At 41.1% G+C, this 63,848-nt stretch overlaps 1 protein-coding gene across 1 annotated transcript; it reads left to right on the top strand.

The window, feature by feature from the left end:
* Positions 1–5,173: 5,173 nt before the first annotated feature.
* LOC139667494 (calcium-dependent secretion activator 1-like) lies at positions 5,174–50,978 on the top strand (the record flags this gene model as incomplete). Its single annotated transcript, XM_071546968.1, has 19 exons — positions 5,174–5,326; positions 7,337–7,524; positions 8,627–8,797; positions 16,435–16,536; positions 16,646–16,709; positions 17,297–17,420; positions 21,292–21,360; positions 22,273–22,305; positions 26,348–26,454; positions 31,324–31,480; positions 36,320–36,461; positions 38,210–38,359; positions 40,976–41,131; positions 42,179–42,326; positions 43,471–43,485; positions 46,487–46,561; positions 46,776–46,859; positions 48,991–49,023; positions 50,871–50,978. Coding segments are annotated over exons 1-19 (2,079 nt in total), but the record flags the coding sequence as incomplete, so codon positions are not given.
* Positions 50,979–63,848: the final 12,870 nt, after the last annotated feature.

Here is a 63,848-nt window from a genome sequence, read left to right as displayed (position 1 = left end):
GTTACCTATACTGAAGTGGGAGCATTTTACTTTTCTTGCGTCATTAAGTGAGAACAATCCTGCTCTTATTGCCTCCGTCTAAAAAGCTCCCCACTTACATTGTGAATGCATTACTCGCCTCTGCCTTAATCCACCAATGGTTCAGCTGCTGCAGTGGATCCATCTGGTACACATGTTATGCTACACTACAAACTGTAACTGTTATAACCTGCAGATGACATACTTGAGTGTGGGGTGGTCACTTCTAGATTTATCCTGCAGCTAAATTGTGTGTGTGTGTGTGTGTGTGTTAGGCATGGGACGACATATCGAAATTCAATATATCGCAATACAAAAATGTGACGATTCGTATCGTAGGGCAGAAAAATGAATCGCGATATTAGCTCCATTTTATTCTGCTGTAATAATCACAAATGAGACAGTTTGACCATCACAATTTCACAAACTCTCCATCCAAATTATATACGTATATATATATATGTATAATTTTTAAATTGTTGTTTACATTCTAGCAAGCCAATGCCATTAAAAAGATTTGTGGCTCAAAAGTAAACATAATTCTGCACAATCAGACTCATTGAAATTTTATTTATCACATCGTATTGTGGTTGTATTGAATCCTGAACCCCATATCACGTAGCGAATTGTATCGTGAGATAAGCATATCATCCCATCCCTAGTGTGTGTGTGTGTGTGTGTGTGTGTGTGTGCGTTTTGTAGCTCTATCCTGAAAGATGAGGAAAATCCTCCAAAGTGAGGACATTTTAGCTGGTCCTCACTTCACGTTAGTTTGGGATTTGGGTTTAGGATTGAACTGAAATTAGGATTAGGTTTAGGTTAAGGTAAAGGTTAGGCATGTAGTGGTGAGGGTTAAGTCAGGGTCAGGGGTTAGGAAAAGAATCTAGTCATTGGAGGTCCTCACAAGTATAATAATACAAACATGTATGTGGTGTGATGTTTGTGTGTTTGATGGTCAGTCCGTCCCCAAAAAAACAACAACAAAAAAACGGAGGGAAAAAAAAAAGCAAGCCACGTGCTAAATAGCCTCAAATGCTTTGTGACCACCATCACCACCAGCACCACCAGCACCGCCGCTGCCTCCCGGTTCCTCTCCTCTTCCCAGTCAGCGGCTCGGCTGGATCTATAAATGAGTAGCAGCCGTCAATCATTGTCAGGGCCGTCCTTCCCCAGCCCAGACGGACGGGGGTGACTAGTGTCACTGCATGTTACTGTCCAGCCCTCCCGCCTTCACTCCCACTCACTCACGTCAAACAGACCTGACAGGCCACCAGCTACAGACCAAAGGGGCACCGCAATGTCACCTTTTTAGATTTGGGGGGACTTGTTGGGGGGACACCATCGGCGTCCGGCATCCCGCTCTTTGTTCCTTTGTTGATTGACAGCTGGGATGCCTTCGTTCGGCGGCGAAGAGCAACGTTGGCTGACAAATCTCATGATCGCCGCGTAGCTCGGTGTAACCTTCATTCACATTTGTCGCAGGTTCGTTCTGTCGGACGGGACAGACAACCCGACAACCCACCACCCTCGCCCCAGATCAGATATCTTGGTCTCTATAGACATCTTTTAATCACTAAAATGATGTTTTAGACAAAGATACAGCCCATTTTTGTGGACTTTGGCAAGACACAGTCACTTCCATGATTTTGGACATTAGAGGCTTTGCAGTTACGTCACCAATCTCTTAGCAAAACTGATGGAGGTCCAGTAGAGAACTGGCTGTGGACAAATAATGGCTAAATATAAAAGACAGGGCTGTAGTACTCAAGTCCGGTCTCGAGACCGAAACCGATTTTTGACGGTCGTAGTTAATATGAATGAATATTGTGAATATGACTAACCCTAACCCCCCCCCTGGTCTTGGTCTTGCATCGGACTCGATTCACCAATGACTCAATCTGGACTTGGACTCGACCAAGGCGGTCTCGACTACAGCCCTGATAAAAGAACTGAGAGATAGGCCTAGTAGAAAATGATTGTTGCGGGGTGGGTAGGTCAGTTCATTAATGTTATAAATGCAAGTGAATAGTCTAGGAAGATTTACTGTGACACAGTAAACTGTCTTGTCTTTAGCTCTAGTCTCTAGGCTGCTCCAAAACCTAGTTGTAGCTTGAGAAGAGTCCGCTCACCTGAACAAACAGTTGATTTTTATTTTTGTTAGTTAGCTAACTAGCCAATGTTGATGTTAACATGTGTCTACTAGCCACTGCTAACGCTAGTTTCTACCAGATACATTAGCTAGTGTGCAAATCATGTGTTTACAACAAGACAGTAATAGTTAGCTGACCAGATACTATGGTTAGCTAGCTAATGGCTGATATTAAACACAAAATGAACCAGGTGTATCAGTGTTGAAATGATCAGTTCCCAGTCAAAAACAGTACAGAAGTTAACCATGTATTTTCAATTCTGAGACAGACAAGTTGTAAGTTAAACACAACCAGCTGTTCTGCCAATGAGCCTTACAGGGGAATGTCCATTAGGAGGGAAATTTGCAGGCAAAGTGATGCTACCCATTCATTTGAAGGAGAGACATTTTGGAGGATTGTGGGTAGGTGGCTCATGATGGAAGGTAACTCCAGTGATGTACTTGCTCTCACCCATACCCAGCTCTCTGACATCTAAGACAGATTTCTATATGGGCACTCACCCTAAATAAGGCATAGCTATATTAGATCTTGTGTATTGGTAAATGGACAATAAAGAATCACAATACACAATGACAATTTAGATCTATAATAGGGTTATAGGGTTTGACCAACGTGGGTTTTTCGATGTTGATTCTAATATTAATATGTTCTAATAGTAAATATACATTCAGTATTTAACCAAACAAACTGCATCACATCCACCATATCAGAGGTGGGTGATTTTTTTTATATGTTTTTTTATGTTATATAGGTCTAAGCTTAGGTGGTTATTAAGGAATTGACATGTAAATCCGTGGAAGTGCAGACAGAACAGAGCAGGTGTACCCCCTATGTACCCCAGCAGTGGCTGGTTGAGAGTAGCACCAGCCCCCCCCCCTCCCCCCCCTCCGCCCCCCCACAGTAAGAATGACGGTCTGGGGATTAGCAACAAGCCAACTTGCTCAGCCATTCCCTCCTAGCACCCTGATGTCAGGATTACTGCCTAAGCGTAGCCCACTAACTGGGAAAGCAAGTGAAAATTTGTTGTCAAATTTTATTCAAAGCCCCCTATTTTGGGGACAATGGAGATTAGCGGGGGGCTCCCATGGCAGGGCCACGGCCCAGGCTTGTTCTGAGATGTTCGGGGCAGCGATTAATTAGGGGCCACCCCGGGGGGTCGTGGCCACAGGCTCTATAGTGAAGTGCTGTGGGGTCGGGCAGGGGAGGGTAGGGTTATTGGGGGGTACCGGGGGATTGGGGGTGGTGCTGGGGGTAATGGAGTGTGGGCTCTTTGGTTACTCTTGAGTTGCAGGTTTGCCTTAAACTAGTAGGTGGCATGAGACAGTCCCACTGGCTATCATGGCGGTGTGAAATACAATTTTATAAGGCAGAATTGCTGGGCTCAATCAGCCATCAGTGTTTTCACATCAACTTCATGATGTTATATAAATTAAAGGCGCAGAATGTAAAATTTTTGCTTCCCAATAGCAGATTTCTGGCTTTCAAAACTCATTTTCTGGCCTGTATTTTGTTTTTGAACAAGCTTCCCCAACTAGTTTCAACACACTCCCAAAGTGTTGTTAATTACGGAGCCCCTCTGGAGTCACATGGTAGAAAAAAAAACTTGATGTGTAAATCTGTGTGAATGGATTTGTAAAAAAAAGCTGTGAAACTCCAAAAACACAAAGCTAAATCAATTTAACTAATTTCACTATCATTAAATCTGCCGTTAAATCTAGATAACATTGAATTTACTTGGTGGATGTGGTCACCGCAGTCCATGCAAGGCAGGTCCATTCGCTGATGAATAGAAGAGTGCATGTAACTGTGCGCACGGATTTGTAAACTGTGCGAACGGATTGTGAAACGGTTTACAAATCCGTTCACACAGTTTACAAATCCGTTCGCATGGATTGTTAATCCGAGGGCACGGTCTTGAAATCCGTGCGCACAGTTTACAAATCCATTTGCACAGTTTACAAATCTGTTCGCACAGATTTACACATCGAGTTTTTTTTCTACCATGTGACCCCAGAGGTGCTCCGTAGTTAATAAGTCTTGTTAATAAGTTGCCTTTTTAAGGAGGAGAAATAGATAGATTTGTGTATTATCCCTGAAGTCATGGTGGTAATGGTATGGTGTCAGCCCAGTGAATTTCCCTATAGGAAAGGCTCTGCATGAACATAATGTAGCACTAATTTTAATATAGCACTAACCTTTAACCTCTAGAGCAGTAGTCACCTCCTGAAAGCTGCCTGTCTAACTCACACTGCCCCATCCACCTTTGCTTTGACCCTGGCCAGAGGGATCCTATTCAGTCAAAACTGGAAACTTAAGTAAATTGTCTCTTTTTTGATACAAAAATCCATAGTGTAGTAAAGTGCTGGACACGTAATGTAATAACGTACTGGCAACGTAATAAGTAATTACGTGTAATGTTGGGTTATTACATTATGAAATGAGCTGCAATTTCTTGATAACATGTAATTGAACAAAATCATACTATCAGTGGGTACAATATTTGATGGAAATTTTTCCATCAGCTGTTCAGATGATAGAGTGATGTTTCATCAACACTGAAACCTATGAACAGTTGATCAAAGTTTTCCAAGACAGGTACAGCACCCATTAAAAATCATGATTCAGCGTGCAAACGTGCAGCTCTCCTCATAATGTAATAGCCAACATACCACACCTCATATCATATAACATAATTATATTATATGTCAAAAATGTCTGTAGCACTTTACTACATTATGTGCACTTTATTAAATCATTATTTTTTATATATTTCTTTAATTACCTTATGCACAGTTATTACATCGTGAATTGGTTTGGTCCCATTCAGTTCGCAAGACTGTTTAATACTAGTCATAAATGCTAAATTTATGCAGATGATAAGGAGTTTTGATTGAATAGTTATACCTGCCAGGGTGAGTAGTATTCTTTTTCCTCTGCCACCCCTGACTCTGTTTCTCTCTCTCTCTCTCTGTCTCTCTCTCTCTCTCTCTCTGTTGGACGGGTCTATGTCTCTCTATCCAGACGCTGACCGAGCCCAGAAGCATGGCATGGACGAGTTTATTTCAGCCAACCCCTGTAACTTTGACCACGCCTCGCTGTTTGAGCTGGTACAGCGCCTCACCTTGGACCACAGGCTCAATGACTCCTACTCCTGTCTGGTGAGGAAAGGCCTAAAGCAATAATGCCCAGATGACCCTGATGAAGGTCCCATGTATATGTATACCAACCATCTCCAAGGACCAGGTTTAAAAGCAATCTAGTGTTAGATCAAGCTTTAAGTCCTTTGATACAGTTCAATGGGAAGATATGTTATGTTGTAGTTATATCTGTCCTTGTATAAATCAACTGTAGATACACCTGTATGTTACACATATATATACACAGTATATATATGGACAGTTAATATTGGCTGCCCAGGATATCTGTAGTTGTCATTTCATTGTAATGTAATCATTTTCAAATCAACTCATTTGTGAGGTTCTACTGTATGCTGGATACAGTGTATTGAATGACCAAAAAGGAGAAAGAGAGAGAGAGAGAGAGAGAGGGAGAGAGAGAGAGAGAGAAACAAGGATATGAGTGGAACCAGAGGGATGGAAGCGAAATATATTGTATATTATAATATATATATAATATTGAAATATAGAGAAATATAGAGAGAATGTATGCACACACGCGTACACACATTAACACATACACACTCAAACGCACACACACACATATATGCATACATATACATACTATAATACATACTATAAGAATGACAAGCACAGTCAGGGGTGGCAGGGGAAAAAGAATATTACTCACCCTGGCAGGTATAACTATTCAATCAAAACTTCCTCTGCATCATCTGCATGAATTAATTTTGACTCCATATAAAAAACAGAAAACATGCAAAATACTATAATATATAAATATAAATTGTGCAAAACATTAGCAGGTCTACAGAAGGCCATACATACTATATATGTACAGAAAGTGTCTAAGTGTGCAGAGATGTAAAAGACACTATTCCCCTTATCAAATATGTTCAATTTACAGCTACAAATGACTTCTGTACAAAACATGCAGATTTGTATATGTGTATTAGCTGTTCACTCACAGAACTTGAATGGATAAAACGGCCCTTCCACTGTTTGCTATGGTAATTTGGCTGGTAAACCATAAAATGGTGACTATGACATTTTAAGGGTTAGTTGCTATGGTGACAAAGAAAGTCTGGGCATTCAGGCCATAAAGTGTCACACTTACATGGGAACTGTGCAGATGAGTCTGTTGCACAAGTGCTTAGCAAATTGTCAAAACTCAGCAGAAAGCTGACGTTAGCGACAAGGCTAACATAGCATTGTCAAAGATTGTGCTTCCCTCTCTTGCTCTCAAAATCAGTATATTAGCAAACCTAGCTGGTAAGCATCATCAACTTTAGCCCCTTAAATGATATAAACTAACATATCTTAGCCTACCTTTAGTGGAGAAGAAAAGTTGGCATTCGTTTACATCAAACAGCTAACGGACATCGGTTGAAACAGATTAACTCAACTATAACCACTTCTACTAACTGCCAAATCTTTTGTCCGACTTTTGTCTGAGAGCTCCACCTAGTGGAGGCATGTGTGACAACTCTATTCAGTTGCAAAGCCAGTTTTCCACTTTGCTTTGGTTCTTGCTGTAAAACCTCACGCCTCAGTGTTCACTCCATCAGAAGTTGTCACCGAGTACAATGGCAAGTTCTGAGCGGGTTACTTATAGAGTGGCTGGGAGGGAAATGCTATTTAATGAAGTATGGGGCCCATTCCTTGCCCAATTGTTGGATATAAAAGTTTGATGCTACCTACCGTAGCATATTTTGTATTTGGACCAGGTACGTGCTGTTTATGCTATGTAGATTTCCTAGGGTGTTTTGTTTTTGTTTTGTCTTCATTTTGATGTTCTGTGTTGGTTGTCTGGCTAGATTTGAATGTTATTGCTGGACTTCAGACTTTTTTCTTTTAGTTGTTAAAAAAAAAAGACTGGACAGACCTTGAAAGAAGACATATTATATGTCATTCATGTAATTGTAATAATGTAACTATTATCTCAATGTAAATGTCTGACCAAAAACATTAATTCAAAAAAAAAAAAAAAAGAAGTTGTCACCGAGCAGCAGGGTGTGTGTGTGTGTCCCACAGGGTTGGTTCAGTCCCGGTCAGGTGTTTGTCATGGACGAGTATTGCGCGCGCAACGGTGTTCGCGGCTGCCATCGCCATCTGTGCTACCTGAGCGATCTGCTGGAGAGGGCGGAGAACGGCGCCATGATCGACCCCACCCTGCTGCACTACAGCTTCGCCTTCTGTGCCTCCCACGTCCACGGAAACAGGTACGGTACGACACGGGGGGATCCAACCCTCGACTAGCCTCGGGTCCCTTCCCTCTCCCTCGCAGGTACAAATGTTTGACCGCTGCTAGCTTTGGTTCCCGTGTGGAGAACAAGTTTCACTACGGTAGAAAATGTCAGAAATTGTTTTTTTATAGAGTAACTAAACCCCAGACCCAAACCTGGTAAAGCCTGACATTTAATACTGAAGGTAGGGTACTGACCTGGCCATCTGCTATTGGCTAGTCATTGGTGCCAGGTGATGTCACCACCTGTTGTACTCTAGAGAAGGTGACATCACCTGGCACCAAAGACCAGCCAATAGCAGATGGCAATTTCAGTACCCTACTTTTCACCATTAGATGTCAGGCTTCACCACAGATTTGGGTTTGGGGTTTAGTTACTCTTTAATGTATCTAGAGTGACAATTGTCAATAAACAAAAAAACAAACCCAACCCACCAAACGTATTCTCCAACCTCCAGGAAAAGTGTCTTTTTTATGGCTTTCTATATTAGCATATACACGTTCATGTGAACATTCATACTTTTTCACACTTGAGCAAATACTACATACTGTACATATAGTAGACAAATAGGCTAATAATGGCACCATTGAAATCCACAGTTGTCTTCATTAAGAGGCCAGGCGGCCCGGGTAAAATGTCAAAAATTCTTTGACATCAATGAGACCATGAACCACTTTTCTCTAAAAGGGAATACTTAATAGAAAAAATTGTTTTTTGAAGGGCAATAGAAACTGCAACAGCACACATGTTGCATAGAAATCCCGGAATAATTTGTTCCATCCTCATTCCATCTGTGCTTATTCTGTCTTTCCTCCATTGATTTCAATTGCTTTTTCTGTTAGTCATCCACTGTAGTCTTGAACATTTGTTGTTTTTTGAAAATTTACTTTGTCATGTTTTCTTTCGGTGTACTTTTATTTTAATCTGTTGGTTTTCACGTTGCTTGTTGTTTGCATGCTCACTCTTCCTGTTTCTTTTGTGTGTTTTTTTCTCTTTTTACCTCTTCACCTTGTTTACTCTCACAAAATTTCCTTCCCCTGTTCCCCAAAACCATACACTTCCACGCGACTAAAACTAGCCAGCGTGTGTCCGAGTTGCTAAACTGGCCGGTATCTGAGGCCGAACTCGAAAGAGCTCTTTACCCCTGTGCCCCCGAACCTTCTACCCCCACTGCTAAGAAGGAACTCAAAATCATTGAGTTCATGAAGAAAAAGGACTTCTGGTCCCCAAATTCCTCTGGAGCTAGAAGGTAAGTCATCTCATAGTCTATGGCGGGGACGGGCAATCATGTGCAATGGAGAGCCAAGAGTATGCAGGGGTAGAGTCCAATTAGGGCCGGACTTGGAAAAACCTGATCAGTATGGGCTGACTTCGAACCAAAATGTTACCCTAAATTGTTCGTGCTTAGATCTGCTGAAGCTGATCAAAGAAATATATCCTCATCCCTTTTCCGCTTTGCCGTAAGCAACGCCATAAAAAAAGTTCTCTGATGACATCAGTGGCAATTATGAAGACCCTCATATAAAATGTACATATAAAGAAAAAACTCTATGATTAGTATTTTATTATTTTGCTCATACTTGCAGTTTATTAAAAATCTAATGTAGGTACGTACAACATTACAGATCACTCACCCCTTGTAGCCTACTTGAGACAAAAATGATATTTGCTTCACAGCTACAGATAACGATAGCAATAGAGGAAGGCCATCAAAATCTGTCTGAAATGCGTCATCATTTCAGGACATCCTCAGCCGCCTTTGTCATTTGTAGAATTAACTTTGTCAGGTTTAGCTGTCTTTTGTCAGACTTAAGGCTCATTTATGCTCCCTTTACGTACGGAAATAAATACGTCCGTTTCAAACAATGTAACCGTCGCTGCCCACATACTTCCATGCGTCCTTTACGTTGGCATGGATGTTAAGCAATACATCCACTAGAGGGCAGTAGAGAGTCAAAAGTTTCTGTCCACCGTTTCTGTCCACCATCGCCATGTTTGTTGTGAACAACAAACAACATGTCTTCGTCGTGTCTCGCTGGTCTCACTGGTCTCGCTTGAACTATTGGCTTCACTGCCCCCACGATTTCCGATGGCACTGCGGTGGTACTGCTCCGTTTCGTCCGTATCCGTAAGCTTTCAGAAAACGTGCACAAATACGGACGAAATGAACCTAGAGTATGGACAGAAGGCTCCGTCCGTATCCGTATACGTATTTAACATTGAGCATAATTGAGCCTTTAGATGGAGTTTGTCAAATTTAGATGAGTCAGGCTTAGCAGTCTTTTGACAGATATACAGTAGGTGGACTTGAGTCAGGTTTAGTTGTCTTTTGTCACACTTAGATGGAGTTGCATCAGGTTTAGCTTTGTCAGACTTCGATGGAGTTCATCAAATTTAGATGGACTTGCATCAGGTTTAGCCGTCTTTTGTCCGACTTTGAGTTGGAGTTGTATCAGGGTTAGTTTATGCAGGGTTATTTTGTCTCCATCTTTAGTGCTAAGCGCTCAACGCTGTGGTGTTTTTGAAAATTTGTCTTTATTGTGTCATTGCTGCGGTGTTTTTTTTCTTGCATCACGCATCACGTCCTGTGCGCCAAAGGATTTTTTTTCCTCGGGAAGGACCTACCAAGACACTGGACAGCAACTGTAAAAGCTTTCATGAACTGCATATAGGTTGGATCACGACTGTGACTCACTACGCAGACATTTACAGTATTTACATGAAAATGTCACAGACTACTACTTTAAATTTTGTTTCAGAAGAAGAGTTTTCATGTAGTTGGCAATCAAGTGATGTCATTTCCTGAAGTTTTTATGGGGGGGGGGGGTTGTTATGGTATGTGCACTGTTATCTAAGTTGCAGTATTTACCTCCTGTCTAATCTGTTATGATGTACACAGACATCAGATCTGTCAGCATCACAGTTGGCCGTCTCCGGATGAAGCATAACAAAGATAGACGAGGGCCACTCCAGTGCTGAGGGCAAAGGTCAGGGAGGGCTGTCTGTCAGTCTGCCCCCCCCTACCCGCCCCAACCCCCCACAACCCCCCCTACCCTCCCCATCCATCCATCCATCCACCCATCCTTCCCTCCGTCCTGCTGACAGACAGTGATGGGGCTGACTGAGGACTGAGGACTGTTCTGATCAGCCTGGACAGATGGACAGCACTAGCTCCAAGACAGAGAGAGAGAGAGAGAGAGAGAGAGGTAAAGAGAGAGAGAGAGAGAGAGAGAGGGAGGGATAGAGAGAAAGAGAGGGAGAAAGGTGGAGGCAGAGGGATGGAAGAGAAATAAGATGGGAAGAGGGTTTGATTGAAATCTAGAGAGAGAAATATAGAGAGGATGTACACACACACTCACACACACACACACACACACACACACATTAACACACACACACACACACATTAACACACACACACACCCACAGAGGAGCCCGGCTTTGCCAGTCCAGCCGTTTGCGCCTGGAGGTCAAGGCATGACAGGTTGACAGGTCGTCATGTGTGACGGGCGAGTGTCTCTGCTGCCAACGCCACTGTGCCCCCCCCCCACACACACACACACCCCTGCCCCCACATGCAAACACACACCGTCACACACTATCCCTCCTGTCCCACATCTCTCACCAGCCTGCCCTGCTGCCCTGTACATACCCCATCCACACACACACACACACACACACACATATACCGCCCACCCCCACCCCCCCGCCTCCTAATAGCCTGCTGGCCTGGAGGCGTTGATGCACTAAGTTAGAGTCGGTAGCCTGGTCGTCTGGTAAAGCGTCAGGACTTGACTTCTGTCCAGCTCGCCGTCGACTCGCTTCGGATTGAGTTTCAGACAAAAAAAAAAAAGAGAAAGCAGCTCATAACAGCCAGAAGTGTTTCGTTATGACATTTTTACAAAGGCATTGAGCTCACTCTTGATGCCGATAAAGATTTACAATTAAAAACCGACACATTTCTAAAATTTAATTACAGACAAAACATGTTGTTTTTTTTTGTTTCAATTTATTTATTTCTATTTGATTAGTTTTAATTTCAATGAGTAGCTAGGTTATTTGTTATCAGTTATCAGTCTGAGATTGAGCTTCAGTCATTTTTAACACTAAAGTGACCATTTTTGAAAACTTCTGCCAAAAGTACAACAGCCACACATAGTGAGCCATTCTTTTTCTGGCCAACATAATATGTCATGGCTTTTAAAATAATACTAATATCAAACTGCATATATGGCAATCAGGGCAAAATCAAGGCAAACAACCACCAAATATAAACACAAATCAAATGTATTTCCAGAAAATAATTAATTCCTTACAAGATCCTGTCTTTATTGAACTTACACCAGTATTATACTTTTTGCTATGATGTATGCAATGAATTTACCACATGACAAGATTCATGTCCGCTCAAAAGAGTTGGTAAAAATATCCTCCAAATAAAACAGAGTGATATTCAGTATGTTACAAGCATACAGACAGTGAATGGGTGCACTCTGTGCCTGTGTAATGAAATGTCAATATGATTTAAATTTTTAAAATGTTTTTAATTTATGGTTGGGAGTCTCAAGGTTGAATGTTTGAAGAGGGAGATCAACAGGCAAAAAGTCAGATCAACAGGCAACCAATGCTTTCTAATTTAACTGATTTAATTCTGGAATTGAATTTTTAGCTCAAATATTTTTGGGTTAAATATTCTTGAAATCAAAATGTATAAATACAGTATGTGTAATTAAAATAATAAATTGTGGCTGCACATGTGAAAGTTTGAATTCTGGAGAAAGCTGTGTTTTTGGCTGAATTTTCTGCACAGAATCAATATGTGGCAATATATATATATATATACATGAGATTTTATAAGTGAGTGACTTTTGAGCATACGCCACTGTAATGGAACTGATTTGAAAATTTCAACAAGTCATTCCATTACTTAGCAGGGTGTCAGTCAGAAACATGGAGCTGGACGGTCTCCCCGCTGTATGCTGTTGCGTCACGTATTTTATTTATTTATTTATTTTATTTCTCCTTTATTTAACCAGGTGAGTCCCATTGAGATGTTCATCTCTTTTGCAAGGGAGCCCTGGCCAAGAGAGCAGCAAACAGATGTCACAAAAATACAACACAAAACCACAATATAAAATTACAAGGAATACATACAAATATACAAATTACACAGTATACAATCTCAAGTAAAACAGCTGCAAACTTCAGTTTTTAAAGACTGCAACAGACTTTTAAAATCACCCAGAGGGATGAAGTGATCCAGGTTTGCATCTTTCTGGAGCTGATTCCAGGACCGTGGAGCATAATAACTAAAAGCCATCTTCCCAAAATTCTGTGGAAGGGCGAGGAACAGTGAAACGTATACGCTGATGACGCTGCGATATAAATGGACGCATGAACGCGTTGCGCGCTCGCTGTCACTGACGGCTCATTTGCTTGTTGTGGTCGGCGGCGGCGCTGAGAGGTCATCAGGTCAACCAAACACTAGGAAGCTGCCAAGGAACAGAGCAGGACTGGAAAAGAAGCCCTGCAGCCCTCAATTAGTGTGAAATTCCCCTCTTTTTTTTTTTTTTGTCAAATTGTCAAAATTCTGTAGACATTTTCACACATGCATTATCATCACACAATCCCCCTCTCCCATTTTCTGTCTCCCACACATACTGATAGTTATGTAACTCTATTCTGCTAATAACATGGTAAATGGTAAACAGATTTTAGGTGCATCTGTGTTTACTCTCCACTGCATATCCCTGCATACAACACTAGCAATTACAGATTTGCAAACAGGCACACACACACTCACATACATACGCACGCACTCTGGAAAAGGCAAGGGCATCATCAGTGAATCAAACAAATTTCTGTGAATGACAAGCGGGCCAAATTGCATAATGCAATAATACAGTAACATCAAGTGTTTCATTTCTAAACACTTTATATCCAATTTGGGAAAAAACAAAATTGCTACCTGAATTCCTTTTTGTTCAAATTTTTTCAAATCGTGTTTTGGAATGAAAGCCTTCATACTACTATACTTCATACTCCTATATTACAGCTATATGCTCAGTTGCGATTCACTTGTTAACACATGCAATTGAGACATTTCAACAAAATTAGAATTATATTATCAAGGCATTATTGTGCATGTATTTTGAAGCAGGTTTGAAAATGTAGACTTATGACATTTCTCCTATTTTGTGACTCACACACTTATTTCAATACATACATCACTAGCAATTACAGCTTTACAAACAGGCGTGTTTGTGTGTGTGTGTGTGTGTGTGTGTGTGTGTGTGTGTGTGCGAGGCCGATCTCCTTATCGTTTGTGACACGGTCGGGTCTGGGTGGAGTGTGAGCAGAGTGCATGTGACAGAGGAGGCGCTGGACTGGTGGCTGTGACAGGATGTTGAGAAACAAGAGACGTGACACACACACACACACACACACACACACACTCTCCCTCTCTCTCTCTCTCCCCCTCTTTCTCTCTCTCTCTCTCCCTCTCTCTCTAGCCCCCCCACTTGACATGTCATCTCAGCGAAGGACAGTGAGAAAGTGGGGGGAGTGGGGGGGTAAGCTTTTTTGCTCACACACACACACACACTCTCTACGCTGCTCCATAAGTGGTGTAGTCGTGTGTGTGTGTGTGTGTGTGTGTGTGTGTGTGTGTGTGCTGTTGGGGGTAGAAGGGTACCAATTTGCTCAGCATCACCAGTCATCTCATCCAGACTCCCCTCCGCTTTCATGGACATTTGAACAGACACTGTGTCAGTGTTGTCTCATAGCCACCTGTAAGCCTTTACTATTGGATATATTGGAACAGAAGGGCACACCAGAGGACGTGACTACAGGATCTGCCTTCACAACACCTATCAGAAGTGCTTGTGCTCGTAGATTGGTAGCTTTTACCTTGCCAGCAGTTTAACAGGCGATATTTATTCATCCCTGTGGGGAAATTGGATACAGCAAACAAAAACGGAATAAAACCACAGCAAATGGGTTGTAAACTGCACAAGGACAGACAACATACTGAGACAGAAAAAAAGAAAACCATATGAAAATGTAGCAAAAATGTGAAATATGCAGTATGAGTGAAGGGAAAGTGAAACTAAAAATATCAGGATATATATTTTGGCTTAGTAATATAGACCCGACGTGTATGTGAAAGGAAATGTTGAAATATGCCTCTAACACAAATTGCACTATGTATAAAACAGGTATTGGTATGTATCATATACTTCAGGTAAAAATAAAAGTATTTGAAAGTTCCTTTTTAGGTACTAATGATTGAAATGAGACGGAGAAGTGTGACAGCTTCTTTTATCTGAGCTGGCCCTGGATGTGAGGTAGAATGAATAAGAAGACTGGCATCCTTTCAATCCATTATGTAACTAAAGACCATCAAGGATCCTACTGTAGATCAGGACTCTTACTCTGAAAGAATACACCCAAGTCCTGGGACCAAGGCTAGCACTAACTGTGCTGTTGGGTGTCAAAAAATAGATTTACTGCATTAAATATATTTATTATATATTATAATATTTTAGTGTTGATGTGCTTGTGCTTTACTTGAGTACTTGATACTTACCTCAGTAGTTCATTTTTTTTTTTCAAAACTCTTTTTATTGGTGTTTGTCCACATTGTAAACAGTAGTTTCTCAAATTGTTTCAACATGTTTTTTAAACATACATACAAAAAAACAAACAAAAATAATGGCATATTATGTATATGGCAAAAACAGAGCAGTTCATTTTTAGTGATGTTTCTCCACCTCATTCCAAAGCACATATCCTAGTTTTTGTTCCTCAGCATTTACAAATATTTCTCAAAAATATATGATGATAAAATGATAAGAGTTTTCGATTCCAAAGTAGCCAACTTTCAGGAATAAAGGACTCAGAGAAAGCCTATCTAAACCGCTGATGCATTGATTTCTAGCACTCAAATAGACCATTAAGGTCTGAACAACATGTGGGGTTGATGTAGGCTTTTTATTAATGCCCTCCACCTCTGATATGATGGATATGATGCAGTTTGACTGATTACATATGTATTGTAGAATTGATCAACACTGCGCTATCAGATTCCACACAAGTATGCATGAATATGATTTGTTGTTAGTTTTATTCTTATGCTCAGATTCAAATTCTCCTTGGATTCTCTTTCGATTCTTTTCCACTCTGACGAGAACACAATTCTGGGGAAACACTGAATACTTGTAATATTTGGGGAATTTTTTGGCATAAAATGGTCAAATTTAAAGATAATCGGCAGCTTCAGTATATAAAAATAATTAAATTGGCATCAGTATCGGCCTTCATAAACCCACATTGGTCAAACCATGGTAGACATTGTTGTAAACAAGTAATTTCAACAACAAGTACTCCCATACTTCTATTTTTGTGGTATTTTTGAATGTAGGACACTAGGGCTGAACGATTTTGAAAAAATATCTAATTGCAATTATTTTGACTGATATTGCAATTGCGATATGATTTGCGATATTAGAGGGAATGATCATTTTTACATCATTATTCTCATTTTCACTGAAAAACGTATTAAAATGATTATGGTGTGATTTTTGCGGGGATCTGTACCAAACAAAGATGTTTTCTTAAGTCTGTAGAATATGATGTGTAGGCCAGGACATCTCTGCAGCACCACAATATTTCATTTAAAATGGTATTTTGACACATTTCGCCTTTAACAAATATTGCGCCTCCTGCGATTTGAAAATTGCAGTAGGCCATATTGCGATTTCGATAAAATTTCGATTAATTGTTCAGCCCTATAGGACACTGTTGCCAGAAATCTATCGGGGATTTTCCACTGTTACCTCAGCAAGGGTTTGTGTGTCTCTCCCACCGCTGCTGTTTGGCTTTCAGGCCCGACGGCATCGGCACAGTGACGGTGGAGGAGAAGGAGCGCTTCGAGGAGATCAAGGAGAGGCTCCGGGTGCTTCTGGAAAACCAGATCACACACTTCAGGTAAGTGCGGCGTACCACCGACCGCCAGGCCAACTGATCTGACCTGATCTGGTGCCAAACTGGCCTGCTGTGAGGGCTCATGGGAAAACCCACTCTGTCGCCTCCACAGGTACTGCTTCCCATTCGGACGCCCGGAAGGAGCGCTGAAGGCCACTCTGTCCCTGCTTGAAAGGGTAGGTGCATTTTTACTGCCAAACAAATGGATGCAAATTAAAGGAATAGTTCACCCAAAAATGAAAATTCTGTCATCATCTCCTCACCCTCATGCCAGTTGAAACACAGGTGAAGTTTGTCCATATAACACACAGGGAGGTTCCCAGCACAACTCCATAGCAGCCTTCTCCAAAACAACTGAAGTCAGTGGGGACCAGTTCTTCAGAGTTCCAAAAAGACCTACAGTATATTTACACCATCATTTAGTGCAAATCTTAACCACAGCTGATTGATTTGCAACAAATAATGGTGTATAGGTCTTTCTATTCACAGTGTGATTGTTTGGCTGTTTTTGTTTTGGAACTCTAAAGAACAGGTCCCCATTGACTTCAGTTGTTTTGGAGAAGGCTGCTACCGAGTTGTGCTGGCAACCTCCCTGTGTGTTACATGGACTAACAAATTTCACCTGTGTTTCATTTGGCATGAGGGGGAGTAGATGATGACAGAGTTTTCATTTTTGGGTGACCTATTCCTTTAACGTAAAATGTCACCGAGATGTCTTGCCGTGACGAGTTGAGTTCACACGGAAAAGTGTCTCTCCGTTAAGGTGCTGATGAAAGATATCGTCACCCCGGTTCCACAAGAGGAAGTCAAGACTGTGATCCGTAAATGTCTGGAGCAGGCGGCTCTAGTCAACTACCAACGCCTGTCAGAGTACGCCAAACTAGAAGGTGAGTTACTTCTACAAACACATGACCGACTGTTAATATGTCAGTGTTTTACCAGTCGAGGTGGGACTGCAGTTAACACCTGCCTATCACATGGATTGAAATGTAAAAGATTAGTCTGAATACATTTTATGCTGTGATCCCTAGGGGGGGGGGGGTGGGATGTGTGTGTGTGTGTGTCCTCGGGATAGAAGATTTTACTGTCTGCTGCCCCCCACAGGTGAATAGGTAGTATCAAATAGCTATTGGAAGAAGGTGGGGTGGTATGAAGGCAAAGGAAAGGACATCAGTGAATCAAGGTGCAACAGTAAAGATCAGGGATTCTCAACCTTTTTCATATCAAGGACCCCTAATTTAGTCCACCTTAGAGCCACAGACCCCCATTTGATGAGGTTTTGTCTCTCAGACCCAAATCTGAGAATATTTTTATTATTAGATATGATTTTTTCCAGAATTCCATGACTATCTGTGTTGTAGGTAGAGAGATAACAGTGAAACTATGATCAAAACAGTCATTCTTCTACATTCTCTAATTGTGTTAACTTCTTGTAAATTAAAAAATAATGAAGTGAGGTTTAACAATTCATCAATTTGCTGGGGACCCCCTCAAGGACCCCTGGTGGTCCCCTCACCCCACGTTGAGAACCACTGGTATAGATACTACTGGTTACTGGTTCATACCTGCACATACTCAACTTCAGGGTTTTCAAGCATCTATAGAAACTAATTTATGAGAATGAATGATCAGCTGCCAAATTGCATAATGTTAAATGTATTTCATTCCAGAACACTACACTATAAATAGTGTTGAGATAGAATCATTATACACTCTATTTCCACTTTGGAAAAAAATTGCCTCGCAAAATTCATCACTCACTGTTGTTGTTGATGAATGTATCATCACAAATAGAGCTGTTTTGTCGGCCAAGGTGTTAAAATGACACAGAACTCTACTAGTAACCCACAGTGTGCTTTACTTTCATGCCAGCAATCATTTTGTCAGAGTAGACATCGCTTTTATCAAATGGCAGATATCTCGTTTTTGGAATGAAAGCCTTTGTATATTACAATATCTATATTAACACACGCAATTTAAGCCATTTTGACTGCAAACGATAATATTCACAGCATTATTTTGCATGGGATTTTAAGCAAGATTAAACATTTCGTCTTTCATTTTTTTCTGTTTTTTTTTTTTATCTTGATGTTAGAACAATTAGAGCCTTTGTTCTCTGGTTTCTAACTTCTTTATGTTTACAAATATTGATTCAAGATATTACAGTATGTGAATTCATAAATTCAGTCCAAACCTCCTCCATTCCCACAATGTTTGATGCAGTTTTATTATAGTTCCAGTTTGATAACTGAGGTGTTTTGAAATAAAACAGTGGGTTTTTGATGGTTTGATAAATGACAAATGGGCATCCTGATCCAACTAAAAAGCCAAATATCACTTGTTCCAGCATACTGTAATGATACTTTAATTTCAAGACAGATTGAAGCAGATATGACTTGGCATGATAGAGCAGGTGCTGCTATTCCCGCTGTTTCTCTAACCTCCAGATTTTCTCCACAGCTGCAGGAAAAGCCTCTCGTCACGGATTGCTCATATGTACAAATGTACCCCGTGAAAAGATAGCTATTGTTTTAAGTGACAAATGCAGTGTTTGATGTACCTCACCTCCAGCCTGTTTCCTTAGTGTACAGTAAGTAAAAATGCATTCAATTCCCCACAACTCCTTACGCTGACCTCGTCCACCGTGCCTCAGCTTCCCTCTCTAGCCGAGTCCTGAACTTGCCTCTATCTCCCACCTTGGTCTGCCTGGTAGTTGGAGTGACGCTGTTTCCTCTCCTCCCTCCTCCTCCCTCCGTTTCCCTCGTTCTCCGATAATCTCCATTCTCCTCTCACTGCCTCTCCTCTCTTTTCCTTGCCTATTGGCTTCGCTGCTTCTCTTCAGCCGCTGTTTGGAAACAGGAAGGCCAATAAACAAGGCATGGTGGGATTGCCCCTTGTGGCAATTCTGTGTTTTTTTTTTTTTTTTCTGTTGCATGGTTCCAGGTTTTCTTTAGCAGGCATCACAGAATTCTGTAGACTCAAAGTTGAGCACAATGTAAATTTGGCCACTGACTTGAAGACAGAATCTTGTCCTTAAATGATTTTAGAATGATATACTTCGCATTTGAATGCATCCTTAAAAGCTTGTAACACCGATGTCTGTAAAGAAATACCATCACCACACTGAAGACACTAAGGAAAACAAACCTTAGTATCTCAGTTGGGGTTGTTAATTCTCCCCGAATCCCCTTTTTCCTCATATTGATTTGTTTCTTGACCGTGGGAAAAACTCAGATGTTTCAGATTTTACCACTGCTTGGCATAACGAATGGTTAATCCAAAGTAGACAACCCATCGAACCCTTACACCCCAGACACACATGCTTGGATACACCCTTTGCCCATCTCTCGCATTAATGGAGGGGATGCCTTTCTTTCCGCTCGCTCACTCTTTCCACTTCTGCGTATCTCAGCCAACAATCCCCAGCCAGCCTCACAGCCAGACACACGGCCTGGGAACTGTAAACTCTAGGGTTAGACCGATATATTGGTTTGCCGATATTGGTCTGTCAGTATCGTCCACCTCTGATATGATGGATACCACACAGTTTGATTAGATAGTTATTATATAAATGATCAAAACTACAGTCTATGGGAAGACTGTAAAGGTGCTATGTGTGGCTTTGTAACATCAATAAATCATTACCACATTAATTTTGATTCATTAGTATAATTACTCTAAACAAACGAGCCCATCACTTTTACATTGTGCGCCAATGGGTCGAATTTGGAGGGAAATCTGCTGGATTGCTTTACAGCACAAAGGGAAAACAACGGGCTTTATGGGAAATGTAGTCTTAATTTTGAGAAACAATAGCACTAACAATACCACTGCAGTGAGATAGAGGCTTCCAATCGTCTCCACCATGCTCTCATTGGTTTACAGTAATTACACCAATGTATCATTATTCATTTGCTAATGATATGCTGAGGTTTAAAAATGATTCATGTAGCACCTTTGATGCAACATTTTGATCAGATTTCACACAAATATGCAGAGATATGTTACTACTATTATTTTTGGTGGTTTAGTGTTCCATAGATAAGAATGGCATGACGTTTCAAATGGGCCACACCCACAAAATACAGCACAAGAGATATGCCCCGCTCAATTTCTATGGGCAAAACAAAAAAATCAACATTTTCCGTGGTTGGTTTTTTTGTGTTCTAATAATTTATGTGAAATGTATATGAGCAATGTTAATTGGCAATAACCTTTTCACGTCTGTCAAAGAACAGCATGATCATTATAATTTAACTATCTGGAATTCGCAAAATGCTAACAAGCTAGCAAACTCCCGTTCAAGAGAGGAGTCGTGTTCGCATTTTGAGACTTCAAGAAAAAAACAATTTAATGATCCTGCTGTTGTTCGAGAACCGTGAAAAAGTAACGGCAAATTATTTACACCATCAATTATTACAACTCAGAAAAAGCAACCACAGAAATTGGGATTGGGAAAACAGGATTTCACCCTTCACAGGCGTGGACGTTTTTTTTGCCGCGTCATCGCCATTCTAATCTTTGGTCTAAAAGCTGTCCATGGTGGATTTTTTTTTGTTTTGTGTTTTGGAATGAAAATGATCAAATTTTAAGATATTGAATATCAGCACAAAACATCATCTATCGACAGATTCGGGCGAAAAATAGCGGTATCGGCCTTGAAAAAACTCATATCGGTCAAACCCTAGGAAACTCTCTGCTCCTCCTCTCTGACCCTGGCCTTTTGCATGCCTCGGTATCCTCCCTCTCTCTCTGTAGGGAAAAAGAGAGAGATGTATGAGCATCCTGTCTTCTGCTTGGCGTCTCAAGTGATGGATTTAACCATTCGTGAGTACCTTCCTCATTCCCCACCCTCGCCCTCCACCTCTCCACCCTTTTTTTTAAAAATTTTTTTTCCTCTTATAACCCCTGTGCACGCCAACCACCACAAGCTACCTCATATTTCCCGGTTTCTTCATCCCTCAAGTGCTTTTGGTCTGTTTTTTTTAATCTGTTGTTTCTGTCCGTGAACGCCACCTGTTACAGTTTCTGGATAAGGTTTGGGTTCAGTTTAGGTCTTATCCACTGAAAACATCCATGTCTAATCTTTATGTCGGCTTTTTTTCTGTCCTGCCCAGACCCCCCTTCTCTGTTTGTCTGCGACTTGAATGCATTTTTACTTTGCTTCTGTGTAAATCCTCTTCAGTGTGTAAGATCATGGTACACGATTAAGAAGCACCATTCAAACAGGGCATCCGCATCCGACAGTAACTCCAAAGGGTATTTCATTGACTTTTAGATATTTCCAGTGACACATCTTTGGACCCGGTTGGTTTTGGCCAGCTGTAAAAGCAACGTTTGCGAGTCATTGTCCACATGTCTGTCTGCAAATGAAACCTTAAAAAGATGATCTGCTATTGACATATTTGTATATTATTTAACAGGTTTTTGCTGTGTTTTTCCAGATTTTATGTTGAAGTCAAGACGCCTTGTTTTTCATATTGTTCTGTTTTTTGCTCCCTATATCCAGTCTCCTATATCTCAAAATGTGCCACAACGGGAGCACTTTTGCTCAAGGGTTCCAGATGAAAGTTGAATGGGTTGGCTATCGAATGGCCTTTACTCCTATTACCGACTCCTTATCTCCTATGCTACCTGTATTGAATTTCCTCTCTCTTCTCTTTCACTTTCTCCCTGACACATTCCCCTGTCTCTCCTCCTCCCTCTCCATCCTTGCAACCGATTTTCTTACTCGCTTAGCGGAGAAAACTCAGAAAAAACTGAAGGATCCAGGTGACGTTGTACTGTATGTCTAACCTCTCCTATTAGCTCATTCCTGACTAGAACATCCCCAGCCAATACCTAAAACCATAGCACCATAACCTACAGTATCACAACCTCCCTGATACATTGCCGAGCAATGTCTAAGGAGCATCACCGGGAATGTTGCAGGAACGTTGTGACGGCATTATGCTTCCCACCCTGTAGTTTCTCCACTGCACTGAATTCTTGGGATGGAGATGCAGCCTTCCCTGATATTGGTGGACCCCAAGTAGTTCTCCCATCAGTTTGCCAATGGTCCTCTGCTTGAATTGTCTTAAATGCTGAAGCTATCAAAAAATATGTGTCTGCAAAGTTTGCTAAAGCGAGGGTGTCAGTCGATTAAACTAGTCCCTGAACCTAATATTGTTTGCAAACAAAACTTCCAAACCTGCTTATATAAATAGACTAAATTTCCGGGGACAAAGTGGAGCAATGACTGACGACTGACAAGATGTTATTTGGTCAATGTGATAAATTATTAGACGTAGATCACCAAACTATCAGCTTCGAGGGAACACTGGTCCTAAATGCTCCCTGATGTGATTTTTTTCTTAAATATGGCTTCCAAATAGAATTCTCTTCATCTTTGCTCTCCATTCTAGTGATATAATAACTAGTCGATTACATTTGGACTCGCTGAGAGTGCCACACCTTGTCCTACCCGCACTCTAAAGACAGAGAAATGGACGGCCAACTGACAAAACAAGAAAGGACAGAAGGAGCGAGCTGATGAGCAACAAAGATGGAGAAAGCAATTTTAAGATGATTCACACAATGCCATTGGAAATCACTAATAAGTAACCCATTACAGAGAGAGTGCTGCTTTGTTGCAAGCGTCACTACGGTGTAAGAGAAGCATGCAGCTGATATTTCAAATATTGCAATCAAGGCAATGACTTCCTCTGTAAGAAATGCATGAAAAACCTTCCATGTGTGTTTGAAAATTGTGCATTTCATCTCAAGGTGACTTGTTTCAGTACTAAGAAGAATCCCAAATGAATGTCTACCAATTCTGACATCACACTAGCTTGACACAGTGTAAGTTTTATGTAAAAATACACCCGCCTTGTCAGTCTAAATGACAAAGTGGGGCCGCAACAGAGAAGAGCGTCCAATCGCTACTAATGGAGACTCTGTAGATGTGCCCAAATTATTGGTAACACTTTACAATAAGGGTCACTAAGTTAAGGGTTAGTTAATGCTTAATAAGCATTAACTAACCCATAATTAACAGTTAACTAATTATCTGGTAATCATTTACTAATGGTGTTCATGTTAATTAAGGTATTAATTTATACATTATTTAATAGTCATCTTTATAAACTATTAAATAATGTATAAATTAATACCTGCCTAACCTAACCCTAACCCTAACCCTTAACATGAACACCATTAGTAAATTACACAATAGTTAACTGTTAATTAAGCATTAACTAACCCTTAACTTAGTGTACCCTTATTGTACAGTGTTACCAAATTATTTTCAGGTGTTAGGTGTGGTCACTGATGGGAAATCGCCTCGACAAAGAGAAAGTGACGAAAGAGTGAAATACAAAAGTGGCTCCTAAACAGCAGCGAAGGAACAGAAAAAGTTGGACTCACCAGTGATGGCTGAACCCGCTGCTGCTTAAAGATTTTTTCACCATCTCCTCCCCGCCGGCCACTAAGAAGAAATTTACATGATTTAATGTCGTCACGTTACATGATTTCTGGGGTAATAAAGTTCTTCAAACGTTCAAAAATGCAAACAAAGTGCCAAAGTGTGAAGTTGCCTTGTGCAGCTTAAAAGATAACAGCCATCACCATCAAACCTGACCTTTCATTACTGAGGTAAAACATGTATGAGGCTGTCAACTCACTTTCTTGATGAAGTCAGTTAAAACTTCACAAAGTAATTCATGCAAAACAGTCAAACATGTGTAGCTTGGAGAAAACGACTGTTCTTTGGCATCCCAAACTCTGACATAATACCCCTTCCTTGACAGGCATTACTAGATCCTAACAATCCCCCTTTGAACCAGCAAAGAAGTCCCATTCTTCAGAAGCTCCCAGCCATGTTAAAAGACTGGAGCATTGCTTAAGCTCCAGCAGTTAGCAGCAGCAGCGCTCACCCTTTGGCCCACTGTTCTGTCCACAACCACCACTGGGCCGCAAGTGCTCTGCCAGTAGGTGGACTTCACACAGTCCTGGCTCTGGACATGGTCAATTCAACTCCTACAAAGCACAACTGTGTGTGTGTGTGTGTGTGTGTGTGTGTGTGTGTGTGTACGTGTGCGTGTGCATTATGCTGTAAAGTGCGTACTATTAAAATGTGAATAACCAAGGCTGAGGAAAAATCACCAAAATTGCACCATTACTAGTGCTTATTTCTATATTTACACACACACGCACACACACACACACACACACACACACACACACCTGTTTGAACCATTTTTTGTTTAACCATATAGCATGTTGACCATTAATGGACAGTCATGCAGTGGTGGAAGAAGTATTCAGATCTTTGACTTAAGTAAAAGTAGCAATACCACAGTGTAAAAATACTTTGTTACAGGTAAAAGTCCTGCATTCAAATCTTACTTAAGTCAAAGTACAAAAGTATTAGCATCAAAATGTACTTAAAGTAGCAAAAGTAAAAGTAGTCATTATGCAGAATGGCCCATTTCAGAATCATATATATCATGTTACTGGACTATAATTATTGATGCATTAATGTGTTCATCACTTTAATGTTGCAGCTGGTAAAGGTGGAGATCATTTTAATTACTTTATATACTGCTGGGTAGCTTAACCTATAAAACTGTATCATAATTTATTAGTTGATTTATAATTTGTATTAATAATCTAAATCTGCAAAGTAACTAGTAACTAAAGCTGTAAAATGAATGTAGTGGAGTAAAAAGTACAATATTTCCCTCTGAAATGTAGTGGAGTAGAAGTACAAAGTAGCATGAAATGGAAATACTCAAGTAAAGTACAAGTACCTCTAAATTATACTTAAGTACAGTACTTGAGTAAATGTACTTACAGTAGTTACTTTCCACCACTGCAGTCATGCTATACTCAACATTATTTTAATAAGTCATGTTTTTTTTTACCTACTGTATGCCATTCGATGTGTAATAAAATAACAGGCCAAAGGACATAGTATGGAAGTTACATTTAAATTCATTGTGGTGCTTTTTTTTTTCCGTCTCAATACAAAGTGAGATGCAATTTCACCTCGGAAAATCGACCAACTTTAAAACTGATTGACCCCCATCTTGGTCACAGCAGTTCCACCAGAAAGACAAACATGGACAAACGTGTAACAGTCACATTTGCAGCAATCAGCCAAGGTGCGGATGTGGGACACCTGTAGGCAAATGCCATGGAGATCTGCACAACATAATCACCACATTACTGCATGATGAGTGTCCAGCGTACCTGTTGTTTACATCCCCTTTACTTTGACTCATTACGCCCATGTTTTCTCTGGATGGCGTCATTACTGTGCTGGGAAAGCAATGGCAGAGTGACAACGATGTGACTCATTCTCTACATGCCACAGGCCATCACTAGTTCCAGCTGTCCGTCAGTGCTTTCAACACTTTAACAGGGATAGTTTGCCTTAAAACTACTGATAGAAAAAAAAAATATATGTTTAACAATATGTTGTAAAACTGAAATTATAGCGAGTTTGTATTTCATGACTGTATTTTTAATGCATCTCTATGACATTTGAGATTGATCACAGTAATTGAGACTGACACTATAGACACGACCAGGGTAATTTTTTAAGCTCAAGTATTAGGGAACATGCATGTTTTATTATTTTTATACCACCTCAATATCAAAACGACACACAGTCCAGGAACACTCAAGGTGATGACATAATCATCTATTTAAATTGCATGCCTACAGTAGCCAATTATGTACTAGAGCCTTTGTTTGATGAAGAAGACGTACTGATCAGACACTGGTGTGATTTTAAGGCTGCCCACACTGACCTTTCACCTTTGTGCTCCAGAGAATGTAGGGCGGTTAGTCACCCCTGCCAAAAAACTGGAGGACACCATTCGCCTGGCTGAGCTGGTGATTGAGGTGCTTCAACAGAATGAGGAGCACCATGCTGAGGTCAGTGTGCCAGTATACACGTGTTCCCCTGTGCAAAACTGACTCACACACACCAGAAATTCTCTTCAAAATGCTTGGTCAAGGCAAAAAATGACAAACACCTCTGGAGAATCTACAGTATTTTTGGCTCTTATGTTAAACAGGCTTCAGGTTCAAGCAGTGGAAATCAGTCGGTACAGTATTGATCTCCTCTTCCATATCTCACCAGTGCATGTTGGCGTGTGGCTGTAGGCCTATAGGTGGCTTCCAGGTGACTAGGGCTGGGTTTAAAAAATCGATTTTCCGATTGAAATCGATCTTCATTTGAATGATCCGATATCGATTCATAAAATCCTGAGATCAATCTTTTAATATATGCCTTTTCCCATGGATGCTTGAAGCTTGAAGCTATACTGCACTAAAGAAAGCACTTATCTGGTCACCCTCACTGACTGTAGAGTCTGTAGAGTTGCACAACTTGCACTATATTGTGTTGACTGCTGTAGTGTGTTGGTCATTTTAAATAAAAAGTACATTCATGTAACTGCTTTGGGGTCAATTCTAAATGTAAACATTAATATTTTTAATAATGCACCAGATTAGAGGGTTCCTTGTACAATTTACAGCATTAGTTCTCTGAGAATCTTTCATATCCAAGCAAAATTGGTATTGTAACTGAAATATCCCTAACCGAATCGATATTGAATCGAATCGAATCAAATCAGAAATCAAATCGAATTGGGACCTTGTGAATCGGAATCGAATCGATTCGGGAAATCAGTGGCGATACCCAGCCCTACAGGTGACCATATTGGAGGTCCTCAGCTCTTGGCAATAGTGGGTGTAAACAAGACATGGTTCATTTTTGTACTGTTTTGACTGAGAACTGATAAATCACATCTCATCCATTTTGTGTGTAGATAATGTTAGCTTATTAGCTAGCTAACCATCTGGTCAGCTATCACGTCTATATGTCTAGTTGTAAACACATCTGATTTGCACAGTAGCTAACGTATCTAGTAGAAGCTAGTGTAAGCAGTATAGCGGCTAGTGTTTGCATGTTAACATTAACGTCATTTGCTTTGCTAAGCAACAGGGCAGTTTGGGATGTTTTGCAAACCATTCTCAGGGCGGATTTCTGTGGCTTTGTCCAAAGACGATTGCCGTTTGTCTCGTCGCAAATTGAAATCAGCACTAATTGTGTGGGAGTGTCTGCGCGATTACTTGATTTGCACAGTTTCTTTAGTGAATTGAACATTGAGATAGCGCAGATTGTGTTCGCAACTGCAAAAAAATGGTGCTGTCAGCAGTCATCCATTCTTTGTGAATTCATCCCTCTGAGTTGAAGCTTCAGAAAAGTCAGCTTTAAGGCTCATTTATGCTCCCTTTACGTACGAAAATAAATACGTCGGTTTCAAACGATGTAACCGTCGCTGCCCACATACTTCCATGCGTCCTTTACGTTGGCATAGATGTTAAGCAATACATCCACTAGAGGGCAGTAGAGAGTCAAAAGTTTCTGTCCACCGTTTCTGTCCACCGTCGCCATGTGAACAACAAACAACATGTCTTTGTCGTGTCTTGCTGGTCTCACTGGTCTCGCTTGAACTATTGGCTACACTGCCCCCATGATTTCCGGTGGTACTTCGGTGGTACTGCTCTGTTTCGTCCGTATCCGTAAGCTTTCAGAAAACGTGCACAAATACGGACAAAATGAACGTAGAGTATGGACAGAAGGCTCCGTCCCTATCCATATACATATTTAACATTGAGCATAATTGAGCCTTAACCTGAACGAACAGTTGGTTTTTGGCATTGTTAGCAAGGTAACTAGATAGCAAGCTTTTTTACTGTAACAAAGCAACCAATGTTGTTAATGATAACATTCAATTAGCTAACTACTAATGTTAGCTTCTACTAGATATGTTAGCTAGTGTCCAAATCAGTTAACAACAGTGATGGTTGGCTGACGAGATACTATAATTAGCTAGCTAACAAGCTGACATCTAAACACAAAACCAATCAGATGTATCAGTGGTGATACCAGTCAAAAACAACACATAAATTAACCATATCATCTATATACCATCTATTCCATATTATTGAGCTGGTCAAGATACAAGTTTAGAAATGCAATCAGCCATTCACAGCCATTGTTGCCAAGAGCTTAGGACCTACACTATGGCTGCCAGAGGGCGGATTACATCACCTGAAAAGCCGCCATAGGACATTGAATTAGGGAGTGACTGCAGGTGTCAAGAGGCCACATGGTCAAACCCTCTTGGACACAGTGAACTGTCACTCAACAGTTGTATCATTCCATACTGTTTTGCATGAACAAGGGTGATAATCAATAAATCAAATAAATCAATCAATCACTATGCATAGATTGAGTATGGTTTATTGACTGAAAAATAACTTTGGGAAGCCCCTGTGTAGATGCCCCATCAAATATGTTCCCCTGATTCTACAGTGATCCTTGAACCAGCTCCTCATTATCAGAATTGCAGTTGGTGGTTTTTCGCAAAAATTTTAAAATCATTTTTTTTTAAATGATCAGTGGGCTATCTGCAAGGGTTCTCCCAAATAGTGTTAAGTCTAAGCAGATAAACTGAACAAAGTTATTTTTTGCCTCCTCCTTACTGGGAGTCGTAAGGTTTCATGTACACTCAGCTCCCAAGTGGAAGGAAAGTCCCTCACCAGTGACCACCCACTGCTTTGAATCAATCCTGTTGCATAAAGGGCTTCCCTTATCCGTCATATCATCGCAGTTGGTCCTTCCTGTAGAGTGGGCTGTCCCTGCCAGGAAGTACAAGGTGTAAAGAGTAGTGTGGAGGTGCCATTCTGATTCACAGCTCCATCCTCATATCACGTCCTCCTTGCAATGCCAATGCAGCTTTTCAGTCTATCTGGCAAACTGTTGGAAATGAATGTCGAGCTAAACGCATCATGAAGGCACAGTCAGAAGTGGTGACATGATGAAGAAAATTGAACGCTGAGATTTTAGAATTTTCTTTCAATTTAAGGTTTTCTCCATGGATTGTATCTTTTTTTTCCCCCCCTTACTTTAAATGTTATGTTTTTCAGCCCTTGTCAGATTATTTTTCTGTCAGTAAGTAATGAGGTTTAATATTTGACCAAAGTAAAATTGACTTACTCCCTCTCTGCTTTTTATTTCAATTGTTTATTTGGTTTGCGGGGAAATATTTGAACAGGGAAAAGAGGTATGTGGTTATTCAACTGATTTTTAGCGGCATATGCCCTGTCTTCCTCCCCTTTAAGTCCTGTGCATGTACCTGATGATATGCCTATTGTTGTAGAGGGTCATTAATCTTTCCCTCCTCAACAATGCCCCAGCACCCCTTTCAACTTATGGTCATACTGATAATCAAGTGCTTGTGGCAATGTTTGTTAGCTTCTGAGCTAGCAACAGTGTCGCCTTTGGTGATGAGGCACTCCTTGACAAGCACTTAGGCAGTGTCTCTTTGTGTTGAACTCATTAACCTACCCAACACCCTGCTGTACACCTGCAGCATCATCCCTGTATACCCTGATCTGTGCACCTGTGTTGAACCGTCTGAACTGGCCCTGGTCCCATGTATGAACTAGTCTACCAAGTCTAGTAGGCTTGGGGAAGGTGTTGTGAAGGGGAAGGAGAAATGTCTGTCACCTCCCCAAACTCACCCAAGACACACAATGGAGAAAATGCTGAGCATGCTTTTTGTGATCAGGGATAAAGCGATCACTGTCGTTGCATTTCGATAAAATGCATTCCGGTGCTCCCAAATGATGAGCACAAACAGTAGACCAGCCTAACCAGCACTAGACCCCAACCATGACAGTATGAAAGAACTGGCCTTAGTTCCATTTTTGTTTCAATCAATTCACAACATGCAGTAAACAGAATCAGACCTCAAATATGGCAGCAATAACTACAGACCACGGCCGGTGCAGTCTCTGAATTGATTGAAGTGCAAAAACTGGGACTTGATAGGAATTATAGTAGCAACAGCCTTCAGCTAAATCAGAATTACTATTCAAGGTCACAAGCTTTTTTTTTTTTTGAAGTTTTCACTTATGTGGTTCTGATGCTGGTTATTGCTCATGCTACTCGCCAACTATCCCATATCCCAACTAACTGATGCCAAGAGCTCCCATGGCACACGAACGAAGTGCATGAACCCCACCCCCCCACACCCCCCCAACCCCTCGCCACCCAAGCCCATGGGTACATTCACATTGCGGCGTTGACGGCTCGATGTGAATGAGCAAACACCATGGGTCCCCAGGGGTCCCCCCTCGAGAGGCCATGGAAAGAGTGGAGTATGCATGGGGGGGGAAAAAGCGAATGTTTTTGATGTGCATGAGAGCAGCCTGGTCCCTGACAGTCACTCCACTGCATCTATTTGATGGGGAGATATCAGCTCGCGCCTTTTTTTATATGATTGACTCGGTGAAGGAGCTGCGGGTGAGTGTTTAAGTAGCTCCCCGCCATGCTCGTCAAGGAGCTGCTGCTGTTCCCTCTGTGGGCCAACAGAAAAGCGTGTGATTCTCCGTGCTCGAGCGCTGTGTTTTTCCGCTTCAAGTCGTGAAGAGTCCCCTCCGGAGATCACCCAGTGAAGTTGTTGAAGCGACAACTTGATTTCATATTGTGAAAAGCGCGAGAGCGCGAGAGCCAAGAGCCTCGCTCTAGATCAGTGGAGTTACGTTCTTCCCTTTTCCCAACCTTTTTACTGAATGAGAATCAAACTGTTAAGAGTAAATGCGTAAAGAGGTGCTTGTTGGGGGGGGGGGGGGGGGGGGATTCAAACGTACCCTCTCTTTGTCTAATTCGTCCCCGCTTTCTTTCACTCTCTCCCTCTCCCTCTGTCCTCCTCTCTACGTCCAAAGGCCTTCGCATGGTGGTCGGACCTTATGGTGGAGCATGCCGAGACCTTCTTGTCGCTCTACTCTGTGGACATGGATGCCGCTCTAGAGGTCCAGCCCCCCGACAGCTGGGACAGCTTCCCCCTCTTCCAGCTGCTCAATGACTTCCTGAGGATCGACTGTGAGTGGGGAGCTATTATAAGGAAACATGTTCAGCACTCAGCATGAGGCCTTAAGCAGTTGTACATGCCTGGCATTGGTCTAGCAGGACCTGTAGAGGCACATGGTCTTGGACTAGATCTCTCGCACTATAGCTGGCAAAGAGAAGAAATAGGGATGTAGTGGAGAGTGAAACCCACAACTCAGTTTACCCACCTTTTTGAGTTGACATGAACCTTCATGACATAATTTCATAATACACATCATAAAGAAAAAAATAGGCATAAATTAAAGGTGCAAAGCACTAACAATGCCAGTAGAGATAGAGGCTACCAATCATCTCCACCATGGGTGCAATTGTTTATGGTAATTATACCAAAACACAATTAATTTTACAATGATATATTGATATTTCAAAATGCTATACATAGCACTGCCAATTCCTTTCTGAAAATATAACTATTAAATATAATAATTATACACTTTTTTTTTACCCACTACATCACTGAGAGTAACAGTTCAGCTCCAAATCTAAAAGACTAAAATGCAACGTTGGCAAAGGTTAGTATGTTTTTTGCTGAGTGTAGACATTTAGCTTATTGCAGAAAACAAGAGGTTGATGTGATACAAATGCAACTGAAACGGACTCAAAAACCATCATAGTGTTGAAAATCAGCATTTTAATAGGAAAGCCTATTCTTAAGCAGGATCACACATCAGTCCTTGGCTCTCTGAGCAAGAGAGCCAAGATATATGGTTAAAAAACTGCTCCACTGACCGTGAATAGGAAACCAACCTCATGCACATTGTGACAGTCACAGTATCATTTACTTCCAAGCAACATAGGTACATTTCCTGACTCACAGCTGTTAGCACTGTTGTGAAACGGAGCTCATTTTGGCGTAAGAGCTCACAGTAAAAATAGTATGTGCTCACCATCAGTGGAAGAGCTGAATTCTGATAAAGGATTTTGTGCTTAAAACACCAAGTCATCAAAGAACATGCTATAGAAAGAAAGAAAATTGAAGTCCAAGGACTACTTGACAAACATGTATTGACATGAATAGGGAAATATGCTTGCTCCCCAAAGCTGTTGCACACTGGGATGTGTCTGTGTGAAAAGGGCCAGGAGCATATTATCAAAGACCTTGGCGAGCCCCGAACAGGTTTCACTGTGGTTGCTGCAGGCCAGCCATCTCTCTAATGAACTGCATGCAGTTGCCTAAGGAGTGCTGGGGAGCTGTCCGCGGTCCTGTAAAGGATACACTCCGCCATCCACAATGTAGAATCTGCAGGGCGCTAATTGTCCCTGGGGAATGCTTCCCTTTTGAGCTTGTCAGTCGGGAGTCAAGGAGAAGACAGACTGCGGTCCACTCATTCACCAGCTGAACAGAGACGAATAGCTTGTTATGCTCACTTGTTAGTGGTGTCAAATTGGCCACCTTTTCATTTTCTGCAACTGTCAACTGTGTGAAAGTGGCAAATTAGGTGCATAGCAATGGACATAGCTACACCAGCCACCAGTTAACAGAAGAAAGGTATTGTTTCTGGCGGACGAACTGAGCAAATCGTACAGTAACTATAAAAATCTCCCCCTTTGACTTTTTACACATTTTCTTGCGCTACGAAATTCATTCTAAATACATTATTTTTTTGTGTTTTTTAGTGCAGAATCTGAGCAAAGTGCTCTTTTCTATCAAAACGGATTACATCCATTGAAAATGATGAAATCCCAAAAGCATAGAATTCTATTTTGCAGAAGCATTTGCCTTGAAAAAAGAAGATCCCGCACACTGCTCTTGCTCAGCGTCACAGTTTATTAGTCACTAACGTTTCGGTCCCTCTGGACCTTCGTCAAGAGTATTTTAAACAATTCTTACAACAATGATCTTAAATAGATAATGCTCCGCCCATTCTGTGTGCACAGGTGTGGGACAGTTATTCTCCAGTGGGAGTGTCTCTCAGTAATTGACAGTGACATGTGTACAATCTGTCGCATTATAGTCCACACATAAGAAAAAGAAAATAAAAACAGAAACAAGTGAGACACCACATCACATACTTATATCTATTTACAAAAATATTTACAGAAATTGCATATTTAATGAATGAAAACATCGGCCTTGCAGCTTTCATAAGTCATTCAAAATTGTGCAATCATATGAAATACTTGTATCTTGTATAAATAGGTCTATTTGATCCCAAAGCTCCTTAGAGCATGACATGCCATGGAATCTCATCATTCAGTCCTTTGGGGGATAAAGTTTGCAAATTAAATATCCAGTATACTTCTCTTCTATTAAGGATTTCAGAAGCATTTGCCACCTTTACTCGCTTGGGCTAAATTGTCTCACTGGAAAAACAATTTGCTCAACATTTCAGCACCTATATTATTCATATTTCATCTTTAGGTTATACTGAGACATTTTGAATTCATTTTCTTTTCAAAATTGATTGCTGTAATTTTACATTTCTTGCTAGCATGTATCATCCCAAGTCCCTTCAATCCATCTTAATATGGTTTTAGGGTGTTGGATGTCTTCTGCTTCATGATACTTGAGCACAGTGTGGAATAGCTGTGTCAATAATAGATGTCAGAAATAAACTATCATCCCTCCATCACTAAACATACAGTACTGTGCAAAAGTCTTAGGCACCCTAGACTTTTTATATAGATTTTGTCTTCTGCATTAGTGTAGTCAGTAGACTGCTCTTTATAGTCATTTTTTTTAAGATTTAGAAACTTTTTTTTTTTTGTGATCAAATTTTTATTTTGTTTCTTTACAGTGTAACGATAATAAATCAAATACATATACCCGCATGCATCACATCCATATGTGTCTATACATCTCCTTAACACAATGTTGCGGACAGTGTAATTCAAGAGAAAGAGAAAAAAAACAAAAGAAAGAAACCTAACATTTTATCCCACCCTCCCCTCCCTTCCTCTCCCCTCCCCTCCCCTCCCCTGGCTGGCTTCAGACAACTCCCTATGCATGCTTACGTAATACCAAGGCATATAGTATAGGCGAAAATAATAATGACTATAAAAAAAAATAAAAAAAAATAAAATAAAAAATAAATAAATAAAAAATAAAAATAAAAATAAAAAAAGGAAAAAAATACATAAATAAATACATAAATAATAATAATCTAATCGAATATTAATAATAATAAGATTTAGAAACTTTTGATTTCATTATTTTTGAAAGCCTCTTCGCTTTACAGATTTTTTTTTTTTTACATGTGCCTAAGAGTTTTGCACAGTACTGTAAAAGCAGAAACTTTGCACTCTTCAGAAGTATTTTTCCTGTCCAATTTCTTCATTGACCTCCACAGTAAAATCAGATAAGAGAAAGTGCGTCGATAGTTCTCTGATCTACATACTGTATATGCAACAAGAAGTGTAGTCACACACAATGTTAATACAAAGGCTGGACACGCTCAACATGCCAGTGTGTATTCCACTGCACGCATAAAACACAACAAACATCATCTCCCCCCCCCACCCCCGCCCCGCCCCGCCCCCCCCATTTTTGCCGCTCGCGAAGCATGACAAGCGCACACTTTAATAAACCCATATCGACGGGGCATCTTTTTCCACAGAAGGTCATCTGCTCTGTTGCCCCACAGCGGTGCACTTATGTAGCAGTAAATAGCCTTAGCACCAGACAGGCGCCAAAGTCGGACGCCATTCGAGGAGTTAATGAGGTCCAGAGCAGTGGTGGCGGGGACGCGGCGAGCCCCGCGAACACACTCCTGGACACACACATCCAAGTGGACAGCAGCCGCTCAAGTGGCTAATTGGGAGAGTGGCAATCAGGGAACACAACAAACATCGCACCTACTGTGTATCATCGACCTTGACTCCCATGCCAACACGCTCACACACACACACACACACACACACGCGCGCGCACACAAACACACACATGCTCAGAGGGGGAGAGAAAAACAAAGAGAGAGAGGGAGAGGAAAGGCAGACACACTGCGTGGAGCCGTGAGGCATCACATTAGCACACACTGGCCTCCATTTTATCTCCTGTGGTCTTTGTCAGTGTTGCCTTTTTACCAGTTGGGAGCCGGCGGAGAGCGGAGGAAATGTGTGTGACGGCTCGTATTTAGAAACACCCCGAGACACCGACCTTTTGTCAGAAAGCTGCAAAAATGGATGTGCTGTGCATCGTACCTGCTAACGAAGAGCCAGTGTCTCCCTTTAGGACGAGCTGCTGCACCTACCAGATTTGTCATTTATTAGCTTCCATTAAGTTTCGGCCACTGCAAACAAAATCTCATAACAGTGGATGTAGACCAATTGACAGAATTGTCAACTTGTTACACTCCATTTCCATCTTCAGTCTGACATTGCCTCCACTCTAACCGATTTCCGTGGGGGAGGGGGATTCGATTTTTCCCTAACCGATCACTAGAGACCGACGTATCCGCCTGAATCTAACGTCATTTTAAGTCGACACTGATGCGTAGCCATGACAACACCAGAGACGGTTCAGAAAGTATAGAGCATCTTTGACGACACAGAGCGAAGTAAAAATAAAGTACAACGACTTTTAATGGATTCAGAACAGCCTGGATAGCAGCGTCTATCTTGTCTATAGCAGTCGCCATTGTTGTTATTACTCCTCCTTGGTTCCGGCGCACAGCTTGACAACGCTTGACGCTGATTGGCTAATCGTTAGTCCCCCCCCGGCGCTCATTGGACCAGTCGATTTTTCAACCGAGAGAAACCGCTGTTTCATGTCACGATGCCAGACCAGAAGCAGTCAACTCGGTGGAGTGGGCGGAGTCAAAGGTCTGGACCCAGGCAACCAATTGGTCATAATTCTTGCATTTCCTCTTCCAGATAACTTGTGCAATGGGAAGTTCCACAAGCATCTGCAGGACCTCTACGCCCCCCTGGTGGTGCGGTACGTGGATCTGATGGAGTCCTCCATCGCGCAGTCTATCCACAGGGGCTTTGAAAGGGAATCCTGGGAGCCTGTCAAGTAAGGACGCATGACCTACAGTATCTCCCACCTGTCTCCATAGAGTTGTGTTTCGAGGATTATGCCATATTTCACTAGACCCTGCATCCTTCCTCCAAGCCATACTAGCAACACAAATCAGAGTAAGATGAGATTTACATGTCTAGATCACTGATTCTCAACCTTTTTCATATCATGGACCTCTAATTCAAGCAACGGACCCCCAGTTCTGTCTCTCGGATGCAAATCTGAGAATATTTTTATTGTTAGATATGATTATGTCCAGAATTCCGTGACTATCTGTATTGTAGGTAGAGAGATAACAGAGAAACTATGATCAAAACAGTCATTCTTCTACATTCTCTAATTGTGTTAACTTCTTGTCAGTGAAATAATGTTGAAGTTTAACAATTCATCAGTTTGCTGGGGACCCCCTGGAACCCCCTCAAGGACCCCTGGTGGTCCCCGGACCCCAGGTTGGGAACCACTGGTCTAGATGATGCCACATGATGCACATTTTTCTGTAGCAGTTGCCAAGACGAAAATACTGGATCTTTCTGCAATAGCTGTGAAATAAAAGCACTAGGCCCTACAGAGTTGGACTGCAAAATCTGTTTAAACATGCAGTTTGTAAACTTGTAAACATTGAAATTCCTCCCTAATATATCATGAATGGTGAAGAGTCAATAGTTGAAGCTCAGATGTGTTCAGTATTCATCAGAGAAGAACATTTTTCTCTGCTACAGCATTTTGAAAGTTGATACCAAAGTGAATATTAAAAAAAAATGACATTAAGCTTGTTTCTCTCTCAGCTGTAATGTTGTTTATCCAGAAGATAAATCAGTTATTAGCTAGCAACAATGCTGAAGACAACCAAAAAGGTACCAGAAAAACAGTACAAATGGATTTGGATTTTCTTAATTGTTGACGAAAAAAAAAAAAAAAAATGACATATTTCCCGGCAGAAGAAATAACCAAGGGAAGGAAAGATGGTTTCAATAAATTTCAATATCACATAATCAGAAATATTAGGGAAAATCGAAACATGCATTGTAACTGTTGTCCTGCCACCTCTTATTCAAGTACAAAAATGCAAACTTCTTACACAAACACATATGAGAATTACACATAGGCTCTCCCTTCTACGTTTGTTTTAGCATGTGACAAACCATCAGAGGGGTTTTGGAGAAAATATAAGGTTTGAAATGTTGACCCCTGTGTAACACGTCTGGGTGCATGTGGAAATAGCAATGAACCAATTAGCCTCTGCTTGTCCAATAATTACCCATTTTGCCACTGGCTTGATGTAAGAACACAATTTTCTTCTAAGCAGGACTGAAACAATAAGTCAGTAATCTTCTCTTTCTGTCTGTTTGACACTGCATTGTGTTTAGTCTTTCTATACATCTGGTACTGCTGAAAAGACTGACTGTGGCAGGGATGTAATTTGCCATATGTTCACCCCGGCCCCCAGAGTCCATATGCTCACTTCTCCAGTACTTCTCCAATTACTGTGCTGTAATTCCCCTCTAGTAAAAACATCACCAGAACAATGTCAATTTAAACTTTTGTGCCATTGCTAAAATCTACTACATTTATTTATGTTTTTACTATTTTTCTTTAACTGATTTTATATCACCATTGTTAATACTTCCTCCTTTCTCCTGTTCATGCATTCAACTTGATTTTCTCTGGAGGCCACAGGTTATTGCTTTAACACGTTTGACACAGAATCTCTTTCTTCTGCTTTCTGTGTTTCTTCTCCACAGGAGTATAACAAGTACTCTGCCCAATGTCAACCTACCAAATGTCAACCTCCAAATGCCCAAAGTACCAAATCTCACAGTGCCAAGTGTTAACCTCCCACAAATGCCCAGCTTTTCTACACCCAACTGGATGGCAGCTATTTATGAGTCAGAGTGTGTATTTGTATCGTAGAGCCTGAGACATGCACACATGTCCTTGGCATGAACGTGGCATCGAATTCATATTACCCCAAAGAATGAAAATTTGAATTTATGAAGGACGCTATACATTATGCCTTTTGGCAGCTCTGGTAATACTTTCTATGATTAGGCCTACCACATCAATAGTGCATTAAAGGCTCCCATAAGGAATTAAAATTCACTTAATTCACTTTTGACCATGCTTATTAGAACGTATTATGCTTAAAATGTTATCTCTCAGATTTTGTCCCACTGAGATTAAAATGTTGCCTGGACAACCTCTGATGGATAACTAGTTATAACCATTGATAGGCTTGTACTTATAATTCATTATAAATTATGTCATTATCTATAATGAACATTAAGTGTTCTTATAAGCAAGGTCATGAGGAATTATGAGTGCATGATAATTCCTTATGATTGCCCTTAGACATGGTAGTCATAGAAAGTGTCAGCAAAGTTATTTTTTACATAGAAATGCAGTTATTGAGGATACAATTTCACATTTCAGCTAACGTCAATGTTGATTAAAAGTAATGGCAGGTATTCAAGTCAAGTCAAGTTTATTTATATAGCACATTTCATACGACAGGTGTAGACTCAATGTGCTTCAAAATAAAAAGCAGAAAATAGGGAAAGATCATACATGACAAAAAGATAGGGACATATAACATAAGAAGGTATTACATAAATAAAAACATATAAAAAAGGATACAAATATATAAGGTATTACAATAAAAAGGAATAAGATAAGAAGGTATTATTATTATTATTAAAAAGGGAATAATACTGAGATAATACAGCAATAATACTGATTCTAAAATAAAATAAAATAAAAGTTTTCCCGTTAACCACACACTTTAAACCTAACTAAAAGCTTGCGAAAAGAGATTCAGCGCTTGCTGCAGTATATAGAACTTTAATTATATATGCCTTATTACTTGGTATGTCTCATTTGAGTGAGTGTTTTTATATTAATATGTATAGCACATGTGTTGTGAGATTGCCCCAAGGTAATGGCCACGCTATGTTTAGGAGCGGTAATTGAACGCACTCTCTGCACAGCTCAAGATACACTCCACACATTATCCACGCCACTATCAAAACCTAAGTGAAACTTCGTCTGCACCGACAACAGGGTTAAAAGGTGTAAAAACCCCTTCCTACCCAGCATGCATGCTGCATCCTGCAGAGTGTGACCCTGGTGCGACAATTCATGCGTTCCTATTCCCTCGCCTGGGATCTTGAGGATGTGCAGCCGATGATACCGACTCTCAAGTGTTTCATAGTAAAAACATGATGAGAGCTGCACCTCCACTGTCGCGTTCTACTTCGTAATTAATTCACTTCCCTCCCAAGGAAAGATGCCAGCAGAAACGGTAGACTTGTTTCATTTGCGACGCGGCCCAAGATCAGGTGGCGGCGCTCAAGGCTCAACATCTAAAATGAATACTGGAGAACTTACGTAGAGCCGGCAGTCTGTTGCCAGGCCTTTGCACCAGTTGAAAGCCATGTTCATGTCAACGTTGCAGCATGGGGCAAGTCGATAGAGTAGGCAGTGTTTTAAAAAAAAAATGGAGGCCCGGCAATGGCGCTCCATTTTCACTCCCACCGCATGTGTTTGTACTACAGAGCGGAAAGATGCAAAAACATGACTTGGAAATGCAAAGCAGACCAAACAGCAACCCCCAAAAAAAATCAAATCCGCATTCAAAATCTTTTACAGATTATACTGATTTGCCACAAATCAAGTTTATATGGTTTGTTATGAGCTTGTATCTTTCCATATCTACCTTTCCCATTGCCCTCCCTCTAGTCACCCCCTGTGGAGGGGCAGACTGGCCTGGGTCTCTCTCTCCTTGGGGGTCCAGATGGGTGAGGAGGGTCCCTCGTGTCTGGATGTTCCTTGGACTATGGTTGTGTCTGCAGGAATTGGGATTACAGTACAAGCAATCCCAGTCCCAGCAGCCCTCCACTTTACCCCAACTTCTAACCTCTTTTTCCTCTTCACACCAATAATCCACTAATAATTTAAGACTAACAGTCTGTCAGTCTTTTTCTTGTACCTGTCAGTTTTTATGCAAAGATATTATCTTTATTTTTTCTGACCCAATGCATTGTCCTGTGCCAGTCATTACTCAACATAGTGTATGCATAGTGTATGCTAAGGAGCCTACCATAACTCAACGTAGTGTATGCTAAAGTGTTAGCATACAGCTCCAGAGCCGCCATTTTGGTGATTATGTTCTCATCAACAGGACAATCTCTGAAAAAGTGCATTCCTTTAACAATCAACCTGGAATGTGCATGAACTCTCACTCTCCCAAAATTACCATCGAAGTCTACAATGAAATTCCAAAATGGATGAAATTTCAAATTTAGTGAAGCGCACCTCAGTTAGAAACTACGTGGTCATTCATGAAAATGGTACGAAAGATAATGACAGTAAACCCCATAACATTCAATCCTGAGACCTCGACTTTCCTCTTAGCCTGTTTTCCTTGGTATGCCTTTCTAACCCCAGTGTCTTCCTATCGAGCTCTTGTCTTTGAATGCTGAACTCTGACCTATAACCTTTGGCCCCTCCAGTAATGGCTCAGGGACGTCAGAAGATCTCTTCTGGAAGTTGGACGCTCTGCAGACCTTCATCAGAGATCTCCACTGGCCAGAGGAGGAGTTTGGCAAACACCTGGAGAGCCGACTCAAGCTGATGTCCAGTGACATGATTGAATCCTGTGTAAAACGGTAAGATACTATAGATAATATATAATATAGAGGTTTTGGATTGCTAGCCAATGGTATTACTTTTCTCAGTGATAAGTAGTGTAACAAATGACTACAACTTACTATATCAGTTACCCATCAAAAAGTTGCTACTACTTGTCACCCTTTCTAAATATCTGATTGAAGTTGAATTATCCAAAAACTATACCCAACCACCATCCCCTGATTCATTTTCTTCATAATTACGCATCGTCCTCTCACACGGAGCTGCTTAGATGAGGACATATAAGAGAAGTTGACTCTCTCTGGGTGGAGGGTATTCCCACGACTCTGACTTTATTCAGTAAAAGGACGATGAGACCATTGAACGTCAACACTGTTTGGTTTCACACATTCACAAGAGAGGAAACTGACTCATCCTGATATTTAGAAAGGAAGGGAAGACAGGATGCAGTCACCAATTTTGGTGGTGTCACGGAAATGTAATGCAACAAGTGGTGTAATGAATTACTGTTCCAAGGAAGTAACAAGTATAAATACCCAACACTATTGGTATACTTACATGCGCATTCATCAGAAACCAACAGCATGGCAAACAGAACACAGTAGATAAAACGGTCATTCCCATTCAAGAACAAAGGAGCTTCTCCATCTCCTTGCTGAATGAATAAAGAACAAGTCCCCATTGACTTCAGTTGTTTTGGAGAAGGCTGCTACCAAGTTGTGCTGGCAACCTCCCTGTGTGTTATATGGACTAACTAACTAATTTCACCCGTGTTTCATTTGGCATGAGGGTGAGTAGATGACGACAGAATTTTCATTTTTGGATGAACTATTCCTTTAATGCCCAGACATGCATTGTCGCGATACCAACTAACCCGTAAAATCTCATAATCGCCATTTTACGCTGTACTAGCCAAATGACCAAGGCAAACAGAGGAATACATTTTCTATCCATTCGAGTTCTGTGGTATGGACATATCCAGCAACTGACCCAACAGAAACACTTTACTTTAGACTTTACCAGACCTATGTTCCTCTCCTGTCTTGTCATGTCCTTCTCTAAAGGACGCGGGCAGCTTTCGAGGCCAAGCTTCAGAAGAGCAGCCGGGCCACCGACTTCCGCGTGCCGCAGTCTATCTGCACCATGTTCAATGTAATGGTGGACGCCAAGGCCCAGTCAGCCAAGCTGTGTGCCATGGAGCTGGGTCAGGAGGTAGGACATGTCTTTCCCTTAACATTACAATAAAAGTGCTCAGTTGACTGCAACAGTAAGTGCAACCAGGGTCCGAAGTTAACACCCGCCAAGTACCAAATGCCGGTAGAATTTTTGTTGTCTTTTGACGTTGGCCGGGAACTTTTTGAGACAATAAATTTTGAACACAGTTTTTGATGTTTGCCTGTTCTCAAACTTTGTCCCTGCTGGCCACCGTACACTCTCTCTAACTGTGAGCCAATCAAATCAAAGCAAAGCAATGGGTCTGTATTAAACAGGCTCCTGATTGGCTGCCTGTTACACTGCTCTAGATAAACCTCTTATCCCTTTATTGAATTTGCAGGAAGGAGGTTTCACACAGTACCTAATTCTACACATGAAATAGCATTGAAAATCGATAGGGTGACATATTCCTATGAAAAATGTATATGTATTATTTTGATCACTATATATTATTCTTGGCAGGTAATTTTTTTAGTGAACCAAAAACTTAATTTCAGACACTGAGTGCAATGGTCGAAAATGTTAAAGATGCACTGCAATGAAAAATTAGCCTTTTTTTTTTGCTCATTCAAACTACATACCATACTCCTATTTGATAATTTATGCCAAAAAATGACAATACAATTATGTTCTTGTATTTTTATATTAAAATCTTATTCCTTTTACTTTCTAGAAAGCAGAAAATCTGAAGTGTTGACCGTGAGGTGTACATAAAAATTGCTCAATGCAAAAAACTACAAAGAAGTGGGCTTGAAGTATCATGACATATCAGAATATTTTAATATTTGGTCAATGTGATAAATGAATAGACATAGGGACTGCCAAGATATTATTATATGGTCAATGTGATAAATTATTAGATCACCAAGGTCATTGGTGCTAACTGTTTTCTGTTTTTATATTTTATAAGTTATTATACTGTATTTTGATGATTCATTTTGTGAACATCAACACAGATGATGGTGCCAGTCTCACATTTTGATTATTTGCTTCTACTTGAATATAGCTTTCCTTCTTTCTTTCTTTCTTTCTTTCTCTCACTTGTGTAGCATTCACATCATTTTATCATTACCGTGTCTCCTCTATCTTTCCCTTTTTTCCTTTGCTTTCTCTCTCTCTCTCTCTCTCTCTCTCGTGAAAGTTTGTTAGAGACTGGGTAAGTGTGGCTAAAAATTCAATTGAAATCTCACCCCCGGCTCCCAAATGTATAATTAGTTGTCAGTTTTCCCTCTCTGTCTCCCTGCACTTGAATTGTTTGGATTTCATTAGCATATGTGTAGATAGTATTGAATATACATGGGGCAGAAGTGAGAGATCTCATATTCGCGGAATCCCGAGACTGATACCAATTACTGAAGTTGAATTAATTACCGCCAGATCCTTCACTGTTCTGTTGGCGCTGCAAGCCTGAACAAAAGGATTCAATGCAGTAATACTGACTCAGATGCCCCAGACAGAATGAATCACGCAAGGCCTTTACTGTTCTCTACTTTACCCATTAGATAATAACAACATGTATTTAGAGAAGAGCAAGTGAGAGATGTCTGCGCTGTAAGGACGACTCCTAGAATTTGACTCAGGCGTGTGGGTTCAAAAATAATATGAAAAACAGAAAGCAGCAAGAACTCACACTGATTAAAAAACAACGAAATCCAAAAGAGGCAAGAGTCCCAAGAGTCTCTCTCTCTCTCTCTCGCTGAGCTAAAGTCAAAGTGATGCAGCAGTCCGGTTCATAGTGTCTTTATAGCTGTGTGGCATATTCACAGTAAAGGTTTTAAAGATGTAATGAGAATAAAAGAGATGAAAGCCGCACACTCTTGCTCCAATGCATCATCTTTCATTATCAAGCTCAGTAAATATCTGCGCGTGAAGTTATTCTTTCAAACACACTTGGTAGTAATTAACGCTTCCCTGTTTGCGCAAATTATAGAACACATTTCAAAAGACACAGGTAATAATTAGCATGAAGACAACACTATACAAGGAGCAAACAATATAGTGGCAAATACAAGTACAAAGGATAATTAACAGTGGAACAATACAGACATAATTGAAATAACAGACAGATTATCGTGAAGATATTGGAATTATTCTTTTGCATGGAAATAAATGCAAAAATACATGTAACATACGTATACATTATTATTTCAGATGGGAAAGACTATAAAGACGATGCATTGAAGCAAGAGTGTGTGGCTCTCAGTGTGCAAAAACAAAAAAAAAAGCACAAACAGAATGTTTTGGCAATATTGACACGCAATATCTGGGACATCTATCCATAGATCTTACTACGCTTGTACCATTTTTTTGTGGTAGATTGTATTAGAGCTGCAACGATTAATCGATTAATCGATTAGTTGTCGCCAACTATTTTGATAATTGATTAATCGGTTTGAGTAATTTTTTAACAGTTTTTTAAGTCAAAATTTTCTGATTCCAGCTCCTTAAATGTGAATATTTTCTGGTTTCTTTCCTCCTCTATGACAGTAAACTGAATATCTTTGGGTTGTGGACAAAACAAGACATTTGAGGACGTCATCTTGGGCTTTGGGAAACACTGATCCACATTTTCACCATTTTCTGACATTTTATAGACCAAACAACTAATCGATTAATCGAGAAAATAATCGACAGATTAATCGACAATGAAAATAATCGTTAGTTGCAGCCCTAGATTGTATGGAAGCATCCAGTCATGTGAGGGAAAGTGAACTAATGCGTTATAATAATAATAATAACAACAACAACAATAATAATAATAATAATGATGATGAGTAATGTGTTGTTCTAACATCCATGTGTTTGCCTGTTTACACCCTAACCTCTTTTTTCCTAACTCTCAAATCCTTAGATACTTATATTACTGAAATCCTTACATATTTAGTACTAGGGTTAGACCGATATATGGGGCCAATAATGGCCTTTTCTTAAAAAGTGGGATATGGTCCAGTCAGTGTTGATGCACTGGTTGTCTATGGAAAGCCCTTAACCTCAACTGATTCTAATGTGACATTTTCCACTCAGATTCCACACAAGTATGCATGAATATTTCAATCTAAAAGTTCAGTATTTCAGAGTTCAGTATTTCAGTATTGGCAACCCATATCGGTCAAACCCTACTTAAAGGTACTATGTGTAGAGTTTTTAATCATCAGCATGTCATTGTCAAATGAATTGCAGTACCTTGGTATAATGACTGTGAGGCCATGGTAGTGACAATTGTTAATCTTTATCTCATGTCAGTGGTTTTGTTAGTGCTTGTATATCTCAAAATTAAGACCACATTTCCCATAAACCCTGTTGTTTCCCCTTGCAAAACAGAATGTTGCTACTTGTGGCTCTGGGTGCGTTTGTTTTCCCTGTGCTTGACTGAAGAGGATAAACACGTTGGAAGGGATTTCACCTGTTTTGTGCTGTAAAGCAATCCAGCAGATTTCCCTCCAAATCCGACCCGGTGGCACACAATGTAAAAAACAGTGTAGAGGCTGCCAGTCTTCTCAGCAGTGGCCTTGTCTGTTTACTGTAATTATACAAATGTCTGAAAATGAAGGTGGTCATGATTTATTGATGTTAACATTCTACATGTAGCACCTTTAACCTTTAACCCTTTTACCAGACTGATGCTATGATAGCCACTGGTGCAAATACCAAGCAATCTTGGGAATTTCAAATAAATTAACCCTTCTAACTTCAAAACCCTTAACCCCCTAACACCTTAAGGGGAACATAGGGCATTTTCAACTCTTCTCATGTTATTTGAACGCCTGTAGTTCAGTGCAGCCATACAGTACGTGTGCATATTCAACACGTAAGCAACTCACTTCCATAGTGAGAACCTTAACAGCTTCCTTGAACATATTATTAAGGGAATATTCATATTATTACAATCAGGGAACTGAGCGGCTGTAGTGCCAAGAAATGAGAGAAGCCACTATGTAGGTTTTCCAGGTAATTTTCTGCGGAAATGGTTCAGATCAGCTTAATTGTGCAAATTACAGCTCAAATTACTCACTTATTTTGACACAGTTCTATGGCAAAATAATAATGTATTGAAAAATGAAATAAGTAAAAAAAAATGCCCAATGTTCCCCTTTAATGTGGAGTTGCTAGGTGTGAAATGAGTGTAACAAATGTTTTTTTTTAAATTTTCTTTCCAGAGACAATACCACTCCCAAATTGACAATCTCATCGAGGAGACAGTGAAGGAGATGATCACCCTGCTGGTAGCAAAGGTAGAAAATTACACAGCATACATACAGTATATTTAAATTGATTAGAAGTGACATTTAGTGATTGACTTCAAGCACTGTGCTATCTTTAGTAAGTTCAATTTGGTAGCAAAACTGAACCTGGTGATCAACAGATGCACTCTTACATTGGATGGAAGTGACTGATCTTGCTGATTGTACACTTTTACTTTCTCTCTTCCTTCCCATCTCTCCTCAGTTTGTGGTCATTCTAGAGAGCGTCCTAGCCAAGCTCTCCAGATACGACGAGGGCACGCTCTTCTCATCCTTCCTATCTTTCACAGTAAGTAACGCACCAACACATACATCAGCCAACTTCCAACAAATAATCTTCCAGCTGCTCTATCTACATATGAATGTTGGATTTCCTCATAGTTAAAGGAAAAATCCACCCTGAAACACTTTAACTAATTGTTAAAAAAAACGGGTATTGGCAATGTTCCTTGCATTCTGTTGTTTGGTGGTTTATTTTCCTTATTCCAGTGGATAACTGGCCAAACGTAGACAATGTGACGTCGCATAGAGATATTTCCAGCAGCTACAATGGAGTTTGCTAGCAGAAAATGTTTCTTCTGAGGGACTATGACGCTAAAAGAGCAAGAGCTTCTCTCTAGAGCCGCCATTTTGCACAGCCAATAGCCCAATAGCCTTGGCCACTAATCACTAACTGCAGCAGAAGTAGATGAGGCAGGTTGAAGGAAAGTGGGTGCACCAAAAAAGTTAATTACAACACTAGCTAGCTAGCAGTGTTGTAGCCATAGACATACGTAGATGTTGCCGCCATATTGGACCGGGCAAGACTGGCCTGTAAACAAATACAAGTAAACGGGGGAGCTGCGTTTTTTCTGGATAAAAAGCACTATAACGTGTACATTTCTCAACCGATTTCAATGAGTCGTTTTTATATTCAAGGGTTTATGATCATATATGCTCATTCACTTTGAAATACTGGAAAAAAAAATCTAAATAGTCCATTTTTAAGTACTAATAATTGGCCATCATTGAGAAAAATGGAACAAAATCGGCAAATACAAATCAAATAGTGAGAACAGTAATAGTAATAGTAACAGTAATAGTGGGGGCGTTTGAGTTAATGTTAATTTCCTGCACAGCGTAACCACCGTGAGTGCTACCAGCTTGCTACAAATTAGCTCCCTGACAGCCGGTGAGTTGTAAAGCTAATTTGGATATTATAGGCTACAAATATCAAAGCAAGACAAACATTTTTTTTTTTTTCAAAATATTTTTATTGAAAACAGTATTAAACGACATAACAATGAGCATATGGGTGTACATTTTTGAATTTTTTACTATATAAAAGAAAAATGACAGTAAGGAACACACACATTACGCACACAGACAAAACTATTTATAATATCTTATAGGAATATTAGAGTGGTCCCATATGAAATGAAAAAGTATGATATGGTCACTATAAGGTTATTGAATAACATAGACACACGATAAGTTCATATAGGAATATTGTGTGATAGGCTACCATAGGAGATTAAAAAATACCATAAAGTACGAGGAATAGCCTAGCTCGGACACAGTTAAATCGCTGTATGAATATTAGTGATATTTCATTAGAGTGATTTGCAAACTATTACAAATCTTAAATATGCAAAGATATATATGTATATTAGCTTCCAACTTTAAACAAATTTTATATGCCTATATCTCAAAGACTGCTAGGCCTATGTGCTAACAAATGCAGACACCCATGCTACATGCTACGTAGCCTTGTTTTTTATTTGTTTTGGTAGGAAACCATGCTAACTCCTAAACTATATGTTCTAACTATTATAACTATTACTCGGCTGTAATTACGCTCTCCATAATTACGCTCTCTTTATACATCCATGAGTCTTCTGAGAGTATATATGTCTATGGTTGTAGCAGCATTGTTTACATTAGCTAGAGATGCTAGCCATGTTCTTGCTAGATGTTTCTCAGCAACTGCACTGCAGAAATAAAGATACTGCTATTCGACAAGTTATAATCCTCATTGTAACATCAAGATTTCACGGTTTTATTTTAATGACGGCTCAGCCACGCCGTATTGCAAATTCATATCCATTCTCCCTTTTAATTTAAATTAATTTCAGACCGTTTTTTCACGTTAGTTTTCAGATGATTTGACCTTCTTTTTTTGAAGTCTTCCTCAGCACCAAATAGCTTAACACCTCACTCGGTTTCCGCTGCGTAACAAAAGAGAGCTTATTGAATTTGTGAGTGCACTTTTACAGTTTTAGAGCGCCGCATGAGTCACTGTTGCCAGGTCAGCAGGCGATAAACTTCCGGCTACACTACAGTCTCTCTATACAGCTTTTGTTCCGGAAAGCGGAGCCGCAGCTGGAGCCCTAAGTCTTACTTTTTTTTGTTTTTTCACCCAATCTCTCCTTTATCTCAAGGTGAAAGCTGCCTCAAAGTACGTGGACGTACCTGTAAGTGAGAGTTACTTATTACGCTGTGGCCCTATGTGTGTGTGGTGTGTGTGTGTGTGTGTTTTGTGAGCGCACAAATATTTGACCACGCTTTCGTCAGTTGAATCATTATCCAGATGGTATTCATTTTCATTTTCTACCCCAAATGTCCATTCATATGCATGTGGCCAGATACTGCCAGCCAGCCATGCCATGCCTAGCTCTCCACACAGTATACATTGTGAGTCCGTGTTGTACGACACAAGCCCACTCTGCCGTCGGGGTGGGTGGGGGTGGGTGGGGGTGGGGGGGTTAAACATTGCCTCAAACAGCACCTCGGATCTGCATTAGACTACTTCGCTGCCAACACTTCGGCCCTACCAACATGCCACTTTTCAAATTAATGCCTTGTCAGTGAATCTGACAAGGCACTGCGTATGTTGGCAGGGGGTCACAGTCTCTAGCCCAGGACGTTAATTGTGTCCTTAATGTACAAAAATTGGAGTTTCATTGGGAAAAAAAACACTCATTTGCACATTGGGAGCGTCACAGCAGATGTGTTAACTAAGTTCGGTTAGTAGCGACGAGGGCTTTGTCTGACCCTGTCTCCAGGCTACTGTAGGGAAACCAGAAATGAAAAATACAAGTCAGGAGACAGGCAGAGATGGAGAGTCAAGAGTGGACCAAAAGGTTCAAAGAGCGAGGTAGTTTATCATGAAGATGGCATGTGATGTAAGGAGGGCAAGAGAGAGAAATAAGGTGTTATTTGCAAATGTATTGTCCTCAATGAATATTTTACATGTCAAAATGGCAGGCCTCCTAACAATCTGCTCTCCCCCCCCAAAACCGAGCGCGTGGCTCCAACACCCCTGTTCACTTTGCACATGCCCAGACTGTGAGGCTTGGTTCCCGGCCAAGCGTAAATCTCTCCCGACAGAAAGACGACTGAAAACGATTGCCCCATAGCCTCGAGTCTGCATACCCTCGCAAATGAAACACCTCTTGGGAGACGGGGGACCGCAAACGTCTCTTTTCTGCAAATGATATAACTGACAATTTGGAAACGCATCTTGTTTTTGAATGTTCATGTAACTGACTTGCACGGAAGTGTAAAATACCTTTGTTATGAAGGACGGCTTGTGTTGCAAAGCCTTGTAGATGAGTACACTGAATTAAATTCCTGTCAGTGGCTACAGTCTCTTACTGACCTAATGTATCTCTAACCACAGGTGAAAATGGTGATTTTGGCTGGATTGGTCAATTTTTTTAACTACTGTAGTTACAAATCAGTCATCAAAAACAGCTATAAATAAATAGTTTACATGTTTTATACCAAGTACACCAAGCATAAAATTTGCTAAAAATACGTTAAAATGCGTCAAAATTTGACATACTGCTTCTTAACAAAAATGGCTGGTAATTTACAGAGGCTATTTTAATGTCTGGTATGGGGTAAAAAAATGGCAAAAAATCAGACATGCTTCCCATATACGCACTGTAGTATTTTTTTTAAATAATTAAGCAAAAAAACATTATTTTACAAATCCCTTTTTTACAAATTCCCAGCAATTTAGTTATTAATCAGAATAAAATGCAAAAATAGCCTCATCCACTATGAAAAAAGTGTTATAAATGATATGTAAATGTGCACTTAAAAAAAAAAAAAAAAAAAAGAGCTTTAGTGCATATGTTAATGGAAAATAATAAAAGTCATAGTACAAAGAGTGTTAAGTGTTTGTATTTATGTCCATATTCAACATGTAAAGCTTCATTCTGATAGGATGAAAGGGAAATAGTTTTCCTGTTCCTTGAACTAACTCTTCTCTCTCTCTTTTGTTCCTCACTTCTCTCTCTCCTGTGTCTTGCAGAAGCCTGGGATGGACGTGGCTGACGGTTACGTGACGTTTGTTCGCCACTCCCAGGACATGCTGAGGGAGAAGGTCAATGAGGAGGTGTACATAGAGAGATTATTTGATGTAAGTAAGCCATGGCGCCTCCTCCTCCATGAAAGGGAGGCTCAGCGATGAGGAAAAAATTATAGTCCAAGTTAAAGCAATATTCCACTTAGTTTTACCATGGGGGTTATTTGATACTTAACCACCATGAAAACCAGAATATAAACTACTCACCAAGATCAGATGCAGCTGGATGAGTTTGTAGCGTTCAGATTTTAACTTCCCATTCATTTGAATGAGGCCTGAAAATAGTCTGAAAACTGACATTTAACACGTTGGTGAACAGATTCAGCAACAGATCCTGCTTTTAAGACAACCTGTAGACAACCTAATGTAGAAGAATGATTATTTTGGTCATAGTTTCACTGTTATCTCTCTACCTACAATACAGATAGTCATGGAATTCTGGACAAAATCATATCTAATGATAAAAATATTCTCAGATTTGGGTTGAAGAGACAAAATCTCATCAAATGTTGGACCCACAGTCAAGTGAAAATCACAGCAGCGGGATTTGTTATTGAATCTGTTCACCAATGTGTTAAATTTAAGTTTTCAGGCTATTTTCAGGCCTCATTCAAATGAATGGGAAGTAAAAATCTGAACGCTACAAACTGGTCCAGATGCATCTGATCTTGGTGAGTAGTTTATATTCTGGTTTTCATGGTGCTCAAGTGCCAAATAACCCCCATGTTAAAACTAAGCGGAATATTGCTTTAAGCTTATCAATATGGTGTACAGTGAGCCAAAGTCAAACGACTACATTCATATCATTTTCTTAGCTGTTTCTGGCCAAAACTGCCGTATGTGGACCAGATTTCAGAACTGACTGAAATTCCTTCAATTGATCTGTTTGCTTTAATCTGAATGAAGTGCAAGATAGTCTACGATTTTACTTTTCAGACAACCAATTGCTTTCAAGGCTTGTGAGCCAGATGATCTTGCGAGTTGGTCACAGTGTGATACGTGGCTTTGCTTTCCCCCCCGACCATTTCAATTGGCGGTGTTGCCTTTTTGATACAACCACTCGTCAAGCCAGTCACTGTACTTCGTGTATGAAAGTTACAAACACCACATTAAAGGAATAGTTCACCCAAAAATGAAAATGCTGCCATCATCTACTCACCCTCATGCCAAATGAAACACAGGTGAAATGTGTTAGTCCATATAACACACAGGGAGGTTGCCAGCACAACTTGGTAGCAGCCTTCTCCAAAACAACTGAAGTCAATGGGGACCTGTTCTTTAGAGTTCCAAAACAAAAACAGCCAAACAATCACACTGTGAATAGAAAGACCTATACACCATTATTTGTTGCAGATCAATCAGCTGTAGTTAAGATTTGCACTAAATGATGGTGTAAATATACTGTAGGTCTTTTTGGAACTCTGAAGAACTGGTCCCCACTGACTTCAGTTGTTTTGGAGAAGGCTGCTATGGAGTTGTGCTGGCAGCCTCCCTGTGTGTTATATGGACAAACTTCACCTGTGTTTCAACTGGCATGAGGGGGAGTAGATGATGACACAATTTTCATTTTTGGGCGAACTATTCCTTTAAGAATGCCTTGAACAAAACATTCTTTAAAGGTGCAATAAATACGATTTTACCGCCTCATAACACAAAATGACCATAATATATCTGCAAGGGGCTCAGGTTCAAGTTTATGTAAAGTACAATGTCACAGAGTTGTCTCAGTAGACTATATAAAATGAGAACATATCAAGAATAAAACGTGAGTAAAACATAGTAACGGAATATACATAGAATAAATAAAAAAAACCAGTAGGGTAAACAATCACACACATAATAAAACCAAGGAAATCAAAATCAAATCATCTGGAATGAACTCACATGGCCAGTGTAGGGCTGCTGATTGATTGCCATTACTTGGTCAGGTGCTGAGATTTCTCACTTTCATAACTCACTTCCTGTTTTGGAGCGGCATCACACGGCGTTTCATTCTCAAGCCAAAAAAAGCAAATGACACAGCAGTATTATCATTCCAGTACTGACAGGTAGCATTGTGATATATTACCTCCTCACTGTTGGATTTCTGCTCTAATTAGCTATACTCCTCTCTACTGTGACAATGTGACTGTAAGTTGTGAGGTCGAAAAGAGACAGATTACGTAATGCACCTTGCAACTTCCTTTCATTTCGTTTGGAAAAATATACAAATGCAAAGCACCAATGTTTAGTGCATCTAAAGGATTGTCAAGGATGGCACATTAAAGTCACAGACTATTGTAAATAAAATTTAGTGGCAAGTAGGAGACAGCAAGTTATCAGTTATTCCAGGTCTGGAAAGTCTGGAAAAGTATTAAAAATGAATTTGACCATTTCCAGGTCTTGAATAGTTTGGGAATTTGAAAAAAATGTCTGGAAAAGTATGGAAAATGTTGCGGTTCAGGTCCGATACACACATAATTCTAGCTTTTATGTTGCTGTAGAGCCACTTTGAGTCCACAGGTTTTGTTGATGTGAAGAATAATGTTCAGATAGAGGGACGCTCTTATTACCCAGCCGCTGTCAGCATGCATTATATCAAATACCCACCAAAATCAAATCCGGTCAAGAACATAGGCTCTGGGAAAAATATGGAATTTTAAAATGGAAACCGTGTAGGAACCCTGCCAATCATCTCACATATTCTGATATTTGTCGCTGTGAAGAACAGTCTTCATCTATACAGTGATATGACCTAGTTAGCAGGGGCAAGATGTCTGTCTGTTTAAATCATATTGAACACCAGACAAAATCTTCAAAACAAATCAAGGTCTGGAAAAAGCATGGGATTTTTTAATCGAAAATGGTGTAGGAACCCTGTTTTAAATTTTTTTTGAATACATTACCAAAACAAGCATAGCATTTTACGAAGCTATGACTGCATCCACACGCCTAACACTCTTCTCCTCCACCGCTGACAAACTGTGATCAACTCACAAGACCGCCTCGTCAGAGTAGCGGCTTCCACGATTAAAAAGGGAAACGACCGCTCGAATCACGAAGCCCCCGCTGCTGAGCCTCCTGTTGAGTCAAAAACCTTGGGAGGGGTCACTCCCCCCCCAAAAAAAAAAAATGTGATAAAACAATCGCCGCAGTGGGATAAGTCGCATCTTTCTCAGCTTCTCTCTGGAGCTTCTCCTCTCCTTGCCTTGGCTGTCTTCGGCGGGTCCGTCCCTTCACGCCGGGTATATTCTGCTTCTTCTCTGCCGGGAAAAAAGCCGGACTCTCGTTGTTTCCTGCGGTGTCTTACGGTCTTTTTTTTGTCTCGTCATGTTTGCTCGGAAATGCGTGCCGATCGCGAAGAGGGATTATCGCGAGCGGCGTTCTCTCTTTCGGAGTCGGCAAAACGAGAGTTAAATCAGTTGAAAAAGGGGGCACAAAAGATCTCTTTGTGAAGATGGCTTAGCACCACGTTTACAACCCCCCGACCCCCAACCCCCGACTCCCCCACCCTGTAGCCTGTACAGATTTTCGTTTTCAGGACGCACGAGTGTCGCATGAACTGACTTTAAAAGGGGTATTAAAACTCCCGAGGCCAAAGGTTAGAGAGTTGCGGGTTACCCAGAGGTCAGTGAAATGGCAAGATCAGCGTATTATAAAGATCGCTGAGGCCAATTTGACGACAATGTGATTTCCTTCTGGGGTGGAATATCGTCTAATCATTCGGCTCTCATCATTTATGCATTTTGTGTCCGAGTCGTTCCGGTTGTTATGTTGGGTTTGTGAGGGGAGTGTTATGAACTTGGAGAAAAGATGATTGTCGTTTCTTTTCCCCGTTCCCCCGTCCTTTGAGCTTAAAAAGAGGCAGGCTCTGAAAACGACTAACCACTTCACATTGAAGTGGTTAGTTAAGCTACTAATTAAGCTACTAAGTTAAGTTAAACCTCTAAAAATATGACTTTGTCAAAATGAAATTTGAAACATCCAAATCATACACATGTAAGAACATGTTGAAAGCCAGACACCAATGTAGCTAACATTGCGATTCATTTTTCTGCCCCACGATACGTATTGTCACATATTTGTGTCGCGATATATTGAATTTTGATATATCGTCCCATCCCTAGCCGATACCCATAGTTTTTTGGTTGAAGCTGCTGATAGCTGATACGCAAATTTCAGTATCTTTCAATCTGACCATCTTGGCTCTTGTAAATCTTTCTTTAAGGAGATACCGATCCACACCAGGAGGGCCTTTTACCGGACGATCATAGTAATGAAGGCTTAATTAAAAAGGAACAGTTCACCCAAAAATGAAAATTCTGTCATCATCTTCTCACCCTCATGCCAAATGAAACACAGGTGAAATTTGTTAGTCCATATAACACACAGGGAGGTTGCCAGCACAACTTGGTAGCAGCCTTCTCCAAAACAACTGAAGTCAATGGGGACCTGTTCTTTAGAGTTCCAAAACAAAAACAGCCAAACAATCACACTGTGAATAGAAAGACCTATACACAATTATTTGTTGCAAATCAATCAGCTGTAGTTAAGATTTGCACTAAATTATAGTGTAAATATACTGTAGGTCTTTTTGGAACTCTGAAGAACTGGTCCCCACTGACTTCAGTTGTTTTGGAGAAGGCTGCTATGGAGTTGTGCTGCAGCCTCCCTGTGTGTTATATGGACAAACTTCACCTGTGTTTCAACTGGCATGAGGGGGAGGAGATGATGACAGAATTTTCAGTTTTGGGTGAACTATTCCTTTAAGGCGATACCGATCCACACCAGGAGTGGCCTTTCACCTGACCATCACTGTAATGAAGGCTTAATGAAGGGATAGAGAGGCTTGGAGAGAGGCAGAGAGCAGAGAACACTTGACTTACAAGCCTAGCCAGGGACCCGACTGTCACCTCTTCTCCTCCGTCTTCTTTTCTGATCATGCGTGCGTGTTTCTTTTTTGCGACCGAGCCCCTCTGTCCGGAGCCCGGAGGTGCGACCCCGTCTCCTGTCCCGACAGAGGAGTGCCCACCGCTGGATCGGTTCGGTGTTTTCTCGCTGCTTCTTTGACCCGCTTTGCCGCTTTGCCATGTATCCTCTCCTGCCCATCCAGAAGAGCATGTCTCTCTCTCTCTCTCTCTCTCTCTCTCTCTCTCTCTCCTCGTTGTCATTCCCTATCTGTTCTCCCCGCGGCGTCACCGAGGCCCCGACGAAGGTGTCTGCTCTCTGCAACTCTGCTCTGTTGTGCTTTTCTTGTCACTCTCTCCCCCCCCCCCCCACCACCACCCTCTCTTTTTTCTCTCTTTCTTTCTCTCTCTCTTGTTGTCTCTTTATCCGGCTAAGGCTCCGAGATGGAAGATTAGTAGTTGACTCTAAGCGCAAAGCACAGTAGGGCTGCAACTAACGATTATTTTCATTGTCGATTAATCGGTCGATTATTTTCCCGATTAATGGATTAGTTGTTTGGTCTATAAAATGTCAGAAAATGGTGAAAAACGTGGATCAGTGTTTCCCAAAGCCCAAGATGACGTCCTCAAATGTCTTGTTTTGTCCACAACCCAAAGATATTCAGTTTACTGTCATAGAGGAGTAAAGAAACCAGAAAATATTCACATTTAAGAAGCTGGAATCAGAGAATTGTGACTTATTTTTCTTAAAAAATTACTCAAACCGGTAATCGATTATCAAAATAGTTGGCGATTAATTTAATAGTTGACAACTAATCGATTAATCGATTAATCGTTGCAGCTCTAAAGCAACTGTCCGGTGAATTTTACAGAAAACTTTTGAAATGGCAGCCAAAAATAAAATGAATAAAATGTGAATTAGATGCAGTAAGAGTTTATTAGCATGGTTGTTATTGTTCTTTAGTGTCAGCTAATGTGTCACGCTTTCTGAAGACCAAAACAAAGAAGTGCACTTGATGATATTCTAATGTCCCAACTAACGGTCATACAACCACAATGGAGTCTTATACATGTTAGAAACAACACGTATGATATTCTAATGTACTAACTAACTGTAATATTCTAATGGTTGTACAGCCATGATGGAGTCGTATACATGTTAGAAACAACACGTATGATATTCTAATGTACTAATTAACTAATATTCTAAAGGTTGTACAGCCATGATGGAGTCTTATACATGTTAGGAACAACATGTATGATATTCTAATCTACTAACTAATGGTTGTACAGCCATGATGGAGACTTATACATGTTAGAAACAACAGGTATGACATTTTAATGTACCAACTAATGGTCATACAACCACAGTGGTGAAATTTTATCGAATTTTGCTATTCATCTTTTCTAATTGGATACATCATAATTCACAAAAAATACTTGGATTGATCCCAGCACGTGGCACCTGGTTGGGGACCAGTGATTTAGTAAGCATTTTTCAACTATTTTACACTTGAGTGTTTGCCATTGCTTGCTTTCCTGGTTTCTTTCCTCATCTTTTCTGCACAGCCATTCTGTCAGTTTCCAAAGTGAACTTATCTCACATGTGGAGTTTGTTTTAGCACGTTCGCTGGCTTTGTATCAAATAATCTTGCTGTGTGCATCTCCTATCAGGGCCGTTCTCCTGGGAAGACACACTCTCCACTCCCCTCTGCCACCCCACCCCCCTTCACCCAACAGCACACGTTCACACCACGCATGTGTGGAGCAGTATGTTTGAATTCCGGAGCGTTTCCTCCTTTAGTTTGGTTCGTCTGGTCAGGTGAGAGCGATGCCATTTGAACTCAGGTGGCCCCAAATACACCGAGACCCCTGAAAATGTGAGTCTCTCTTCTCTAACACAGGGATTCTCAACCTTTTTCATATCAAGGACCCCTAATTTAGTCCACATTAGAGCCGCATGTGATGAGATTTTGTCTCTTGGACCCAAATCTGAGAAGATTTTTTATTGTTAGAGATGATTTTGTCCAGAATTCCATGACTATCTGTAGAGAGATAACAGTGAAGCTATGATCAAAACAGTCATTCTTCTACATTCTCTAATTGTGTTCACTTCTTGTAAATGAAATAATGGTGAAGTTTAACACTTCATCAATTTGTTGGGGACCCCCTGGAGCCCCCTCGAGGACCCCTGGTGGTCCCCGGACCCCACGTTGAGAACCACTGCTCTAACAAGAGAACTGCAGTGCGGTTCGTTAATCCAACCAGCTAAAGGAAAACAGCCCCAAAATGCAAGGGGTTATGGGTATATAAGGAGACGGATGTCCACATCTGATAATCATGTGACTTTTGTTTACAAGTCATGGTTCCTCTGTAATTGGACAGTGTGAACCTAAACAAACCAAAGTCAAATTATTAATTAAATATGGGCTGATAAATGTTTATGAATGCTAGAAGTATCTCTTGTCGTCTTCTCATCTATAGCTTTTGTGAATATGTCTGAGTCAGACCAGAACTGCTACTTTGCTGCAGTTTTACATTGGTTGCCAACTGACAAATGAACCACAGATCAGGGGTTCCCAAAGGTTTTTCCTATCAAGGACCCTCAATTTGATATGATTTTGATATGAAGTCCCCATTTTCATTGTTTAGATATGACTCGGCATAGAGTTATCCAGCCCAACTGATTCGTATAGTGTAATCTCTAATAACTAGTGAGAGGAGTAAAAGTGAAATTAAAGTATGCCTTATTTTGCCGGGACCCCTGGAGGTCCCCGGACCCCCAGTTTGGGAAACAAAAGTCTTATACATGAAGTCGTGCAGATCAGCATTCTAACAAGCACATGTGCAAACAAACTTCTCAACTGGTAGAAACACCAGAGAAGGGGAATTACAGCAAATGTTGTTTTCAGGATCCCCCACATTTAGAAGTGTTACAGGCCACCAAAGCAGATTCCCCTTAAGAGGAGAGGCGTGTGTGTGTGTGTGTGTGTGTTGTGTGTGTATTGCGGGGGTGGGGGGTGGGGGGGGGGTGCATCCCTTTAAAACAAGGTCAGGATTGACTCCCCCTAATCTTTGCTTTGTTAGGCTCTCCCTCCCCTTCCCCTGGTGGGCCAGTGACTTCATTTATTTATCTGTTTTGTCCTTTTCGCCTCACAGGGATTACAACCTGTGCCCCATACACGCTCACAATGGGGCAGCTTGTTACACACAGAAATATTGATTTATTGTTTATTTATTTGGCTGAAGCCCTCCTCTACTTCCCCAAAAATGGCATTCAAACAGAAATGACAGTTTCGGGCATGGTTTTGGATAGCAAGCTATGGGAAAAAAAATTCCACTTTCAATGCGAAAAGTGTAATTATTAACAAAGTGCTTGGAAAACAATTGTCATATAAAATCTCTTTACGACATGAATTGACCAGGAATGCATTTTCTGATGTATGGTGACCTGTCGCAACACATTTTTTAATGTCAGGTGACAAGATTAAAGTCTTTAAAATCTTTCAATGGGCCATAATGTGGAATTGAAGAACTCCATACAAATCCCATGATGGTTGATTGTAAAGAGATTACACTTCAGATCACATCAACGCATCACGTCCTCTGTCATGTCCCATTTCACACTTTTCTCTCTTTTCAGCTCTTCGTGACCCGTGTTAATTCTAATAAATAGAATAGAATAGACTAGAATAGAATAGAAAGGAGATGAGTGTGACCCCGCTTAATAGAGCTGAAGGTTAACGGTCCCTCCAAAGTCCATGGAGACACTTTTGCATGTTCCTCAAAGTAGTTTAGTGTGTGTTTTGGCTTTGGGACACAACATCATTTTTAATTGGGGTTATGACATGGATTTTTTTCCCCCAAAGACCTGCCTTCTCATATCAGCCACAATAAGAAGATTACGGCACTATGGCCCCTTAATTTCTAAATATGTGTCAACACTTAGGATTTGACGTCTAGAGTGACACCAGACAGGCCCATATGTGGTCTAATATTGATAATGTTAAACAAACAACAGCGTCTCAAGGAAGGAATTATGATTTGAGACATATTAAGAAGGGCTGATACCCGTAGATTGGCGGGTAGGGGGGCTTGTCGGAACAAGACATTTTGAATTGATATTTGACCCGTTTTCTCTGAACAAACGGCCCAGTGTGGCAGTTCCAAGGAAAATATTTTGTCCATTTGTTATGTCCTTTGGCTATTTTGTTTCTCCATAAGTGCAAAAGGCGTTGTTTTTTGGTTAGGGTCGCGAGTTTAAATCGGATTTACTCCACGCCATTTATACTCGATGCAATCCTGACCCGCAATCCAATCACGGCAATCTCTTTAATATTATCTTTTTCTGGTGTTGTGAAAATTGCAGCGGAGACAGGTGTGTGTGTGTGTGTGTGTGTGTGTGTGTGTGTGTGTAGGTGTGTGGCATTATATGTGCTTGCGAAGTTGTTTTTTATTTTTCTGAAAAAAAAAAAAAAAATGAGACGAAACTCCTCGTTTTGACAGCTTGTTAGGGGACCGGGGGGGCAGAGAATCAGTATGTGTGTTTGTGTGTGTGTGACGGGAATAGGGAAAAATTAATTTGGTTTCTCCCTGACCCCCCCCCCCCGTCCTGCCCGGTTGGGTTCTTGAAAGAGCGGCTGAAGAGGCTTGGATTAAAACAGATGTGCTTAAATGCAGACAGATACTGGGGGGTGGGGGGGGGGGAGCTGACGGACTTAGCGCGGGGGCCAGCCTGGGGATCATTGATTAAAAAAAAAAGAAAAAAAAAAGCCATTTCTTTAGCCTGAGCCAAATCCAGCCCGGCACTGATACGCCGTGGCCTCCTCCCTCGCCCCATGACACCCCCCCCCCACCCCCTACCCACCCAACCGCAAGCAACAGTGCCAGGCGAGGGGAGGGGAGCGCGGAGAGGAAGAGGAGGAGGAGGAGGATACTGGTGTGGTGCCCATGAGTCTTGGAGCTGCCCCCACCCCACCCCACCCCTCCTGGGGCTGGGGTTGCAGATACAGGGATTACACGGGTCAATTATACACTTAATCTGCCTTCGCCTGGTTGGGGTGGGGTGGGGTGGGGGGGGCGGGGATTAGGAGCGCGGCTCATTGATTGATTTGAAGTATTTCCGTTGACCTTGGGTAGTTATCAGATTCGCAAGCCGCCGACGAGATTGCACTTCTTGTGTGTGTGACAAAAGTTAAAGCGCTTTTTAATCGCCGCCACTGATGCTGCTGATGCTGATGCTCCTCCTCCTCCTCCTCCTCCTCCCGGCCTCCGCTCGACTCCGCTTACCAAACTGCGGGGACGGCTGGCAGGGGTGGAGGGAGGGCAAGCGGTCGGATTGAGCTGGAAGATTGGGGGATTGAGATTGTTGTCGCCGCTGGTGCGCTTTGGTCAAGTCGCGGTGTGGGGCGGGGCGGGGCAGGGCGGGGTGGAGGGGGGGGGTGGAGGACGCAGCAGTGACGGAGAATGCCACCGGACTAGCGGGGGCCGACGGAGCGGCCTGTCATACCACTTGGCTGTCCGGGGCGGAGGGGGGGTTGGGCGTTGGCGGGGGACGCTTTACCACTTTGCCGGCTCCGGTCACGAAGCGCCGGCCCCACCGCCGCGCCAAGTGAACAGTTTAATCAACTCTGAGCTCGGGCCAGGCACGCTAACTTAACTCCCTCTGCTTCAAGTGATGAGACGCCTCGCTCGAGTCCACTGTAGAGCAGTGGTGGAAGAAGTACTCTGATCCTTTACTTGAGTAAAAGTACCAATACAGCAATGTAAAAATACTCCATTACAAGTAAAAGTCCTGCATGAAAAATCCTACTGAAGTAAAAGTACATAAGTATTAGCAGCAAAATGTAGTTAAAGTATTAAAGTAAAAGTAGTGGTTTGGTCCCTCTGACTGATATTTTATTATATATGACATCATTAGATTATTAATACTGAAGCATCAGTGTGTAAGCAGCATGTTACTGTTGTAGCTGCTGGAGGTGGAGCTAGTTTGAACTACTTTATATACAGTTAGCTAGTTTAGTCCAGTGGTTCCCAACCTAGGGGTCGGGCCCCTCCAAAGGGTCACCTGATAAATCTGAGGGGTCGTGAGATGATTAATGGGAGAGGAAAGAAGAAAAAACAAAGTTCTGACACACAAATCTGTTTTCAGTTTTTGGACTTTTTCTCTAATCTTTGATTTTTGCTGAAATATTGGATCATTTGAACATTTCTTAAAATGAAACCATGTGAGGTTTAGAGGGAAAAATCACTATTTGGTGGAGCTGTTAACAACTCATAGACATCTGAAATGTGACCCGACTACACACTGCTTTTTGTAAGACATCAAAAGCCAAAAAGGTTGGAAACCACTGGTTTCATCTTTAACAATGTGTCGTATTTTAAAAGCTTGTTATATTATCCATTGTGTCAAATCTCCATCTGAAAAGTAACTAAAGCTGTCAAATAAATGTAGTGGAGTAGAAAGTACAATATTTCCCTCTGAAATGTAGTGGAGTGGAAGTATAAAGTAGCATCAAATGGAAATACTCAAGTAAAGTACAAGTATCTCAAAATTGCACTTAAGTACAGTACTTGAGTAAATGTACTTAGTTACTTTCCACCACTGCTGTAGAATGAGGGAAGAGGATAGAAGTGCGACTACGTGGTTTTTGATGAAGCTTCACCATGTAAAATTGTGATTCAGTAGTATGTATTGGAAATGAAAGGACAGAAATTTAACGTAGATTCAATGAAATTGGATTGTTTCAGTTGCCAATAATAGGATACAGCAAAGAAAAAATAGGAATGGAGTAAGTGGTGGGTACACAACCAACAATTTCGCCACTAGAATGTATTAAAACGAACATGTGTGACTGGAAAAATGGGAAAAGGATAGGAATTTTAGCTTTTTTTTTAGCTAAATTTAGCTTTAGTTTAGGAACTTTTCTGAAAATATAGACATTTTGCGATTATGTGTGTATCATTTCATTTTTGCCGTGTTCCCGAGACTTTTGTTTCTTTTTGACACCCATTCCTTTTAATGACATCAGCGAAAAGACACACATTTCGGTTGAACGGCTCATTTTGCAACTGCAATTTCTCTCCGAATTTGTTTCGCCGCCTGGGGATCGGCCCATCCGGATCGGTTTTGACTTTGAAAACTTCGAAAGACGACGACCCAACACCCACGCCGATATGAGGCGGAACACTGTCCTCGTCTTGTTTTTCATGCCGGCCAGTAATCTCTTTAGGTTGACAGTAAAGCAACTGTAAACGGATTACGCAAACCAGCGGGGAGGAAAATAATAGTCGTAGGTTCCCGATAATAACAAAAAAAAAAAAAAAAAAAGGCCAACCCGAGCCGGGGGGGGGGGGGGATAGGTACGACCGACTGGGCGTGTGACTGTCCGAAAACAAGCTCCGCAAAAGGTTTCACTTCCGTTTAATGAAGTCCGTAAGCGGCTTAGAGTCCTTCATAATTACTGAGAGAGAGCATTTTTTTTTTTTTTTTGTTTCCGTCGGGGGCCCTTAAATCCTCTATGAGCATTCCCCCCCAAAAAAGGCTTGTGTGTTGCTGGGGAGGATCCGGCTAAGGACACTAAAAGCCGCGATATCATCCCGAAGAGGAGGGAGAAGGAGGGAAATGGAAGTTTAATGGAGACTCCCCCCCCCCCCCCCCTCTCTCTCTCTTTGTCAGGTTCCACTGTTTATCGACGAGGCCCGGCGGCGGGGCGGGCGGGATTGATCGGGGGTGGGTGGGTGGGTGGGGGGGTACACATGTCATCTCTCCGGTCTCTATCGCAAACCCCCCCCCCAACCCTTCCCTTTCTACAAACCCCCCTTCCATCCCTCTCCCCCCCCCCCCCCCCCCCCCCCCTCCGCCTGGTTGAAAAAAAAAAAAAAAAAAAAAAAAAAGGGAGGTACGGTGGCATTTGTTTGATTAACTTGTCTGACAAAAGTGACAGCTGCTCACGGGTGTGTATGGATGAGTGGCCCAGCGCCGCTCCCTCTTTGTACATCTGTCAGAGCCGGGGCCGGGGGCGGAGGGGGCCCGGAG

This window comes from Centroberyx affinis, unplaced genomic scaffold, assembly GCF_046629955.1.
Source record: "Centroberyx affinis isolate AG114_WGS23_722 - 3 ecotype Tasmania unplaced genomic scaffold, CSIRO-AGI_Caff_v1 ptg005564l_1, whole genome shotgun sequence".
NCBI lineage: Eukaryota > Metazoa > Chordata > Actinopteri > Beryciformes > Berycidae > Centroberyx > Centroberyx affinis.
The sequence above is the reverse complement of the archived record's forward strand: the minus strand, read 5'-3'. Positions and strand labels throughout refer to the sequence as shown.